General features: G+C 45.3%; 1 protein-coding gene and 2 non-coding genes across 5 annotated transcripts; 1 reads left to right on the top strand and 2 right to left on the bottom strand.

The window, feature by feature from the left end:
• Positions 1–13,383: 13,383 nt before the first annotated feature.
• LOC136119632 (U5 spliceosomal RNA) lies at positions 13,384–13,499 on the bottom strand. The gene has a single exon (XR_010655605.1). It is a non-coding gene; the product is annotated as a U5 spliceosomal RNA (small nuclear RNA).
• A 6,045-nt stretch (positions 13,500–19,544) lies between these two features.
• On the bottom strand, positions 19,545–19,659 carry LOC136119643 (U5 spliceosomal RNA). The gene has a single exon (XR_010655616.1). It is a non-coding gene; the product is annotated as a U5 spliceosomal RNA (small nuclear RNA).
• A 12,188-nt stretch (positions 19,660–31,847) lies between these two features.
• On the top strand, positions 31,848–54,360 carry PARP16 (poly(ADP-ribose) polymerase family member 16). 3 transcript variants are annotated; one of them, XM_065872127.1, is made up of 6 exons: positions 31,848–32,636; positions 43,828–43,965; positions 46,258–46,464; positions 49,227–49,398; positions 50,814–50,955; positions 52,935–54,360. In XM_065872127.1, exons 1-6 carry the CDS (start codon positions 32,463–32,465, stop codon positions 53,068–53,070), a joined length of 969 nt encoding a protein of 322 aa, XP_065728199.1. In that variant the 5' UTR covers positions 31,848–32,462; the 3' UTR covers positions 53,071–54,360. The 3 variants fall into 3 exon arrangements, with proteins under 3 accessions (XP_065728199.1, XP_065728198.1, XP_065728200.1); XM_065872126.1 differs by having other exon boundaries at positions 32,463–32,636; positions 52,932–53,070; XM_065872128.1 differs by lacking the exons at positions 43,828–43,965; positions 46,258–46,464 and having other exon boundaries at positions 32,463–32,636; positions 52,935–53,070.
• Positions 54,361–71,331: the final 16,971 nt, after the last annotated feature.

The following is a 71,331-nucleotide window of genomic DNA, read 5'->3' as shown; positions in this document are numbered from 1 at the left end:
CTGGACATCCCCTGCTCGATCAGTCCCTGCCTCACCTACACCCAACTCACCTGACTGACCTTCCCTCTTAATCGTAGAGCCTAATCAGTTAAATGCCTACATACTTGCCCCCGGCCTCAGCTGGTGATTGTTCTAATCTTTAGAACAAGATAGCTTATGAAAGACGCTGTGAGGGGCATGTGCCTCTGCTGGTTTCCCTGGCAACCAATGAGCCAACCTGATGTCAATTCCCTCTGTAACTAACCTCCCTCTTTACCCAGGAGTAAAGACTGCTGGTGAGGTGTCCCTCCAGGATCTTACTTCAGCCAGGTAAGCTCCCCCATCCATTAAACCACTGATGTCTCTGTCGCTGACTCCGGACTCTTGGTTCAGTCTTGAGGCTGGGCAAGTACAGGGCTTGCAGGCCTGTGGGATGAGCCCACCGCTGTCCTTAGCGTCCATGAGGTGCTGTTTGCACGGTGATGTGGTGTGGCTAGAGCAGTTCTGGCTGCAGGGACTGGCTGGACAGTGGGGCTTCGGTGTGGAAGGCACCAAAGGCTCTCAAGCCTCCAGAGTTTGGAGCAAATGGTGTGTGTGTATGTGTGTGTGTGTGTGTGTCCGACTGGTTTTATTTGCCTCTTTCTGGATCAGGTAGGTCATGCCTGTTACTGAACACATCGGGAGGGGATCCGCAGGAAGCCTCTGAGTTACTGCCTAGTTTTGGAAGATGAGAGCAATGTTTTATTTTGCATATCACTTTTAAGCATCTCTCTTTTGTATCCATCTTCTCATTTGCTTCTCACCACACCCTGTGAGGCAGGCAGGGAGGTACTTACCTCCGTTTTCTCACAGAGAGGACTGCCTCCTGTGGAGATCATTTAATGAGAGACTGTCTTTCTCCTGCTGCTTCCTTTTACATTTCCTGGGACCTACTGTTTCCATGGTCCCGACCAGGGACTACAGGAAGGATGAGAGTGAGGCTGTTGGGTGAAGCTTCTAGGCTGGGAGGAAAGCCAAGCCACAGGGTGACATCCAGCAGAACGCCTGAAACCAGGTGTGGTGACTTATAATATCACTGCGATAAGGATTCAGAAAGGGAGTGTCTAGGTCTTTTCCTTTTCCGAGAGTATTAAAATCAGTTTGTTGAGTGCCGTGAACATTCCTCTTGAAGCAATAGAAGAATATCAGAGAAAGTAAACAGAAAAGTATACTGAAAATATAAACAGAAATTAGTGAGGAAGAAAAAGATACACTGGAGAGAGATGTCAAACTCCAAATTTAGTTATTTGGAAAAGAAAACTAATAAAATTGACAATTGTTTTTCTAAATTTTTAATTTAATTTAATTTTTGGCTGAGTTGGGTCTTCGTTGCTGCGCACAGGCTTTCTGTATTTGCAGCAAGCAGGGGCTACTCTTCGTTGCAGTGCACGGGCTTCTCATTGTGGTGGCTTCTCTTGTTGCAGAGCATGGGTTCTAGGCGTGCAGGCTCAGTAGTTGTGGCGCACTGGCTTAGTTGCTCCGCGGCATGTGGGATCTTCCCAGACCAGGGCTTGAACCCGTGTCCCTTGCATTGGCAGGCGGATTCTTAACCACTGTGCCACCAGGGAAGCCCCAAAATTGACAACTTCTGACAAGATTTATCAGATCAAGAAAAAGAGAAGGCATAAATAAATAAATAATATGGGAATGAGAAAAAGGGACATAACTGAAGAGACGGCAGAAATCTAAATAATAGATTATGAACAACTGTGTGCCAATAAATCTTAAAACTGCAGAAAAGGTATTATCTATGTATCTCTCTTAGAAAAACTGACTCAAGAAGATATAGAAAAGTTAAATATCTATAACTAATAAAGACAGGAATCACTAGCAAAGTGTCAGGTCTAGAATGACATTTTACCATTTGCAACAACATGGATGGACCTGGAGGGTATTATGCTAAGTGAAATGAGTCAGTCAGACAGAGAGAGACAAATACTGTATGCTATCACTTATATGTGGAATCTAAAAAATAAACAAATGAACATAACAAAACAGACCCACAGACATAGAGAACAAACTAGTGGTAACCAGTAGGGAGAAGGAAGGGGTGGGGCAAGATAGGGGTAGGGGATTAAGAGGTACAAACTACTATGTATAAAATAAATAAGCAACAAGGATGTATTGTACAGCATAGGGAATATAGCCAATATTTTATAATAACTTTAAATAGAGTATAATCTATAAAAATGTTAATAGCTATGTATACCTGAAACTAATATAATATTGTAAATCAACTATATCTTAATTAAAAAAAAAAAGTAATAATATGACCAAGTTGGGCTTTCCAATGGTCTGAATGTTTGTGTCCCCTCTCACAAGATTCATATGTTGAAACCCTAATACCAGTGTGATGATCTAGGAGATGGGGCCTCTGGGAGTAATTAGGCCATGAGGGTGGAGCCCTCATGGATGGAATTAGTGCCCTTATAAGAGGAAGCCACAGTGCTAGCTAGTTCTCTTTTCTGCCCTGTGAGGATACAAGAAGTCAGCTGTCTGCAACCTGGAGGAGGGCCTTTACCAGAACTGGAACCATGCTGGCACCCTGATCTCAGACTTACAGCCTTCAGAACTGTGAGAAATAAATTTCTGTTGTTTGTCACCCACTTTACAGTATTTTGTCATAGTGGCCTGAGCTAAGACAAGTTTATCCTAGAAATGCAAGATTGGCTCAACATTTGGAAATAAATGGCATTCACCACATTAACAATTTAAAAGAGAAAAAGCATATGATCATCCTAATAGATACAGCAAAAACTTTAAACAGAGAGTATAAGAAAACATCTGATACAACGTGTCTAATACAAGAAACAACCTACTCAATGGAACAGCATTTCTTTTAAAATCAGGCATAAGATAAAGAGGATCTCTACGATTTCCACTTCACATTATACAAGATCAACATCGTATATGCTAACTGCTCAATAATATTAAAAAATATCAGAAAAGAAGTTTTAAAAAAAATGTGTAGGGGCAGAGTCAAGATGGCTTATTAGGAGGACACAGAATTCATGTCTCCTTACAACTAGGGCACCTCCAGGCACCAGTGGGAGACCACGGATACCTAAGGGGATGGGAGGAACCCCCAGTGACTGGATAGGATGTGGGGCATGGTGGGGGAGTGAAGAGGGAGAAGTGGAGGTGGGACGGGACTGGCACCTCTGAGGGGTGGCTGGGGGAGGGGAAGGGATTGAGAGGGCAGAGAATCAAAAGGGAGTGTGGCCATGTTTCCCCTGTCCACTTGGGCCCCCAGGAGCCTGCTGATATCCAGGGCCTGATCCTCTGCCCACCGAGGCCTGTCCAGCCGCGCGGGTCCTGAGGGATTAGGAGGGAGGGAAGGGGGAACAAAAGTAAAGGCCGGACCTTCGGGACCGGCACCCCTGAGGGCAGCTGGGGGAGGGAAGGAATTCCTACGCCCAGCGGGACCCACCTACGGTTAGGGGTCCAGCGGCGAAGGTGGAGACCCTGGGGGAGACGATGGGAGAGGGGTGCAAAGGACCAGAAGGGAATGCGGCCAGGGCTTTCCCTGTCCACTTAGGCACCACGCGCTCCCGGGCCTAATCCTCTGCCCTAGGAGCCTCCCTCCTCCTGCACAGAGCCCAAGCCCCGCCCCTACACCCCCTCCCAGGGCCCCACCTCTACACTTGGAGACCTCCTCCCTCCAACTGCGCTGGGCCTGAACCCCACCCACACACCCTCACTCAGGGCCCTACCACCAAACTCCGGAACCCCATACTCCAGAGGCCCTCCTTTCCACGTGCTGCCTCTCCCCTTCTGCACAGGTCCTAAGCAAAGGCCCTGCCCCACATTCAAACGTCACCCCGCCACCTGCCTAGGTCCCGCCACACCCTAAACCCCGCCCCTGCCTAAGTTCCACCTCCGCTCCTGTAGCCACGGCATTTTTTTTTTTTTTCTTTTTTCCTCTTTTAGATTGGGGTTCTGTTTTACCTTGTTGATTCACTGTTGTTGATTCTTTTATATTTCCTAATAAATGTTTTATTTTTCTAATTTTATTTTATTCTTTATACTTTGTGAGTGATCTCTCCTTTTGGCTTGTTGCCCCTGCCCTGCACCCCCCACCCCTTTTTTCTTCTTTCTGCTGTGGTTTTATTTTACCTTGTTGCAGTTGTTTCAATTATAGTTTTATTTTTCCTAATATATTTTTTATCGTCGAATTTTATTTTGTTTTTTATTCTTTGATATTGTACTGCTCCTTTTTTTGTTTCTTCCTTTTTTTTTTTTTTTTTTAACCACACCACGAAGCTTGTGGGATCTTGGTTCCCAGGCTGGAGGTCAGGCCCGAGCTCCTGTGGTGGGAGCTCTGAGTCCAAACCGCTGGACTAACAGAGAACCTCAGACCCCAGGGAATATCAGTTGGAGTGAGGCCTCCCAGAGGTACTCATCTCAGCACCAAGACCCGGCTCTATCTAACTGCCTGCAAACTCCAGTGCTGGACGTCTCAGGGCAAACAACCAGTAAGACAGGCATACGGCACCACCCATCAAAAAAAAAAAAAAACGAAACGACAAAATAATATGTTGCAGACGAAGGAGCAAGGTAAAAACCTACAAGACCAAATAAATGAAGATGAAATAGGCAAGCTACCTGAAAAAGAATTTAGAGTAATGATAGTAAAGATGATCCAAAATCTCGGAAACAGAATGGAGACATACAAGAAACATTTAACAAGGATCTAGAAGAACTAAAGAGCAAACAAACAATGATGAACAACACAATAACTGAAGTTAAAAATACACTAGAAGGAATCAATAGCAGAATAACTGAGGCAGAAGAATGGATAAGTGAGCTGGAAGATAGAATGGTGGAAATAACTGCCGGGGAGCAGAATAAAGAAAAAAGAATGAGAAGAACTGAGGACAGTCTCAGAGACCTGGGACAACATTAAACGCACCAACATTCAAATTATAGGGGTCCCAGAATAAGAAGAGAAAAAGAAAGGGTCTGAGAAAACATTTGAAGAGATTATAGTCGAAAACTTCCCTAACATGGGAAAGGAAATAGTCGATCAAGTCCAGGAAGCACAGAGAATCCCATACAGGATAAACTCAAGGAGAAACACACTGAGATACATATTAATCAAACTATCAAAAATTAAATACAAAGAAGAAATATTAAAAGCAGTAAGGGAAAAGCAACACATAACCTACAAGGGAATCCCCATAAGGTTAACAGCTGATCTTTCAGCAGAAACTCTGCAAGCCAGAAGGGAGTGGCAGGACATATTTAAAGTGATGAAAGGGAAAAACCTACAACCAAGATTACTCTACCCGGCAAGGATCTCGTTCAGATTTGATGGAGAAATTAAAATCTTTTTTTTTTTTTTGCTGTACGCGGGCCTCTCACTGTTGTGGCCTCTCCCGTTGCGGAGCACAGGCTCCAGACGCGCAGGCTCAGCGGCCATGGCTCACAGGCCTAGCCACTCCGCGGCATGTGGGATCTTCCCGGACTGGGGCACGAACCCGTGTCCCCTGCATCGGCAGGTGGACTCTCAACCACTGCGCCACCAGGGAAGACCCTAAAACCTTTACAGACAAGCAAAAGTTAAGAGAATTCAGCACCACCAAGCCAGCTTTACAACAAATGCTAAAGGAACTTCTCTAGTCAGGAAACCCAAGAGAAGGAAAAGACCTACAAAAACAAACCCAAAACAATTAATAAAATGGTAATAGGAACATACATATCGATAATTACCTTAAATGAAAATGCATTAAATGCTCCAACCAAAAGAGACAGACTGGCTGAATGGATACAAAAACAAGACCCATATATATGCTGTCTACAAGAGACCCACTTCAGACCTAGGGACACACACAGACTGAAAGTGAGGGGATGGAAAAAGATATTCCATGCAAATGGAAATCAAAAGAAAGCTGGAGTAGCAATTCTCATATCAGACAAAATAGACTTTAAAATAAAGACTATTACAAGAGACAGAAAAGGACATTACATAATGACCAAGGGATTAATCAAAGAAGATGATATAACAATTGTAAATATTTATGCACTCAACATAGGAGCACCTCAATACGTAAGGCAAATGCTAACAGCCATAAAAGAGAAAATCGACAGTAACACAATCATAGTAGGGGATTTTAACACCCCACTTTCACCAATGGACAGATCATCCAAAATGAAAATAAATAAGGAAACACAAGCTTTAACTGACACATTAAACAAGATGGACTTAATTGATATTTATAGGACATTCCATCCAAAAACAACAGAACACACTTTCTTCTCAAGTGCTCATAGAATATTCTCCAGGATAGACCATACCTTGGCTCACAAATCAAGCCTTGGTAAATTTAAGAAAATTGAAATCATATCAAGTATCTTTGCTGACCACAGTGCTATGAGACTAGATATCAGTTACAGGAAAAAAAACTGTAAAAAATACAAACACATGGAGGCTAAACAATATGCTACTAAATAACCAAAAGATCACTGAAGAAATCAAAGAGGAAATAAAAAAAATACCTAGAAACAAATGACAATGAAAACACGGCAACCCAAAACCTATGGGATGCAGCAAAAGCAGTTCTAAGGGGGAAGTTTATAGCAACACAATCCTACCTCAAGAAACAAGAAACATCTCAAATAAACAACCTAACCTTACACCTAAAGCAATTATAGAAAGAAGAACAAAAAACCCCCAGAGTTAGCAGAAGGAAAGAAATCACAAAGATCAGATCAGAAATAAAGGAAAAAGAAATGAAGGAAACAATAGCAAAGATGAATAAAACTAAAAGCTGGTTCTTTGAGAAGATAAACAAAATAGATAAACCACTAGCCAGACTCATCAAGAAAAAAAGGGAGAAGACTCAGATCAACAGAATTAGAAATGAAAAAGTAACAACTGACACTGCAGAAATACAAAAGATCATGAGAGATTACTACAAGCAACTCTGCCAATAAAATGGACAACCTGGAAGAAATGGACAAATTACCAGAAAAGCACAACCTTCCAAGACTGAATCAGGAAGAAATAGAAAATATAAACAGACAAATTACAAACACTGAAGTTGAAACTGTGATAAAAATCTTCCAACAAAGAAAAGCCCAGGAACAGACAGCTTCACAGGCAAATTCTATCAAACATTTAGAGAAGAGCTAACACTTATCCTTCTCAAACTCTTCCAAAATATAGCAGAGGGAAGAACACTCCCAAACTCATTCTACGAGTCCACCATCACCCTGATACCAAAACCGGACAAAGATGTCACAAAGAAAGAAAACTACAGGCCAATATCACTGATGAACATAGATGCAAAAACCCTCAAGAAAATAGTAGCAAACAGAATCCAACAGCACAATAAAGGATCATACACCATGATCAAGTGGGATTTATCCCAGGAATGCAAGGATTCTTCAATATACACAAGTCAATCAATGTGATACACCATATTAACAAATTGAAGGAGAAAAACCATATGATCATCTCAATAGGTGCAGAAAAAGCTTTCAACAAAATTCAACACCCATTTATGATAAAAACTCTCCAGAAAGTAGGCATAGAGAGAACCTACCTAAACATATGAAAGGCCATATATGACAAACCCACAGCAAACATCATTCTTAATGGTGAAAAACTGAAAGCATTTCCTCTAAGATCAGGAACAAGACAAGGATGTCCACTCTCACCACTGTTATTCAACATAGTTTTGGAAGTTTTAACCACAACAATTAGAGAAGAAAAAGAAATAAAAGGAATCCAAATTGGAAAAGAAGAAGTAAAACTGTCACTTTTTGCAGATGACATGATACTATACATAGAGAATCCTAAGATGCTACCAGAAAACTACGAGATCTAATCAATGAATTTGGTAGAGTAGCAGGTTACAAAATTAATGCACAGAAATCTCTTGCATTCCTATATACTAATGATGAAAAAATCTGAAAGAGAAATTAAGGAAACACTCCCATTTACCATTGCAACAAAAAGAATGAAATACCTAGGAATAAACCTACCTAAGGAGACAAAAGACCTGTATGAAGAAAATTATAAGACACTGATGAAAGAAATTAAAGATGATACAAACAGATGGAGAGATATACTATGTTCTTGGATTGGAAGAATCAACATTGTGAAAATGACTATACTACCCAAAGCACTCTACAGATTCAGTGCAATCCCTATCAAACTACCAATGGCATTTTTCACAGAACTAGAACAAAAAATTGCACAATTTTTATGGAAACACAAAAGACCCCAAATAGCCAAAACAATCTTGAGAAAGAAAAATGGACCTGGAGGAATCTGGCTCCCGGACTTCAGACTATACTAAAACTACAGTAATCAAGACAGTATGGTAGTAGCACAAAAACAGAAATATAGATCAATGGAACAGTATAGAAAGTCCAGAGATAAACCCATGCACATATGGTCACCTTATCTTTGATAAAGGAGGCAAGAGTATACAGTGAAGAAAAGACAGCCTCTTCAATAAGTGGTGCTGGGAAAACTGGACAGCTACATGTAAAAGAATGAAATTAGAACACTTCTGGGAATTCCCTGGTGGCACAGTGGTTAGGAATCCTCCTGCCAATGCAGGGGACACAGGTTTGAGCCCTGGTCAGGAAGATCCCACATGCCGCGGAGCAACTAAGCCCGTGCACTACAACTACTGAACCTGTGCTCTAGAGCTCGTGAGCCACAAGTACTGAACCTGCGTGCTGCAACTATTGAAGTCCATGCACCTACAGCCCATGCTCCACAACAAGAGAAGCCACTGCAATGAGTAGCCCGCGCACTGCAACGAAGAGTAGCCCCCGTTCTCCGCAACTAGAGAAAGCCTGCGCACAGAAACGAAGACCTAATGCACCCCAAAATAAATAAATAAGATTTAATAAATAAATAAATCCTGTTTTAAAAAAACAAAAACGAACACTTCCTAACACCATACACAAAAATAAACTCAAAATGGATTAAAGACCTAAATGTAAGGCCAGACCCTATAAAACTCTTAGAGGAAAACATAGGCAGAACACTCTATGACATAAATCACAGCAAGATCCTTTTTGACCCACCTCCTAGAGACATGGAAATAAAAACAAAAATAAACAAATGGGACCTAATGAAACTTTCCTTTGCACAGCAAAGGAAACTTTCCTTTGCACAGCAAAGGAAACCATAAACAAGATGAAAAGACAACCCTCAGAATGAGAGAACATATTTGCAAACGAAGCAACTGACAAAGGATTAATCTCCAAAATATACAAGCAGCTTATGCAGCTTAATATCAAAAAAACAAACAACCCAATCCAAAAATGGGCAGAAGACCTAAATAGACATTTCTCCAAAGAATATATACGGATTGCCAACAAACACATGAAAAGATGTTCAACATAACTAATTAGAGAAATGCAAATCAAAACTACAATGAGGTATCACCTCACACCGGTCAGAATGGCCATCATCAAAAAATCTACAAACAATAAATGCTGAAGAGGGTGTGGAGAAAAGGGAACCCTCTCATACTGTTGGTGGGAATGTAAATTGATACAGCCACTATGGAGAACAGTATGGAAGTTCCTTAAGAAACTGAAAATAGAACTACCATATGACCCAGCAATCCCACTACTGGGCATATACCCTGAGAAAACCATAATTCAAAAAGAGTCATGTACCACAATGTTCATTGCAGCACTATTTACAATAGCCAGGACATGGAAGCAATCTAAATGTCCATCAACAGACGAATGGTTAAAGAAGATGTGGCACATGTATACAATGGAATGTTACTCAGCCATAAAAGGAAATGAAATTGAGTTATTTGTAGTGAGGTGGATGGACCTAGAGTCTGTCATACAGAGTGAAGTAAGTCAGAAAGAGAAGAACAAATACCGTATGCTAACACATATATATGGAATCTAAAAAAAAAAAAAAGGTTCTTATGAACCTAGGGGCAGGACATGAATAAAGACACAGACGTAGAGAATGGACTTGAGGACAAGGGGAGGGAAAGGGTAAGCTGGGACGAAGTGAGAGAGTAGCATTGACATATATACACTACCAAATGTAAAATAGATAGCTAGTGGGCAGCAGCTGCATGGCACAGAGAGATCAGCTAGGTGTTTTGCGACCACCTAGTGGGGTGGGATAAGGAGGGTGGGAAGGAGATGCAAGAGCGAGGGTATATGGGGATAGACGTATGCATATAGGTGATTCACTTTGTTATACAGCAGAAACACAACACTGTAAAGCAGTTATACTCCAATAAAGATGTTAAAAAAAATGTGTAGAGGGAATTCCCTGACAATCCAGTGAATTCCAGTGAATCAGGACTCTGAGCTCTCACTGCTAAGGGCCTGGGTTCGATCCCTGGTAGGGGAACTAAGATTTTGCATGCTGCATGGTATGGCCAAAAAAAAAATTGTGTAGGTAGAAAATTCAAAATAATCTACACACAATTATTAGAGTTAATGAGAGAGTCAAGTGAGGTTGCCAGATATAAGATCCTATAGAAGAGTCAGTTGCATTTGTATAAAACGTGAATGCACAATTAGGACATGCAATTTTAAAAATTAACAAAAGATACATCTTTAATAGAAAAATGTAACACTTAATTGAAAAATAATAAAGAAGACCTAAACATAGACAAATCATGTCCATGAGTAAGATGAAACTTCAATTCTCCCTCAATAATTTATGTATTAAATTCAGATCCAATAGGGATTTTCATGAAAATCAACAAGGCAATTCTAAACATTTTTGGAAGGACAAAGGATAGCCAAGTTAGTTCTGGAAAGAAAACCAAAGAGGGGGATTATGCCTACCAGTTTCAAGTATTGTTATAAACCCACAGGAATTAGGATATGTGATGTTAGCTCAGGGATAGATAAATTAGACCCATGGAATAGAATAGAGAGCCCAGAATGTTTATGGCATTGATTGTGGTAACATTTTCATGGGTCTGTACTTAACTCCAAACTCAAGTTGCACACATTAAACATATGCAGCTCTTTGTATGTCAATCAGACCTCAATAGAGTGATGTGGAAAAAAAAATAGTGTAGAAACATTCCCATGCATGTAAGGAAAGCTGATGTATGTCAGAGCTGTCACTGCAGATCAGTGGGGAAAAAGACATCAATCAATAAAATAGTGCTGGTGGATGGTACTAGTGATTCATTCAATAAACATTCAGTGACAACACCAAAAAGAAAAAAAAAAAAGTGGTGCTGGTGCCGTGGGACAACTAAGCCCAGGCGCAACTACTCAGCCCATGTGCTCTGGAGCTCGTGCGCCACAACTAGAGAGCACGCACAACTAGAGAGCTCGCGTGCTGCAACTAAGACTTAAAGCAGCCAAATAAATAAATAAATATTTAAAAAAAATAAAAACCATTACTCTGATATGAAAATAACCTTAAAAAAAACAAATCAATAGTGCCGGGCAATTGCTATCATTTTGGGGGGGAGATAAAAATGATCCACACTTCACATTCTATACAAAAATTCAGTTCCTGGTGAATCAAGGACTTAAATATGAAAGACATAACTTTAAGAGATATAGAATTGCTTTAATAATTTGAGATAATTATTTATTAAATAAAACACACTGAAAAAGCACAAATCACAATAAAAATTTTTTAAAGAGATCAATCTGACATTAAAATTTAGACCAGCTCACCAGGAGACACTATAAGAAAAATGGACAGGAGGCTTCCTTGGTGGCATAGTGGTTAAGAATCCTCTTGCTACTGTAGGGGGCATGGGTTCCAGCCCTGGTCCGGGAAGATCCTACCTGCCAGGGAGCAATTAGACCCGTGCGCCACAACTACTGAGCCTGTGGTCTAGAGCCCGCAAGCTACAACTACTGAGCCCACGTGGCACAAACTACTAAAGCTCGCGCACCTGGAGCCCGTGGTCCGCCACAAGAGAAGCCACCGCAAGGACAAGGAAGCACACCGCAACGAAGAGTAGCCCTCACTCGCTGCAACTAGAGAAAGCCCGCGCGCAGCAACGCAGACCCAACGCAGCCAAAAATATATAAATTAATAAAAAAAAGAAGAACACTACTGTAAAACAATTTCATGATTACCAGATGAACAAAACTTAAAGTCTGAGCATACCAACGGCCAGTACGGCCGAGAGGCAATGAGAATATGCATAGACCATTGGAGGAAGTATAAACACTATGGGGAAAAATTATTACACCTGCCTGCCCTGAGAACGTGCAACTCCTTTCCACAGTCTAGGAACGCACCAGGAGTAACATTATTATTATTTTTAAAGCAGTCTTTATTCTTCTAAACATTCCCTTTTTAAAACTTCTTTTGACTGCGTCCGTGGAGTCTCCGTCGTGACAAGCAGAATCTTCGTTTAAGAGTGCGGGATCTTTCGTTGTTGCAGACGGCATATAGGATCTTACTTCCGTCTCCACCGATCAAACCTGTTTCCGTTGCATTGCAAGGCAGATTTCACTGGACCACCAGTTTAAGTCCCAGAGATAACATTCTTCTAATAACCAAAACTTGGAAGAAGTAAAACAAACTAAGCAATTCTAAATCCATGAAGGAAAAACAAGATCTACGGACTGTGTCTTGTAAATACACTATAATTCCACAGAGCTGAGCTGTCCCGTACTACCACCAGCCACAAATAACTCTTGCGCTCTTAAGAAGGTGACTAGTCGTAATTTAAGTGTACTGAGCATAACACACGCAACGCATTCCAGAGTCCTCGTAAAACAACCAAGAAACTGCTTCCCGGCAGATCAGCTCTGTGCTTTGTGACCGCCTGGAGGAGTGGGATAGGGAGAGTGAGAGGGAGGGAGACGCAAGAGAGGAGATATGGGGACATATGTATACGTATAACTGATCCACTTTGTTATAAAGCAGAAACTAGCACACCAATTATACGCCAATTAAAAAAAAAAACAGCTTCCCATTTTTTCTCGTTGATTATGTATGTCAACGGTAAATAGATTTATTGGATTAAACAAAACATGCTTTTCTCTCTTAAATCCACCTCTAAAGAAATGGAAAGTGTGTCTACGAACACCTGACACCACTTAACAACATCAACAGAAAGAAACCAGTAGGTGCCTCAGTGCTATAACCGCTTTCAACCCGTAAATATAAAAACCCGGAACTTCCGCATTTAAGTTCAAATTTTTTTCGGAACGACAGTTTCAGAAAACGTAAAACGCAGAAAAAAAGCATTCTAAATCTACAATGATCAGACTGCAATCGAAACTACACTGATCGTTTGATAACAATCTCTTATACGAAACATTACTGTCAGTGAAAACCTCTCACACAAAATAAGAAAACAAAAGACGGAAATACGGGTTAGTAGAGGTTCCACTTCCAGTGAGTCTATTTTTGTAACAGCTTAGAGTAGCCTTGCCGAAGCAAGGCCTCAAAAAATTAGTTTAAAACTCAGAGTTGTTCCTCTCCACGGAAATCTTTAGTAAAAGGCGAAAGATTTATACGATCTGAAGAGAAACCAGAGTATGACAAACGTTTTTGTTACTCACACCTGGGGTAAGAGAAACTCCTAGAACACTGATAGTGGCTAGTTAACACCAAGATCCAGTGCCTGAACAAAAATTTCTAGACTAGTCTGTAAATAAAGGGTCTAATTTTAGAAAATATAAGTAGACGATAATTTAAAATTTTGCTATTTTAAACTTGTACTACGTGCAGTGCACTGTGGGTATGCAAATAAGGCAAGCCTGCGTCCTTTCCGTTCGGGAAAGATATTAGTATTCACATAGTGCCCCTGCGTCACCACTAGGCGGCGAAGCGGAGGATTGGCAGGCTGGCATCCACACGCCGGACTGATCAGAGACCCAGGTTTTATGTTTTGTACATTTGTACGTCTGAGTTTGATTTCTGTTAAAGACTTTGCAGTTAAATTGGAAAAGAAAAAAATTGCAAGTAAGTAATCGGCACAAAATTCAGGACCGTGGTTTTCTCCCTTTGGTGGAGTGAGGGCGTTCGGGAGTTTTAAAATTTGACAATTTCCTTTTTCTTAAAGTGAGTGGTGGGCGCACAGGTGTTTTGTCTGTTTTGCACCGTGCACGTCTGGGATGTACACTCTAGAATATTATGCCGTTTGTGAAAAATTCGTAGCGGTGTCCTCTTTAAAATTGCAGCTTGCGGAATTCCCTGGCGGTCCAGTGGTTAGGACTCGGAGCTTTCACTTCCTGGGCGGGGTTCCATCCCTGGTGGGGGAGATAAGATCCCTTAAGCTAATGGGCAAAAAAAAAAAAAAAAATGGAGATTGCGCCCTCCGCTCGGTTTCAGGTTTCCTGCCTCCTCATCTGATGCTACTTATGGCGATGAAATCTTGTATTTCAGTTTCAGACCTCGAGTCTCACCCTGTGTTTTTAAAATGAGCTGTACTCTCCTCAGCGGTGCTCAGCTGCTCGGTCGCCCGGCCTACACAGACTCCTTCTTAACTATTGTAGTAACTGAACCATCTTGGGAAAGGAAACTGAAGCTCCTTTTGTTTTTTTCTGGCATCTTGTGTCAGTGTTCCACTTCCCAACTTTGACACCTTCTCTGAGCTGTCATGTTTGTTTGCATTTCTTTTTGATGGTTCTTTTGCTAACAAGTCGATCACATTTGACATATATTTGATTTAAATTTGTCTAATACATTTTAAAAACAGCTTTTGGGGGGGATATAATCCACTTACCATAAAGTTCACCAATTTAATGTGTACAATTCAATGGTTTTTAGCATATTCACAGAATTGTGTGATCATCACAGTCTAGTGGGGTTTTTATAGTTTTTTTTTTAGGTTTTTTTGGCCTTCCCCGCGGGGCATGTGGGATCTTAGTTTCCCCAACAGGGATGGAACCTGCCCCTCCTGCAGTGGAAGCTCAGAGTCTTAACCACTGGACCACCAGGGAAGTCCCCACAGTGTAGTTTTAGAACATCTTCATCAACCCAAAAAGAAACTGTACCCATTAGCAGTTATTCCCCATCTTCCCCATCCCCCAGCCTCTACCAAACACTAACCTACTTTCTGTCTGCACCTACTCTGGACATTTCATATAAATGGAAGCATAAAACCTGTGGCTTTTTGTGACTGGCTTCTTTCACTTAGCATAATGTTTGTGAGATTCATTCACGCCTACATGTGTTTTGATACTCTTTTGCATTCTTGCTGTATTTCACAGAGTAATGGGGAGTTAAAGACCCATGGAGATGCAGAGGTCCAGCACTACAATGATAGCTATTTACCTCACAGGGCTTGGCCTGGGGCTACGGCACTGAGGGGACAGGAAAGGAGCAACTCTCTGAAGAGTGTTTCCCTGCTCCTAGATTGTAGGGGACCTTTGGTCTCCTCCATTCTAGAAGGTCCTGGGCAGCTTTCACTGGTTAGAGGACCACAAGGAAGGTTAACTTTTTTCCTTTTTTAAGTAAAGGAAAGAGCTACTTTTCACAGTGGATATTCAATTAATAAGACTCCTTACTTTTATTTATTTATTAATTAAATTTTTATTTATTTTTGGCTGCGTTGGGTCTTTATTGCTGCACCCTGGCTTTCTCTAGTTGCGACGAGTTGGGGCTACTCTCTTGTGGTGCATGGGCTTCTCATTGCGGTGGCTTCTCTTGTTGCAGAGCACGGGCTCTAGGCACACGCGCTTCAGTAGTCGTGGCACGCGGGCACAGTAGTTGTGGCTTGCAGGCTCTAGAGAACAGGCTCAGCACTTGTGGTGCACGGGCTTAGTTGCTCTGCGGCATGTGGGATCTTCGCGGACCAGGGCTCAAACCTGTGTCCCCTGCATTGGCAGGCAGATTCTTAACCACTGTGCCGCCAGGGAAGTCCCTAGCCTTGCCTGTTCTTGTGGATTGTTCTCTGGTTCCTATTTGTTGTGGCTCGATTCCAGAGGCCACAGCTACAAGTGGCAGGTCTGAGAGTTGGAACGACACCTAACCCTTTCAGATTCTGCAGTGGAGAAGCACGCTTCTGTGGAAGGTGAACTGAGCCTCTAGGTCTCAGCTCTTGTCCCTTGCTCATTTCTGCTGCAACGTCTATTTGCCACAAGGAGGTGCTGCTTCCCTTTTAGTGTTCAATTCCTGCCACAAGGCCCACCTCTTAAGGAAAGGGATTCCAACGTTTTCTCTCAGGCCTCACTGAAAGAATTTTGAAACTATGTTTCTCTTGTACATTTTAAAGATCATATGTACAGTTTTCATAAGATAACTTACAACATGATATGTTTAAATAGATGCAAAAGATGAATATTGTACATTGTAAATATTGATACTCTAAATTGTTACATCACTTAATTTTTTTTTTACATCATTATTGGAACATAATTGCTTTACAATGTTGTATTAGTTTCTGCTGTATAACAAAGTGAATCAGCTATACATATACATATATCCCCATATCTCCTCCCTCTTGCGTCTCCCTCCCACCCACCCTATCCCACGCCTCTAGGTGGACACAGAGCACCGAGCTGATCTCCCTGTGCTATGCGGCTGCTTCCCACTAGCTATCTGTTTTACTTTTGGTAATGTATATATGTCAATGCTACTCTCTCACTTCGTCCCACCTTAACCTTCTCCCTCCCTGTGTCCTCAAGTCCATTCTCTACATCTGTGTCTTTATTCCTATTCTGCCCCTGTTACATCACTTTAAATTGTAACCAGTGGAAGATAAATACCCAAGAAATTTGATACCTACCGTTTGTAATTATTTTTTAATAAATAAATTAATTAATTTATTGGCTGCGTTGGGTCTTCGTTGCTGCACACGGGCTTTCTCTAGTTACAGTGAGCGGGGGCTACTCTTCGTTGTGGTGCGCGGGCTTCTCATTGCGGTGGCTTCTCTTGTTTCGGAGCACAGGTGCTAAGCACTCGGGCTTCAGTAATTGTGGCTCGTGGGCTCTAGAGCGCAAGCTCAGTAGTTGTGGCACACGGGCTTAGTTGCTCCGCCGCATGTGAGATCTTCCCAGACCAGGGCTTGAACCTATGTCCCCTGCATTGGCAGGCGGATTCTTAACCACTGCACCACCAGTGAAGTCCCTGTAATTTTTTTTTTTATTTAAGTTTTTGCATAATTCCTTTTGATTCTTGAACTTCTTTTTCCGGTTCCATTTCCCCAAGAATTTAATACAATTACATTTTTATACCTGAAAGTATTTTATTGATCACCCAATCATATTCTTCTATGACAAAATAAGTACATTAATTGAATTTTAAAACTTTTTTCACATCCTTTCAAATCCTTAAAAAATTTTAAAAATATTTATTATTTAGGCTGCTCTGGGTCTTAGTTGCAGCACGTGGGATCTTTGTTGTGGCATGTTTAGTTGCGGCATGTGGACTCTTAGTTGTGGCATGCAGACTCTTAATTGTGGCATGCATGCAGGATCCAGTTCCCCACCCAGTGATTGAACCCGGGCCCCCTGCTTCGGGAGTGTGGATTCTTACCCACTGTACCATCAGGGAAGTCCCTGAACTTAAAATTTTATGCACTAATGTTTTTCTTCTGGATTGACTTATTACAGTTATTAGTACATGCTTGATCAATACAACATAAATATATTACAACCTTTGATAATTATTAAACATAAAAGTGTCGGGACTTCCCTGGTGGTCCAGTGGGTAAGACTCTGCACTCCCAATGCAGGGGGCCCAGGTTCAATCCCTTGTCAGAGAACTAGATCCCGCATGTGTGCCACAACTAAAGATCCCGCACACTGCAACGAAGTTCCCACATGCTGCAACTAACACCCAGAGCAGCCAAAATGAATAAATATTTAAATAAATAAATAAAGTTTCCGAGAGATACTTTCCACCTCTTACATTGGCAGAGAACAAAAACAAAAAATTAAAAAAAAAAGTCATTGTGTTGGAACAGCATTTCTTAATTAGATGGATGCGTAGTCTTGGGTTGGTAAAAGAGTTAGTTCGGGGTTTTAACATCTTACGGAAAAAGCCGAATGAACTTTTTGGCCAACCCAATACTTATTGCTAGAGAAGACAGAGTTCAGTTTCAATGCTTCTTCCCCCCACCCCCGTTTTTATAGCTGTAACCTGAGAAAGCTTTTCTCCATGAATCAGTAGATGGAAGGGGTTTCAACAGTGTCACTCACTACTGTGACCAAATAGAACTTGGGTCTGCTCGCCCACGCCCCCAGTAATTCCCCTGACACTCGGTTCTGGTGAAGGAAAGTGCAGCATTCATTGCAGGGCGCCAAGCAAGGAATCCAGGTAGTTAAGGCCTGATGGTTTTCAGGAAAATGTTTCTAAAGACAGGGTGCAGGAGAGGGTTGTGATGTGAGTAATCAGCTGTGGACATTCTTCTGATTGGTTGGTGGTGAATTAATAGGGAATCAACATCATCAATCTTCAGGCAGTTCCAACACAGCTGGGGTCTATGTACTTGTGGTCAGCATACAGTTAACTTCTTTTTTCTGATGGGGATTTCAGCCTCTGCAAAACAGCTCAAAGAATATAGCTCAGAATATTATCTGTAGACCTTGACGGGGAACTAAAAGTCCTTGACTTTGTTTAATAGCTGAACATTTTGTTTTGCTTGACTGTTTTCCCTTGTTTCTGCATTTTCTCACTTCTCTGCTTAAGTTTATTATTTGGAACTTCCGGAAGGCCTAGGAGGCTAAAGTTTTTTTTACAAACAGGAAGCAGGCAGAGGACACTGTGTGTGTGTGTGGGGGGGTTCTGACTTGGGAAGACCCCATAGTGTCCTGCTTGGTTATACTACCATATAATGAATTTTCACGGGACAACTGAAGTAAGTCTTCCCTACACTCTGTTGAAGGAAAAGATTTGGAATTCTTTTATTTTTGTTTTATTTGTTTATTTTGGTTGCATGGGGTCGAAGTGGCAGCCTGCAGGCTCCTACACTGGAAAATGGATTTTTTACCACTAGACCACCAGAGAAGTCCCACTCAATGATTACTTATATTATCCAGACACAGAACATACAACGTTTTAGAAAAACCTATTTGATTAAGTAAACTGTGTTATTAATATCAATTTCACCTGTTTCTCTTTTATCAAGCTTCTTTTTTTAAAAATGATAATTTTCCCTTTTACTTTAGTATTTATTTAGGCTGTATTGGGTTTTAGTTGCAGAATGTGGGCTTTTTAGGGAATCTTAATTGTGGCATGTATGCATACAGGATCCAGTTGGATTGAAACTCGGTATTTTGTACGGGGACCAGGAAGTCTTACCACTGGAACACCAGGAAAGCCCCAATCTAGCTTTTATTTGCATATTCACCGGCAAAATACGTAACTCTGTAACCACCCCCCAACCCCCAGAAATTAAAAAACAGAAAAAAACTAGTAACTCTGTAACCACCCCCCCACCCCCCAAAATTAAAGAACAGAAAAAAACTACAAACACCTAAAATCTACAAACACCTAAAACTACACTTCGTGGAACACAAGTACCTAGAAAATTAATTTCATTTTAACACACCCACACATATAGCCACACAAAAACTTGCAAATAACTTTGCTTTTAAAAGCAAAAAAGTATTAATTTTTCTGTTTTTACCAGTTAGGCAGCCTTACCAAAGCAAGGCCTCAAAAAATTATTGTTAAGACTCAGTTGTTTCTCTCCACGGAAATCTTTAGTAAAAGGCGAAAGATTTATTCGATATGAAGAAAAACCAGAGTATACCAAACAGCTTCTGTAACTCATTTTTCTAGTAACTACAACTCCTAGTTCACTGATGGTGGCTATTTATCCCCAGAGTTACTGCCGGAATAAATTTATTCAAGGAATTCTGAAAATATTTTCATACTTAGAAAAGTTGAGTAAGAAAGAAATTTTTATTAACTTGAAAACAATTAAACTATTTGCAGTGTATTATGGGTATGCAAATGAACCTGAATAATCTCCCTTTACACTCCGGAAATATCTTAGTACTGTATTCAACCATTGCTCTGGGGCCACCTTTAAGGGGCAAAGCGGTGGCTTGGCTGCCTGGGATCTTAACTCCATCCTTGCCTACTAAAGACGTTATGATTTTATCTATTTGTACACTGGGACTATGATATCTTTTTTTTTTTTTTTTTTTTTTTTTGCGGTACGCGGGCCTCTCACTGCCGTGGCCTCCCGTTGCGGAGCACAGGCTCCGGACGCGCAGACCCAGCGGCCATGGCTCACGGGCCCAGCCGCTCCGCGGCATGTGGGATCTTCCCGGACCGGGGCACGAACCCGCGTCCCCTGCATCGGCAGGCGGACTCTCAACCACTGCGCCACCAGGGAAGCCCTATGATATCTTTTAAATAAAATAATTTTCTGATAGTTGGGGCGGGGGTGGGCCATGAGAATAGCAAAGTAATGGTTAATATGAAATCCAGGATACTGGTTACCTGCAGTGTGGAGTGAGGGGTAAGATTGTGGAAAGGACCACAGAGGTTTCAAAGGTATTGGCAATATCTTTTTTTGTAAACTGGGAGGGAGGCATCAAGTATTCATTTTATTACTTTAAAAATGTTATTTATGTATCATATAACATTGTATATCATATTCATGAACATTATGAATCTTTCCCATCATTGAGGTCTACTTTTATGTCATTTCATACAGTTTTATAATTTTACCATAAAGATTATTTTGGTTAGATTTACTTCACTTTATTTTCTTTTAAATTTTTTAACATCTTTATTGGAGTATAGTTGCTTTACAATGGTGTGTTAGTTTCTGCTTTATAACAAAGTGAATCAGCTGTACATATACATATATCCCTCTTGCATCTCCCTCCCACCCTCCCTATCCCACCCTTCTAGGTGGTCACAAAACACGGAGCTGATCTCACTGTGCTATGTGGCTGCTTCCCACTAGCTATCTATTTTACATTTGGTAGTATATATAATTCCATGACACTCTCTCACTTCGTCCCAGCTTACCCTTCCCTCCCTGTGTCCTCAAGTCCATTCTCTATGTCTGTGTCTTTATTCCTGTCCTGCCCCTAGGTTCTTCAGAACCTTTTTTTTTTTTTTTAGATTCCATATATATGTGACAATACGGTATTTGTTTTTTTCTTTCTGACTTACTTCAATCTGTATGAGACTCTAGGTCCATCCACCTCACTACAAATAACTCCATTTCTTTTTATGGCTGAGTAATATTCCATTGTATATATGTGCCACATCTTCTTTATCCATTCATCTGTCGATGGACACTTAGGTTGCTTCTATGTCCTGGTGATTGTAAATAGTGCTGCAATGAACATTGTGGTACATGACTCTTTTTGAATTATGGTTTTCTCAGGGTTTATGCCCAGTAGTGGGATTGCTGGGTTGTATGGTAGTTCTTTTTTTCCCCTAACTTTTTTTTTTCTTTTTTTTTTTTGGTACGCAGGCCTCTCACTGCTGTGGCCTCTCCCGTTGCAGAGCACAGGCTCAGTGGCCATGGCTCACGGGCCTAGCCGCTCCACGGCACGCGGGATCTTCCCAGACTGGGGCACGAAACTGCATCCCCTGCATCGGCAGGCGGACTCTCAACCACTGCACCACCAGGAAAGCCCTTCCCTAACTTTTTATTTATAATTTATTTTCATTAATTAATTAATTAATTAATCAATTTTTGGGGTGAAGGATGACTTTTTTTATGAATTTTATTTTATTTTTTTATACAGCAGGTTCTTATTAGTCATCCATTTTATACACATCAGTGCATACATGTCAATCCCAGTCTCCCAATTCATCACACCACCGCCACCACCCCCCCCGCCACTTTCCCCCTTTGGTGTCCATACGTTTGTCCTCTACAACTGTGTCTCAATTTCTGCCCTGCAAAGCAGTTCATCTGTACTATTTTTCTAGGTTCCACATATATGTGTTGATATTCGATATTTGTTTTTCTCTTTCTGACTTACTTCACTCTGTATGACAGTCTCTAGATCCATCCACGTCTCTACAAATGACCCAGTTTCATTCCTTTTTATGGCTGAGTAATATTCCACTGTGTATATGTACCACATCTTCTTTACCCAGTTGTCTGTTGATGGGCATTTAGATTGCTTCCATGACCTGGCTATTGTAAATAGTGCTGCAATGAACATTGGGGTGCATATGTCTTTTTGAATTATGGTTTTCTCTGGGAATATAACTAGTAGTGGGATTGCTGGGTTGTATGGTAGTTCTACTTTTAGTTTTTTAAGGAACCTCCATACTGTTCTCCATAGTGTCTGTATCAATTTACATTCCCACCAACAGTGCAAGAGGGTTCCCTTTTCTCCACACCCTCTCCAGCATTTGTTCTTTGTAGATTTTCTGATGATACCCATTCTAACTGGTGAGAGGTGATACCTCATTGTAGTTTTGATTTGCATTTCTCTAATAATTTGTGATGTTGAGCAGCTTTTCATGTGTTTCTTGGCCATCTGTATGTCTTCTTTGGAGAAACGTCTATTTAGGTCTTCTATCCATTATTGGATTGAATTGTTTGTTTTTTTAATATTGAGCTGCATGAGCTGTTTATATATTTTGGAGATCAATCCTTTGTCTGTTGATTCATTTGCAAATATTTTCTCCCATTCTGAGAGTTGTCTTTTCGTTTTCTTTATGGTTTCTTTTGCTGTGCAAAAGCTTTTAAGTTTCATTAAGTCCCATTTGTTTATTTTTGTTTTTATTTCCATTACTCTAGGAGGTGGATCAAAAAAGATCTTGCAGTGACTTATGTCAAAGAGTGTTCTTCCTGTGTTTTCCTCTAAGGGTTTTATAGTGTCTGATCTTACGTTTAGGTTTCTAATCCATTTTGAGTTTATTTTTGTGTATGGTGTTAGGGAGTGTTCTAATTTCATTCTTTTACATGTAGCTGTCCAGTTTTCCCAGCACCACTTATTGAGGAGATTGTCTTTCTCCATTGTATATCCTTGCCTCCTTTGTCATAGACTAGTTGACCATAGGTGCGTGGGTTATCCCTGGGTTTTCTATCTTGTTCCATTGATCAATATTTCTGTTTTTGTGCCAGTGCCATATTGTCTTGATGACTGTAGCTTTGTAGTATAGTCTGAAGTCAGGGAGTCTGATTCCTCCAGCTCCGTTTTTTTCCCTCAGACTACTTTTTTATTTGGGGTCTTTTGTGTCTCCATACAAATATTAAGATTTTTTGTTCTAGTTCTGTAAAAAATGCCCATGGTAATTTGATAGGGATTGCATTGAATCTGTAGATTGCTTTGAGTAGTATAGTCATTTTCACAATATTGATTCTTCCAATCCAAGAACATGGTATATCTCTCCATCTGTTTGTATCATCTTTAATTTCTTTCATCAGTGTCTTATAGTTTTCGGCATACAGGTCTTTTGTCTCCTTAGGTAGGTTTATTCCTAGGTATTTTATTCTTTTTGTTGCAATGGTAAATGGGAGTGTTTCCTTAATTTCTCTTTCAGATTTTTCATCATTAGTATATAGGAATGCAAGAGATTTCTGTGCATTAATTTTGTATCCTGCAACTTTACCAAATTCATTGATTAGCTCTAGTAGTTTTCTGGTGGCATCTTTAGGATTCTCTAAGTATAGTATCATGTCATCTGCAAAAAGTGAGTTTTACTTCTTCTTTTCCGATTTGGATTCCTTTTATTTCTTTTTCTTCTCTGATTGCCGTGGCTAAGACTTCCAATACTATGTTGAATAATAGTGGTGAGAGTGGACATCCTTGTCTTGTTCCTGATCTTAGAGGAAATGCTTTCAGTTTTTCACCATTGAGAATGATGTTTGCTGTGGGTTTGTCATATATGGCCTTTATTATGTTGAGGTAGGTTCCCTCTATGCCCGCTTTCTGGAGAGTTTTTATCATAAATCGGTGTTCAATTTTGTCAAGAGCTTTTTCTGCATCTACTGAGATGATCATATGGTTTTTATTCTTCAATTTGTTAGTATGGTGTATCACATTGATTGATTTCCGTATACTGAAGAATCCTTGCATCCCTGGGATAAATCCCACTTGATCATGGTGTATGATCCTTTTAATATGTTGTGGGATTCTGTTTGCTAGTATTTTCTTGAGGATTTTTGCATCTATATTCATCAATGATATAGGTCTGTAATTTTCTTTTTTTGTAGTATCTTTGTCTGGTTTTGGTATCAGGGTGATGGTGGCCTCATAGAATGAGTTTGGGACTGTTCCTTCCTCTGCAGTTTTTTGGAAGAGTTTGAGAAGGATGGTGTTAGCTCTTCTCTAAATGTTTGATAGAATTCACCTGTGAAGCCATCTGGTCCTGGACTTTTGTTTGTTGGAAGATTTTTAATCACAGTTTCAATTTCATTACTTGTGATTGGTCTGTTCATATTTTCTCTTTCTTCCTGGTTCAGTCTTGGAAAGTTATACCTTTCTAAGAATTTGACCATTTCTTCCAGGTAGTCCATTTTATTGGCGTAGATTTGCCTGTAGTAGTCTCTTAGGATGCTTTGTATTTTTGTGGTGTCTGTGGTAACTTCTCCTTTTTCATTTCTAATTTTATTGATTTGAGTCCTTTCCCTCTTTTTCCTGATGAGTCTGGCTAATGGCTTATCAACTTTGTTTATCTTCTCAGAGAACCAGCTTTTAGTTTTATTGATCTTTGCTATTGTTTTCTTTGTTTCTATTTCATGTATTTCTGCTTTGGTCTTTATGATTTCTTTCCTTCTGCTAACTCTGGGTTTTGTTTGTTCTTCTTTTTCTAGTTCCTTTAGGTGTAAGGTTAGATTGTTTATTTGAGATTTTTCTTATTTCTTGAGGTAGGCTTGTACTGCTATAAACTTCCCTCCTAGAACTGCTTTTGCTGCATCCCATAGGTTTTGGATCATCATGTTTTCATTGTAATTTGTTTCTAGGTATTTTTTTGATTTCCTCTTTGATTTCTTCAGTGATCTTTTGGTTATTTAGTAGCGTATTGTTTAGCCTCCATGTGTTTGTGTTTTTTACGTTTTTTCCCTGTAATTGATTTCCAATATCATAGTGTTGTGGTCAGAAAAGATGCTTGATATGATTTCAGTTTTCTTAAATTTACTGAGGCTTGATTTGTGACCCATGATGTGATCTATCCTGGAGAACGTTCCGTGTGCACTTGAGATGAAAGTGTAATCTGCTGTGTTTGGAGGGAATGTCCTATAAATATCAATTAGGTCTATCTGATCTATTGTGTCATTTAAAGCTTGTGTTTCCTTGTTAATTTTCTGTTTGGATGATCTGTCCATTGGTGTAAGTGAAGTGTTAAAGTCCCCCACTATTATTGTGTTACTGTCGATTTCCTCTTTTATAGCTGTTAGCAGTTGCCTTATGTATTGAGGTGCTCCTATGTTGGGTGCATATATATTTATAATTGTTATATCATCTTCTTGGGTTGAACACTTGATCATTATGTAATGTCCTTCTTTGTCTCTTGTAATAGTCTTTATTTTAAAATCTATTTTGTCTGATATGAGAATTGCTACTCCAGCTTTCTTTTGATTTGCATGGAATATCTTTTTCCATCCCCTCACTTTCAGTCTGTATGTGTCCTTAGGTCTGAAGTGGGTCTCTTGTAGACAGCATATATACGGGTCTTATTTTTGTATCCATTCAGCAAGCCTGTGTCTTTTGGTTGGAGCATTTAATCCATTCACGTTTAAGGTGATTATTGATGTGTATGTTCCTATTACCATTTTCTTAATTGCTACGGGTTTGTTTTTGTAGGTCCTTTTCTTCTCTTGTGTTTCCCACTTAGAGAAGTTCCTTTAGCATTTGTTGTAGAGCTGGTTTGCTGGTGCTGAATTCTCTTAGCTTTTGCTTGTCTGTAAAGTTTTTGATTTCTCTGTTGAATCTGAATGAGATCCTTGCCAGGTAGAGTAATCTTGGTTGTAGGTTCTTCCCTTTCATCACTTTAACTATATCATGCCACTCCCTTCTGGCTTGTAGTTTCTGCTGAGAAATCACCTGTTAACCTTATGGGAGTTCCCTTGTATGTTATTTGTTGTTTTTCCCTTGTTGCTTTCAATAATTTTTCTGTCTTTAATTTTTGTTAATTTGATTACTATGTGTCTTGGCGTGTTTCTCCTTGGGTTTATCCTGCCTGGGACTCTCTGTGCTTCCTGGACTTGGGTGACTATTTCCTTTCCCATATTATGGAAGTTTTTGACTATAATGTCTTCAAATATTTTCTCGGATCCTTTCTCTCTCTCTTCTCCTTCTGGGACCACTATAATGTGAATGTTGTTGCGTTTAATGTTGCCCCATAGGTGTCTTAGGCTGTCTTCATTTCTTTTCATTCTTTTTTCTTTATTCTGTTTCATGGCAGTGAATTCCACCATACTGTCTTCCAGGTCACTTATCCGTTCTTCTGCCTCAGTTATTCTGCTATTGATTCCTTCTAGTGTATTTTTCATTTCAGTTATTGTATTGTTCATCTCTGTTTGTTTGTTCTTTAATTCTTCTATGTGTTTGTTCTTTAATTATTCTAGGTCTTTGTTAAACATTTCTTGCATCTTCTCGATCTTTACCTCCATTTTTTTTCCGAGGTCCTGGATCATCTTCACTATTATTATTCTGAATTCTTTTTCTGGAAGGTTGCCTATCTCTACTTCATTTAGTTGTTTTTCTGGGGTTTTATGTTGTTCCTTCATCTGGTACAAAGTCCTCTGCCTTTTCATTTTGTCTATCTTTCTGTGGATGTGGTTTTCCTTCCACAGGCTGCAAAATTGTAGTTCTTCTTGCTTCTGCTGTCTGCCCTCTCCCTTCATGAAATTCTTAATAATTTTTGAGCAAAGGTCCTGCATCTTCATTTTGTACTGGGCCTCAAAATGTATTTGGTAAAAATTGTTTTGATTAAACTAATAGCATTCTGTCCCTAGTATATTGCATTTTTTTTTCTTCTTGCAGTGTAGGTGGCTATTGAGATAATCATAAGTTTTCCCTTTTAATATATGAATGTGGGAAATTACATTAATAGATTTTCCATCATAAATTATCTCTGCATTTATATCCTAAACTCAACTTAACAATAATGGATTTTTAAGTAGACTTAATTTTTTTTTTTTTTTTTTTTTGCGGTACGCGGGCCTCTCACTGTTGTGGCCCCTCCCGTCGCGGAGCACAGGCTCCTGACGCGCAGGCTCAGCGGCCACGGCTCACGGGCCCAGCTGCTCCGTGGCATGTGGGATCCTCCTGGACTGGGGCACGAACCCATGTCCCCTGCATCAGCAGGTGGACTGTCAACCACTGCGCCACCAAGAAAGCCCAGTAAACTTAATTTTTTAAGAAACGTTTCGAACTTATTTTAAAAATTTAAAGAAAAATTATGAAGATAATGTGGAGTTTCTGTATACCCCACACCCAGTTACCCCAGTCATTAACATGTTATTGTTAATATGGTACATTTGTTATAATTAATGAATCAATAGTCTGTAGTTTATTCAGATTTCCTTGGTTTTTATCTAATGTCTTTTTTCTGTTGAAGGATCCTACCCAGGATACTACACTGTATTTCGTTGTCTCCTTAGGTTCCTCTGGGCTGTGAGTTTCTTAGACTTTCCTTGTTTTTTTTTTTTTTTTTTTTTTTTTTTGTGGTACGCGGGCCTCTCACTGCTGTGGCCTCTCCCATCGCGGAGCACAGGCTCCGGACGCGCAGGCCCAGCGGCCATGGCCCACGGGCCCAGCCACTCCGCGGCATGTGGGATCCTCCCGGACCGGGGCACGAACCCGCATCCCCTGCATCGGCAGGCGGACCCGCAACCACTGCACCACCAGGGAAGCCCGACTTTCCTTGTTTTGATGACTTTGACAGTTTTGATATTTTACAGAATCCTCCTCTGTTAGAATTTGTCCGATGTTTTTCTCATGATTAGACTGGGGTAATGTGTTTTTGAGAGGAAGACCACATAGGTGTATTGTCATTTTCATCATCTCATTTCAAAGGTACATACATCAACATGACTTATCACTATTGATATGATGACATTAATCACCTCCAGAGAGGGGAGAGCGGATGGAGGTTGAATAAGTCACCAGTGGCCAATGATTTAATCAACCATGCCTAAGTAATAAGGCCTCCATAAAAATCCAAAAAGGGTGGGGTTGAGAGAGCTTTGGGGTTGGGGAATATGTGGTGATGCAGGGAGAATGGTGTGCCCAGAAAGAGCATCGGAGTTCTGTGCCCCTTCCCCCATACTTGCCCTGTCATCTCTTTCATCTGGCTCTTCCTGCGTTCTATCCTTTTAGACAGTAAGTTAACTTTTTTTCTGAATTCCGTGAGCCACTGAAGAAAATTAATCAAATCCAAGGAGGGGGACAGGGGAACCTCTTATTTATAGCCAGTTGGTCAGAAGCACAGGTGACAACCTGGACTTGAGACTGCAGCAAAAAATTGTGAGACATGCAAAGATAGAGGAAAGTGTGACCCATACACTGGTAAAAAAAAAAAAGTCAACAAAAACTGCCTGTGAAAGCAACCAGATGTTGGTTTAACAGACAAAGCTTCAAAGTAGCCATTATAAATATGTTCAAGAAATGAAAGGAAGTGATTAAAGAAGTAAAGGAAGGAATCAGGACAATGTTATATCAAGTAGAGAATATCTTATTGATAGAAATAAGATACAAATTATTTAAAAAGAAACAAATGGAAATGCTGGAGTTGAAAAGTACAATAATTGAAATGAAAAATTCACTAGAGGGGACTTCCCTGGTGGTGCAGTGGTTAAGAATCTGCCTGCCAATGCAGGGGACATGGGTTTGAGCCCTGGTCCGGGAAGATCCCACATGCCATGGAGCAACTAAGCCCGTGTGCCACGACTACTGAGCCCCGTGTGCCACGACTACTGAGCCTGTGCTCTAGAGCCTACGAGCCACAACTACTGAGCCTGTACACCACAATTACTGAGCCCACGTGCCACAACTACTGAGCCTGTGTACTGCAACTATTGAAGCCCGTGTGCCAGGGGCCCATGCTCTGCAACAAGAGAAGCCACCATAGTGAGAAGCCCGTGGACCGCAATGGAGAGTAGCCCCTGCTCACCATAGCCAGAGAAAGCCCACACACAGCAATAAAGACCTAACACAGCCAAAAATAATAAATAAATTCACTAGAGGGGTCAGCAGTAGTTGTAAATTGACAGAAGAAAGAACCAGCGAATTTTTTTAAAAAATAAATTTATTTATTTTATTTGTTTATGTTTGGCTGTGTTGGGTCTTCGTTGCTGCATGCGGGCTTTCTCTAGTTGTGGCGAACGGGGGCTACTCTTCATTGCGGTTGTGCAGGCTTCTCATTGCGGTGGCTTCTCTTGTTGAGGAGCACGGGCTCTAGGTGCGCGGGCTTCAGTAGGGAAAAGTTAATGATTAAGGATGGTATGCTGCCCACAAGCATGCAGACCCCAGACCAGTTGGACCTGAGGGTTGATGATGCTGACTTCTGAGGCAGGAGATGGATGGGCTCCAGGCTAGGCATTTATAACTGGCCTCCTATGCACACCTCCTGCATGAGAAGATGAGCTGCAGGCCGGACATTCATTACCAGCCCATTTACATTTCCTGAAGCAAGAGACAAACAGGCTCCATGAGTACATATTTATGACTGGACTCCCATCTATATTTTGAGATCTGCACCTCAATATAAAAACCAGCAACAGGAATAGGGTAAATAACCAGACATTGGACACTTTTATGGCAGGGACAGCGAGGGGCTAAACCCTGTTAAAAGATCAAGAGGTCATACATTTCCCATCCTTGGGGAAGGGAGACATTGCACATGCGCAGAAAGGCTCCTTGGGGTCAAAAAGGAGGGGGGCACCACCCCATAACATGTGATATTAAGGCCATCCTGTAGGCCTCTGGGCTGTAATCCATACTGGAAAAACGTTGCGCACGCATGTTGGGGAGGGTCCTAGGGCAGGTCAGGTGTGGAAACAGAAACCAGATAGTTGGCCAAAGGTAATCAAAGACCTGGAAGAACTGCCCTATATAAATGACTTAACCTCCTCTTTACTGCACTCCTCCTCATTAGGGAGGATGCCCACACCCTTGCTCTCTGGGTGTGCATCTCTGCCTTGCTTCTTTTTTTTTTTTTTAATTTTATTTATTTTTATACAGCAGGTTCTTATTAGTTATCTATTTTATACATATTAGTGTATACATGTCAGTCCCAATCTCCCAATTCATCCCACCACCACCCCACCACCCCACCACCCCACCACCCCTGCCACTTTCCCCTCTTCTGCCTTGCTTCTATCTTAACTAAACAAACTGTTTCTCTGTGTGCTCTCCCACTTGTTGTTGTGCTATGTCTCTAATAATAAACATTGTACCTGTTTTTACAGTTTTTGCCTCCATGAGAAATGCATTTTTCACTGGGGGCAAAAGCCAGGGGGTGTGGTAGCTAGGATTCCTGGTTTTTATCCAGGCTACCCAGGTTCAATTCCTGGGCAGGGAATTAATATCTTGCTTCACGCCACCACTCAGTGCTGCCTCTCCGAGATCACTCCTACTTACCTCACCACCAACCCATCAGAAGAATGTCCACAAGCTGATCACACCCTCTTTGAACAATTACTATAAAACTTCTCACTATCTTCTCCAAGTGGGGGGATGCACGGTTTTGAAGGCATTAGCCCGTTGTGGCCCTCTTTGTCTGGGAAACCAATAAAGCTATTCTTTTCCACTTCACCCAAAACTCCGTCTCCGAGATTCAATTCAGCCCTGGTGTACAGAGAAGCTGAGCTTTTGGCATCAGCCTTGCCTAAGGGCCCACAGTGAATAAGAGGAGGAAGGAGGGATGGTTCCCAGGTCACCTGCCCTCCTGCTGCAGGCTCTGCCTTTCTGGGCCTGAGCTTCAGCAGCCGTGTTAGAACTCCTGGGTCCCACGAGGCTCCCAGGACTTTGGGGGCACTAAGGGCCTTTTCTGAGGCCATAAGGCTCTCAGAACTTTTTGGTGCTTCTGGAGCAGTACAGGCCTCACAGCAACCAGAGGTTTGATGCAGACTCCTGGAAGCAGCCAGCACTCATTCCCCGGCCTGGGAAGCCCTGTGGTGGCTGGGGTCTGGTCTCGCTCTTGCTCCCAAAGTCATACATACAATCCAACAGCAAGGACCTGTGCTCTGAGCTCAGGGTCCTGCTCAGCCTGGATGCAGAAGGTGGAGAAGTTCCTCCCTCAGAGGATGCTGGAGTGTGGAGGTGTGGGTAGGGTGCTGAGGGGCTTCTTGGTGTAGGAATTAGTGATGACCTGTGCTTAGATTTACATGTGACCATGAGGCCAAAATGTGGGGTTTTCTCTAATGGGCAGAGGGCATGGGAGTCTTGTCCCTTCCCTCCTGCAGAGTTGGGTCAATCTCCCCTCTGCCCTCCCCCATTACTTGTCTCCTCAGGCTCCCTTTCATGCAGGGTCCCAAAGGAGGATCTTGGCATGTCTTGTGAGAGGCCAGAGACTTTAGCAATGCAGAGAATTCTGGAGGCTGAAAGGCAGAAGAAAGGTCTTTTAGTTTTCAGAATCCCAGATTTACCCCGTCGGGCTGTGCAACCTTGGGCAATCATGCCAGCAGTCTGAGACTCAGTTGCCCTGCGTGTTAAATGGCTCCTTCTGCACGGCCCATCTTGGGGGGAAATGATTCAAGAGGGAGGCAGTAGGTAGTAGCAATTCCCCAGGAGAGATGAGCAGGCTGAGCCCGCGGAGCTGGGACAAAGGCAAGTCCAAGGGTGGGTCAAAAGGGGGCCTGGGTCATTTTCTACTCGGGGCTTCAGTGAGGATGGCCCGCAGCAGCGTGGGCGACTCAGCCGGGTCCGCACACCTGGCAACTGGGGGACACTCACTCGGTCGGGCGGACACACCCTCCACCGGGGAGCGGGTGGAGGCGGGAGCGGAAAGGGGCGGGCCCTCGCTGGGCTGGGCGGAGCGGCAACCGCGGTCGGGAGGTCAGGTAGGCCTGGGCGCGCGATGGGGCGCGGGAGTCCATCCGGCGGGCGGCGCGCGGTGCGCGGCGCGCGGCGAGTGGACGTGCACGGCTGGCGGAACGCAGGCAGCGCCGAGGGCAGCCAGGCGAACGCTGGGGCTTCGGCGGCGCCAGTCGGAGGCGGGGCAGGAAGGCCCGTGCAGCGCCTTAGCCTCGCCGGGCGTGGGGAGAGGGCTCGGCCCGCGGCCCCCGCTGGGGGTGCCCCCCCCCACCCCAGGCCTCTTCAGAGGACACGAGTCAGTACTTTGTCGTCTCACCCCATGTCATAGCCCCTCCCCCAGGCCTGGGATCCCCCGTCCGTCAGGCTCCGTTATCCCTAGGCCCAACCCCCCGCTGACCCGCGCGCGGTCCCGGCCGGATCCCTCTCCTCCCTGGCCCGTCTCCCTGGGCGGCGAGCGGCCCGGCCCCCGCAGAAGACACTCGTCAGCACGTTCTCACCCCTGTCATCTCATCCCTCTGCGTAACTCACCCCAGGCCTAGGGACTCCGGCCCATTGTCCCCGGACCCAGCCCCTCGCTGAACGCAAGCTCGGCCCTAGCCCTCGCCCGGCGCGTCTCCGGCAACACGCCGCGACCTGGGATGCAGCCCACAAGCTGGGCGACCGTCAGGGAGGCGGCGGGCCGTGACGTGCTGGCTGCCGACCTCCGCTGCAGCTTCTTCGCCTCGGCCCTGCAGAGCTACAAGCGCGACTCTGTACTGCGGCCCTTCCCCGCATCCTATGCCCGCCACGACTGCAAGGACTTTGAGGCCCTGGTGAGTGTACTTTTCCCCTGTGCTGTCCACTGCGTCGCAGGGCACGTTGTCTGTGGAACTCCTGTTAGTGATGGTGCCAGCCCCCGGACTTAACATTCCTAGCCTGGCCGTGGGGAAGGTTTGTTTCCAGGAGCTAAGAACACTCCCGACAACCTTCACACTCCCAAGTGACTCCCAGGGGTGAACTGAGGAATTCAACAGTTGCATAGGCCTCCACAACATTTCCTAGTGTGGCTTAGGGTGTTGATCTGAATCGGCTTGTTCTGCTAAATAGGAAGTTATCTATCCCTTTGCAAATAATGAGACACCATAAGTCACCAAGGCCACCCGGACCTCATCTTCAGATGAGGTAATATATGGCCAGTACTTTTATAAATTATAACATATGTACAGTACACATGTGAGCTGTTATTTCTCTGATGATTCAGGAGGCACTTAATTTCTTGCAGAGTTCACCTCAGGGTCAGCGTTCCAGATATTAGTTATCTTTGTAATCCAAATGTTTGAAATTACCTAGAAAAATATAACTTGCCAAAATTGATTCTGTAAGAAATACAAAGTCAAAAGCCTATAATCGGGGCTTCCCTGGTGGCGCAGTGGTTGAGAGTCCGCCTGCCGATGCAGGGGACACGGGTTCGTGCCCCGGTCTGGGAAGATCCCACATGCCGTGGAGCGGCTGGGCCCGTGAGCCATGGCCGCTGAGCCTGCGCGTCCGGAGCCTGCCCTCCGCAACGGGAGAAGCCACAACAGTGAGAGGCCCGCGTAACGCATTAAAAAAAAAAAAAAAAAAAAAAAAAAAAGCCTATAATCATTAAAGACATTGATTTAGTAGTCAAAGATTTTCCCTCAGAGAAAATTCCAGTCCTACCCAGTTTCATTGGTGAGTTCTACCAATCACTGAGGGAATAAGTAATTCTAGTTTTACACAATTCTTCCAGCATATTGAAAAATAGGGTAGTGTAATCTTGATACTAAATCTAATAAGAATGATACAAGAAAAGAAAATTATAGGCCAATGTCACTCAAGAGTATAAATATGGAAATCCTCTATAAAAGGATCCTGAAACTAGCAATATATAAGAAGAATAATTCCTTATTAATAGGTTGGGTTTATCCCAGGAATACGAAATTAGTTCAACATTAGAAAATCTCTTAATGTTATGAACCACATTAACAGAATGTTTATCATGTTTAGAATCAACAGATGTTTAAAATTATCTCCGATGAGGTGGTCAGTATTGGGTGACCCTCTTTGCTGTTGCTCCCAGGTGGTCAAGGGACAAAGGCCTAGCCTCCTGTCCCCTACCCGGTCCATTGCAGCTTAGGCTGGGGATGTGTTGAGGGCACCTCAGGTCTTGACCACAGTGCACAGGGGTTTCGGGTACAGGGAGTGGGAGGTTGGAGAAAGAGGCAAGCAGATTGACTTCCCCCATGGTTTGTTCTGCAAATTCAGGTATTTAATTTTGTGAGTTTGTGATATCAGAGTGTTGGGGATAAAACTTTCTTCAGTTTTGTCAGTGGATATTTATGGAGCTCCTGTTGTGGGCCAGGTGCTGAGAATACAGAATTAAAGACTCAAGGAGAGGTTAACAGCCTGCTCAGCTATACTATGGGGTAAGCCCTATATATACAACATGGAAGCCCAGAGCAGGACTCCAGGCCTTGGCAGTAGGCTGGAATCAGGGAGCACTAACCAGGGGCGGTTATGATGCCCTGCTGAGTCCCCAGGGACATGGAGGATTTCGAGGAGCAGAGAGGAGGAAAGGGGTATTCCAGGAGGAGTAGCAGGATGGGCAGAAAGCCAGGACCTCACCAGGAAGGATAAGTCTGTACTTTAGTGTGGCTTTCATGGGGAAAAGAAAGAGATGAGGCCAACCAGAGCAAACAGGACTGGGCATGTCCTGCCCAGATGTGTAGACTTTATCCTTGGGCTGGGAGGTCATTGGCGACATCCAGGATGCATTTCTGAAAGACCCTTGTGGTGGCAGGGTGACAGAGAGATCTGTTCAGGAGGAGTAGAGGGAGGAGGAGAGATTGGGGGTCAGAGGGACCAAACTCACCAGAGATGATGCCTCACAATGCGCTTTATTAATTTTTTGCCAAGAAACATCCAAATGGATTAGAATGCTCAGTGTGTTCTCTTTCTGCTGGAACAGAATCGGGTTACTTGGATGAATATGGGATAAATACAAAGGGATCTTTGGAATTGCTTTGATTTATTCATGCCTTTTAAAAATTTCGTTTTAATTACACAGGTAATGTTTGATTATATTCGTGTTTGAAAAAAAGTGATAAAGTATAAGCTCCCCTGATAGAGCTCACCCTGTCCCATATCCCTCCCCTCGGTTTGAGGCATACCCTTCCTCCCATACCTGTAATTCCTTAGGAGAGCATTGGCAATATGGGTAGCCCCAAATAGCCTCCTCCTCAGTAGAGACAGACTGTCCTGCACGTGGGTCTCCCTTTGGGGACAGTTTTAGACAATGCACTCTTTCTCTTGGGGGCCACTGGAGAAACACAGACAGATTCTTACCATCCCACGCTGTTGCTGTATTCCTTATTGGGCACTGGTGTTAGGGAAATTAGCCCAGGCCATGCAGATTCTTGGCTTTCTGTTAGGCATGGCTTTCAGGAGCTCTTTCTGAGGCGAGGCCCCCCCCCCCCCCCCCCCGACCACGCAGGACCCGGAGTGACCTCTGGGGGCATGCACATTCTTAGATAAACACACTTTAGGTTTCGTTTTGTCACATGTTACATGAGTTAAAGAAAAGCTGCCCAGAACTTAGCATCTAACCTGTGTCTCTCTGACTCAAAGGTTAACTTTTTTAAAAAATAAATTTATTATTTATTTATTTATTTATGGCTGCGTTGGGTCTTCATTGCTGCGCGCGGGCTTTATTTTTAGTTGCGGCGAGCGGTGGCTACTCTTCGTTGCGGCGTGCGGGCTTTGCATTGCGGTGGCTTCTCGTTGCAGAGCACGGGCTCTAGGTGTGCAGGTTTCAGTAGTTGTGGCACATGGGCTTAATAGTTGTGGCTCGCGGGCTCTAGAGCGCAGGCTCAGTAGTTGTGGCACGCGGGCTTAGTTGCTCCGCGGCATGTGGGATCTTCCCGGACCAGGGCTGGAACTCGTGTCCCCTGCATTGGCAGTATTCTTAACCACTGTGCCACCAGGGAAGTCCCTCTCAGATTACCTTTTTATTTCTGTTCTCAGGAAAACTATGTGTAACTTGTTTAACCTTCCTAACAACTCAGCGATGTAGGTTCTATTATCATCTCTGTCACCATCAGCTAATCAGTATATGTGCTGGTGGCAGACCTCCTCCAGCTCCAGGTGATGCCGGTGTGTAGTCAGGGTAGAGAACTACCCCTTTAAAGGGTTCCCCTGATGACTCTTTTTATTTTTTTAAAGAAGATGTTGGGGGTAGGAATTTAGTAATTTATTTATGTATTTTTGCCATGTTAGGACTTCGTTTCTGTGCGAGGGCTTTCTCTAGTTGTGGCAAGCGGGGGCCACTCTTCATCGTGGTGCGCGGGCCTCTGACTATCACGGCCTCTCTTGTTGCGGAGCACAGGCTCCAGACGCGCAGGCTCAGTAGTTGTGGTGCACGGGCCTAGTTGCTCCATGGCATGTGGGATCCTCCCAGACCAGGGCTCGAACCTGTGTCCCCTGCATTAGCAGGCAGATTCTCAACCACTGCGCCACCAGGGAAGCCCCCTGATGACTCTTTTTATGAAGCGGACTCTTGTAGACTTTTACCCCCAATCTGTTTTAGTAAATCTGGATTTTCATACCTTAGGTTTATGCAAAGCAAGGTGTACCTGTATGTAACTGTGCAGTCCATCTTTCCCACCTTCATCTCAGTGGCCCACCACCTCCACCCATCCTGCCCACCCCACTTCCAGGTGTCGCTCTGTTTGTCAGGTCCCCGAGGCTGGTGACCTTGGCTATACCTTTGGTTCATTTCCTTCCAGCACCTCCACCCACAACTAGTAACTATGGCCTTTGGCATCTTCCTAGACAAGGATTTTTTTCAGATGTTCTTTCCTGCTGCCAGCCGTTCTAGGACAACATTGCTTAACACTTAAACCTGCGTATCCCCACCTTTTCCTGGTAGTAATAATCACTTGTGGCAGCTTCTGTAGACACAGATTCTTGGGCTGCCTCCCCAGGAGATTGTGATCTGCATGGTTGCAAAGTGTCCACTGGGCTGTCCTGCCGCCTCCTGACTCAAAGCAAAGAGATTGAATTGTCTCCTTCTAAGGTCACTGGTCCTCTCTCTCCTCTGCTTACCCCCTGCTGGTTCCCTGTCCTTGGCTTCTCAGTCACCCAGACCACCTCTTTCCTGAGACTTCCTTTCTCAAACCCCTGTGACTGCCCAGCACTGCCCAACATTCAGGACTGGCCCAGGCTCCCTCAGCCACTTCTCCAACTGAATCCTTCCTTATTCCTCAGAGCAGAGGCTGCGAAAATGTGGCCTGTGGGATGACAGATTTTGTTTGTCCTCTGGTCTTTTAGAAATTCGGAAATTAAAAAAAAAGTGTGTGTGGGGGAATTCCCTGGTGTCCAGTGGTTAGGACTGCACCCTTCCTCTGCAGGGGGCATGGGTTCCATCCCTGGTCCATCAGGGAACTAAGATCCTGCAAACTTTCAGGTGTGGCCAAAAAAAAAAAAAAAAAGCAGCTTACTGATTTCTTTTAAAAAGAAAAAAAATCTGAGGCTCCATAGCCTGGGTAGAGGTCACCCTTGGGCAGAAAACAGCTGGAGCTGGGGGGGGGTGGTGGCTGGTCCCTTTGCTAGGCCAGGGGTCTCCAGTTCAACACAGTCCTTACTATTCTTTCCTGGATAACCCCTTACTCATTTTCATCACCTCTCTGGCCCTAGGGACATGTGAGCCCTGACCACCTTTTGGGACAGGCACTGTTTCCTTCTCTGCCTCCTCACCATGTTCTTTCCCACTGGGAATGCTCTCTCTCAGATTCCTTCCCCTCACTCCAGGCCCCACTCCCATCCTACTTGCTTTGAAAACCTTTCCCTTTGCCTGCCCCCCAGCCCCCAGAAATGCCTGCTTTCCTCCTGCACACTTTCTCCTCAAGCCAGTTGTTGATAAATGCCTTCCACTGTCACCAACTGTGGTTCATAACTCTTGTCTAGATGGAGGGTTTTCTGTCTTCTGCCCCTGCCCCATACTACACGTGACATACATCTTTCTCTCTACTTTTGACAGGGCTTAAGCATACCCAGTAGCAGTCTTGGTTGTGTTATTCAGGTAACATACCTAAAGCTTCCCAAGTAGCCTCTTAAAGTCCTACTTGGATTGACTCTTTTGGGCTAAAATATTCAGTCTATTACTAAATTTCTCCATTGATTTGGTCGGAGAGCATCACAGAGAATGGACTCTGGAGTCAGGCCACCTGGCTTCATGTCTCTTCCTTGCCAATGAATAGCTGTGTGACCCTAGGCAAGGTACTTAACCTTTCTAAGCCTCAGTTTCCTCACTTGTATGTATGTATTTATGTTTTAAAATTAAAAAAAATTCTTTTATTGAGGTTTAGTTGATTTACAGTATTATATAGGTTTCAGGTGTATAACAGTGATTCACAGTTTTTAAAGGTTATACTCCATTTATAATTATTATAAAATATCGGCTATATTCCCTGCACTGTACAACATATCCTTGTAGCTTGTCTAGTTTGTACATAGTAGTTTGTACCTCCTAATCCCGTACCTCTCTCCTGCCCCTCCCCGCTTCCTTCTTCCCACTGATAACCACTAGTTCTTTATATCTGTGAGTCTGTTGCTGTTTTGTTATATTCACTAGTTTTATTTTTTAGATTCCACATATAAGTGATATCATTTGTCTTTCTCTGTTGGACTTACTGCACTTAGCATAATACCCTCCAAGTCCATCCATGTTGTTGCAAATGGCAAATTTTCATTCTTTCTTATGGCTGAGTAGTATTCCATAGTGTGCGTGTGTGCGTGTGTGTGTGTGTGTGTGTACACACACACAAACACCTATCTTATTTATCCATTCATCTGCTGATGGACCCTTAGGTTGCTTCCATATCTTGGCTATTGTAAATAGAGCTGCTATGAATGTTGGGGCGCATGTGTCTTCTCAAATTAGTGTTTTCTTTTTCTTCAGATATATACCGAGGAGTGGTAGGTGGGTAGGTAGGTAGATGGCCATTCTGACACGTGTGAGGTGATACCTCATTGTGGTTTTGATTTGCATGTCTCTGACGATCATCTTTAAGCTGGGCTGTTGTGAGGATAAAATGAGACGAGACATGCACAGCATTTAGCCCAGTGCCTGGCACGTGATAAGGCCTCAACAAATCGTAGCTATTACTGTCTCATTCTGAACTTCATGTCAGGTTGCAGGCTGGCCTCTGAGACTCCAGGATACGTAAGATGTGGTTGGCCCTCAGGAAGCATTTGTCTTAGGCGGATTTGAGATGGTCCCAGAGAGTCAAGGACCAACCTGGGATTCTGCACTGAGCACAAGGGGAGCACAGAGGTCATGGGGGGTCAGGGACAGGGCAGGTGACTCTAGGCTGGCTTTGAAGACTGAATGTCATGCTGGGCAGCTGCAGAAGCACAGGGGAGGAGAGACATAGGGCAGCTGAGGAACAACAAGGGAGGAGCAGGTGGGAAGTCTGTGGCAGAAGGTTCTCTTAGGCAGAGGCCAGCCCAGATTCTGAAGGGCCTTGTTAAGGGGAGGGTTGCTGGTTTTAGCAGATTAAAAAATATAGACCGAAATACAAATTTGAACTTCAGAGAAGCAACAAATTATTTTTTTAGCACAGGTATGCCCCAAATATTGCATGGGTTATATTATATTAAAAAAATATTGTTGTTTATCTGAAATTCAAATTTAACTGAGCAGATTGTATGTTATCTGGCTGCCTGGGAGGAGAGCTCGTACAGTTAACCTCCCTCGTTGCCATCCACGTCCCTGACTACACGCTGGCTGCCAGATAAAATAGTCTCTACCTGGTCCTCAGAAAGCCCTGCTCAAATACAGACAGGTTTGGTCACAAGAGGAAGAATCCTGTTAACTTTTTGTAGCAGATTGATTTTTCAGAGTAGCTTGAAAAGTGAAACAGGACATTAGGGAGGTCAGCTGAGGGGTTAAGAGTGGGGACAACGAGGGCAGCCCTGCAGGACACACAGGCAGCAGTGGGCAGGCAGCAGTGTGTCTGAGGGCCTTGAGCCCTGGAAGAGGCCTGGGCCCAGCTCAGAGTTGGGAGAGTTCTCTCCCACTTCCACAGACTGAACCCCTGAAAGGGGCCTGGGTTAACTGACAGTCCTTTTGTGAGGCCCCCTGTGCCTTGGTCTGGACTGTTGGCAAAGGCTGCGGCTCACAGGTGGGATTGGAGAGCAGTGATGGCAATGGTAATCCCAATGGGACAGAAGACTGCTCTGGCTCTGGCGTAACAGATGTGGACCAGGAGTAGAGAAGAGGGACAGGGAAGGCCGAGGTGTCCCTGAGGGTATGTCATTCGGAACGCATCTTCAGGTACCCTCAGTGGCTCCATGTTGCCTACAGAACAAAGGCCAGAGTCCCCAAGGGGGATACAAGGCCCTTCACTGGCTGATCTCAAGTCACCTCACTCCTGTTCCTCCTGGCGACTCCTCCCCCATACTCTAGGCTGCAGGCATACTGAACTATTTGCAGTTAATGATAACAATCATGGCAGTCCCACTAACTTAATACCTTCCTGTTGCTCTAAGTGCTGCACTCGTTTAACTTGGTTAACCTTCACTGGCATCCTGTGAAGTGGATCACATTGTCCCAATTATGTGTTTGAGGAAACTGAGACACAGGTTAACTCACCCAGGTCACACAGCTAGTAAGGGGTGTAAGAGCCCAGGTTTGGACCTGGGCCGCCCAGGAGGAGAGCTCGTACAGTTAACCTCCCTCGTTGCCATCCACATCCCTGACTACATGCTGCACTTCCGTGCTTCTGTGCCTTTGCCTTTGCCTGTCCAACCCGATCACACAGCACCTCCCCTTTGAAGACTTGCCTGACCACTCCCTTTTCTCAAAGCGCCTACCCAACAGGAGTCCCGCCTGGCCCCTTTTGTAGTTTGTATCCGTCTTTGTTATGACAGTCAGTGAATAGTTTTTAAGTCATAATTATTTACCTTTCTGCCTCCCTGCTGTGTAGGATCAACACACATCCTACACAGATGTGTAGATGCTTGTGGAGCATCTACACATCCATGTTTTTATTTATTTATTTATTTATAACATCTTTATTGGAGTATAATTGCTTTACAGTAGTGTGTTAGTTTCTGCTTTATAACAAAGTGAATCAGGTATATATATGCATATATCCCCATATCTCCTCCCTCTTGCATCTCCCTCCCACCCTCCCTATCCCACCCCTCTAGGTGGTCACAAAGCACCGAGCTGATCTCCCTGTGCCATGCAGCTGCTGCCCACTAGATAGCTATTTTACATTTGCTAGTGTATATATGTCCATGCCAGTCTCTCACTTCGTCCCAGCTTACCCTTCCTCCTTCCCTTATCCTCAAGTCCATTCTCTACGTCCGCATCTTTATTCTTGTCCTGCCCCTAGGTTCTTCAGAACCATTTTTTTTTTTAGATTCCATATATATGTGTTATCATACGGTATTTGTTCTTCTCTTTCTGACTTACTTCACTCTGTATGACAGACTCTAGGTCCATCCACCTCACTACAAATAACTCAATTTCATTTCTTTTTATGGCTGAGTAATATTCCATTGTATATATGTGCCACATCTTCTTTATCCATTCATCTGTCGCTGGACACTTAGGTTGCTTCCATGTCCTGGCTATTGTAAATAGAGCTGCAATGAACATTGTGGCACATGACTCTTTTTGAATTATGGTTTTCTCAGGGTATATGCCCAGTAGTGAGATTGCTGGGTCATATGGTAGTTCTATTTTTAGTTTTTTAAGGAACCTCCATACTGTTCTCCATAGTGGCTGTATCAATTTATATTCCTACCAACAGTGCAGGAGTGTTCCCTTTTCTCCACACCCTTTCCAGCATTTATTGTTTGTAGATTTTTTGATGATGGCCATTCTGACTGGTGTGAGGTGATACCTCATTGTAGTTTTGATTTGCATTTCTCTAATGATTAGTGATGTTGAGCATTCTTTCATGTGTTTGTTGGCTGTCTGTATATCTTCTTTGGAGAAATGTCTATTTCGTTCTTCTGCCCATTTTTCACATCCGTGTCTTTGTTTTTTTTTTTTTTTGTTGTTGTTGTTGTTTTCCGGTACGTGGGCATCTCACTGTTGTGGCCTCTCCCGTTGCGGAGCACCGACTCCGGACGCGTAGGCTCAGCGGCCGTGGCTCACGGGCCCAGCCGCTCTGCGGCGTGTGGGATCTTCCCTGACCGGGGCGTGAACCCGTATCTCTTGCATCGGCAGGCGGACTCTCAACCACTGCGCCACCAGGGAAGCCCCATGTCTTTAAATTGGATCCTCACGGATGGCCTGCAAGGCATGTAGAGATAGTTTTTTCAGAAGCCTGAGGCTATTGATTGAATCTTTAGAAATAGAGACAGGAATAAAGCAGCCCTGAAAGGTTTCTGATTTTCAACTACAGGGTTAAGAAATAAACCCCCCCAAGGTTGGCAACAGTGAACTATCTAGAAACGGGGGAAAAAGCTACTGGTATTCATGAAGTACCAACTACATCCCTAGGAAAGGTATGTGTTGTCTGGGGAGAAATACAAAGAAGAACAGAAATGGACATACACTGTATAGACCAGACCCTGAGATTGTGTTACCTTCTTTAATCTTCCTGACAATCCACATGGCGATAGTGGGGTTCCCATGTTAGAGAGACTGAGGCCCAGCCAGGTCTAGCGCTTTGCCTAAGGAGCAGGGATTCAATCTGAGATATGTCTGCTCTTTTCTCTACATCCAGGAAACAGGAGAACTAGGAAAACACAAGACAGTCCTTGGTCTCCGCGAGTCCTGGCCATTCTGGGGAGAGAGTATTGGGGCTGAGTGCTTTAGGGTTTTGGAGGAGAGGGGATACCTGGGTTAGTAGAGGTGGGGAAGGGGCGCTCCAGGGGACTGAGTGAGCAAAGCTTGGAGGAGGTATGTTCACAGATGGCACCAGTCTGCAGTGGTGTTTTAAATGCCATGCTGGAGAGATCTGGCTTCTAGTCAGTTTTAATTTCTGAGCAAAAGCTACAGATACCTTGTAGCTCTCTGCTAGTCCAGGTCCACAGTCCCTTATCAGAAATCCTGGCACCAGATCTGTTTCAGAATTGATTCTGCGTGATTTTACAAAGGCAGTATTGTCCACCTCAAGACAACTGTCACAGGCCACACCGGGTACCAGCCTAAATCAGAAGGCTCTGGGATGGATCACAGCTCACAGGAGGGCATTCCATTTCTGCAGAAGTCCTTGCTATAGTCCCCGTAGAGGTCCAGGAGCTAGTCTTGCCCCCGAGAGGGACAGTTCGGGTGTAAGGAGATGAGATTCATGTTGGGTGGCTGCAGGAACTGCACTGGTCTAATGAAGCCCTATGTTCCATGGAGGCTGGTCCCTCTAGTAAGAACAGCATAGACATAGCTGCCAGTGTCCTCACAAAAAGTCACCACACTCAGGGAAACCCAAAACCATGGATTCCCCACTCAGTTTCCTCCAGTCCAGATGCAGTTACTGTTCTGAGTCATCTTTACCAAAAGCAGCGTTGCCTGGTTCTGTATGTAGTTGCTATATTACCTTTGTCTGGTCTCCAGGGGAACAGGTTAACAGGAAATTAACTCATGCTGAAGGGAGAAGGCTTTGTAACCCTTTACCCACATGTGTATATACCATGTATTTGGTAACACCTCCAGCGGGGTGCATCCCATAATCAGGTATTAATAGTCCTGCAGCAAAATGCATCTCATCAGTAGTAACACAAAGTGGGATAATAAAGATTAAACGAACCTCACATCAGCTCAGGTTAGGTTTTGTACCAGTTGAGTTACAGATAACCTTCCAGTGTTCAGAACATTTGGAGTTGGGCAGTATTTGGAAAGGGATTGTAGACCTGTTGCATTTCCCTCTGAAGAAATTCCTTGGAACCTGAAAGAAGTGCAGGTCGCCTGCCTTACCACTAGAGGGCACCTGGGGTTACTATCATTTTGTCCAGGATCCTTGCTAACGGAGGTTTTCCTCACTTCAGCTTGCAGATGCCACTAAGTTACCCAACCTGAAAGAACTTCTCCAGTCCTCAGGAGACAAAGACACATGGGCCTGGGACCTGGTGAGCTGGATTTTATCCTCAAAGGTCCTGACAATCCACAGTGCAGGAAAGTCAGAGGTGAGACTTTGGTCTATAGGATCACAGATTCCTGGGCCTGGAGGGCTCTGGGACCTCTTTGTGCACCACCATGACCTGGGAAGCTTATTGAAAATGCAGATTCCTGGACCTTGTGTTCCCAGAAATTCTGATTCTGTGTCTAGAGTGGGGCCCAGGAACTTGTACACTGGCAGTACGAAGCTGTGTTCTCCCTCTTACCAGCGGGACCTTGAGCAGGTTACTGGGTGTATTTCAATACCTCAGTTTCCTCATCTGTAAAATGGGGATAATAATAGTATACTTCCATCAGGGAACTGGCTGTGAGAATTAAATGAATTTTCTCACTTAGAACAATGCCTAAGGGCACATGCTAGGGGCTCAGTAAAAGTTGGGTATCACAAGCACCCCAGGTATTTCTGACAAGGGTGGACCAAACATTCCAGCTGTCAGGAAGCAAAGAGGCAGAACCCGAAGTGGTAGAAATCCTCAGGCTCTGGGTTCAAATCCCACTCCCATCTATTATTGAGTCTTCTTTTCCCCATTTGTAAATTGAGAATATTAATAGTTACCACAGAAGGGAGCTTTAATAGAATGTGTCTCACCCGCAGTACAGTCTCTGGCACAGGCCAGATATTCCATAATTTGGCTTCCCTTGCTTGGCTGTGATCTCGCGGGGACGGGCTGGGATGACAAGGATCAGGGTGTAGGGCAGGCACATCCCTGATCAGGTGTTCTTTCCTGTAAGCGGCAGCAGGAGTTTGTACTATTCCTCACTTAATCAGTTTTAATTTAAGAGCATTCAGTTTTATAAGTTCCTGCTAAAGACAGAAATCCTCCTTAAGTGGCATAGAATTTGACATCTCGTTTCTGGTGTCTAGGGACATCCTCCATCCATGTTGGATGGTAAGATAACATAAACAGCCCTGGAGTGGGAGTCAGGAGACCTGTATTCAGGTCGGGCTGGGCTGCTAACTCCTAGATGATCTCTGGGTTTCACTTTTGTCATCTGTTAAATTTAGATTTATTCATTCATTTACTCATTCCTCATAAGGGCATCAAGCGCCTACTGGAGTTGGGAGCTATTTGTAAAGTAGATAAGGCAGCTGCTCCTTGATTTTTGATTATAGTAGTGGAAATCCTCAGGCTCTGGGTTCAAATCCCATCCCATCTGCTAAGTTCCATTAAAATATGGAGTGTTGGGACCCAGGATTATCAACTTTTTATTGTGCCCAAGTAAGGATATTGTCTACCATGTATCATTTTATAAAAGGATATTTTAATACAAAAAAAATGATGGCCCTGACTTCAGAATAAAGGACAGTTCTTCCAAAGAAGGGATCATGGCAACCTTACATCAATGGAAATATATCTGTTAAATTGCCCTTATTTTTGTCATGTAATCACAACCCAGAGAAAACTTTAACACAGACTGGCTTTGGTCTGTGACGTACTGTTTGGAAATCTTGGAAATGGTGTGGTCTCTGCCCTGAAGAGGATTATTACCCTTTAGGAAGGAGCTTACCCTTCTGTATCAGTTAACTTTCATTGCATAACAAACCATCCCCCAAATCTACTGGCTTAAAACAACACTGATTGCTTCTCGTGATTCTGTGGGTTGGCTGGGTGGTTCTTATTAATGGGGCCGGCTCGCCTGGGGCTGATCCAGGGTAGCCTCACTTGTGTGTGGGGGGCTTCAGCGGGGATGGCTGCTGTGGTTGGGGCCTTCCTCTACGAGGCTGTCATCCTACAGAAGGTCAGCAGGGCTTGTGAAGGGTTCCCAGCAGCAGACAAGGAAGGGCAAGCTCTTTTCAAGTCTCTGTTTGCCATATGTTTACCAAGGGAAGTGACATGGCCAAGCCCAGATTTAAGGGGTGGAGAAGTAGATTCCATCTCCTGATGAAATCTTGGTGGAATTCCACCTGCAAAGTCGCATTGCAGAGGGGTGAGTGGACAGGGATGGGAGGAAAAAATTTTGTGGCCATTTCTGTAATTCACCATCACATCTTTCCACCTCCTAAGATTATTGTCAAGATGGAATGCAGGAAATAGATGTGAAAGTGTAATGAAAATTTGAAGTGATCTTTAGTTAGAAGGAGCAATTCATGCTTCTCAGGGAAAAATATTGTTAGAGGAAAGCAGCCTTGAGCTGTAAGCTCTGAGCTTGTTTATAAACTGATGTTTTTATTCCTGTGAAGCCAGTTCTTCTCATGAGCAGAGCCCACAGGTGTTAAGCCCAAGGCTTTAGGAGCCCATTCTGGCAGCACATTTAACCAACTTCCCAAATAAAACTTCAACCTCTTGCATGTTTTCAAGTTTGAAAAGATCCAAAAGCTGACTGGTGCCCCTCACACGCCTGTCCCCGTGCCGGACTTCCTGTTTGAAATTGAGTACTCCGACCCAGCCAACGCCAAATTTTATGAGACCAAAGGAGAACGAGACCTAATCTACGCCTTCCATGGGAGCCGCCTAGAAAACTTCCATTCCATCATCCACAATGGCCTGCACTGCCACCTGAACAAGGTGGGGCCCCAAGGCTGCTGACATGGGGGGAGCTGTGTGTCAGGGCTGGTAGGGGTGAGGGTGGGTAGGCTCACTAAGGCCTTGCCACTCAAAGTGTGGTCTGCAGACCAGCAACAGCAGCATTGCTTGGGAGCCTGTGAAAAGGCAGAATCCTGGGCCCACCTGACCTTCTGAGTCAGAGCCTGCCTTTTAACAGGATTTCCAGGTGACTCCTATACTGATTAATGTTTGAGAAGCATCGGTGTAAAGATGGTTCCCAGCCTTGTCTGCACACTTAGAATCACTTGGGGAGCTATTAAAAATCCCAATGCCTGGCCGCATCCCCGACCAATGTGGGGCCCGGGCACCAGTGTGCTTTCAGAGCTCACCAGGCGATCCCAGTGGGTGGCCAGCCCTCACTCCTCAGCGTGATCCCTGGACCAGTGGCATCCACATCACCTGGGAGCTTGTTGAACAGGTGGAATCTCGGGCCCACCCCAGACTACCTGATCAGAAATCACAATTTAACAAACTCCCAGGTGATTCATATGCATGTTGAAGTTTGAGAAGCACCTGCCTAGGGGACCTGCCAACAGAGTCAGCCCTTGGGGAAACAGGAGAGGAGCTCCCTCCTTGAGCACCTTTCCTTCCTTTGTTAGGAGTGTCAACCACCCCTTCTTTGCCAGCACTTATTTTGTCCCTCAGTGAGGCGAAGGAGGAAGAATACAGACAGGAGCCAGAAAGACCACCTTTGCAGCTCTGCAATCCTGGGGAAGTTTACTTAACCTCTCGGAGCCCCGGTGTCCTCATCTGTAGAATAGGATTCCATTACCCACGTGCTGGTGCCCCGATAGGATTGAAACAGTTCATGTATGCAAAGGGCTCTTCCTGTACTTAGGTACCGAGGAAGCAGTGGCTGCTTTTACAGGCTGAGGGAGAGCGACTCTGGGGTGTCTGGAGGGCTGCAGCCTTTCCGCAGTTGTCCCAGCATCTGCCTTGTCTGGGGGACTGGCTCCGCGAGCTGTGGGCTCAGTCGTGGCTGATGCAGCCCCGAGGCTGGAGAGACTTTTCCAGCACTGCTACCGCTGATTAGCACAGTTGGGTTTTGCGAGGATGTTGGGCTTGTTTACAGCTGGCTCTCAGCTTATTATTATGGCCAGGCTACTGGAATCCAGGGGGCCTCTGCTTCACACCAGAGCCCACCTGGAGAAGTTGCCTGCAGATTCCAGTCTTGTAACCAAACCTTCACTTCAGTGCCTGAGGGAGTTTGCTACTTAGAAGCATCTCATCATAGTCCTTTGGTGAAGTGGATGCTCTTCTGGCTCCTCTGTCTGGGTTTTCAGTGAGGGGCTTGCTTGAGGGAGCCTACCTGCCAGTTGAAGCTCTGAGATTGTTTTTCTCGTAGGGATACCCCAAGTTTCCTGCTGTTGTGCTCTCCTGCTCATGGTTCTTGAGTCTAGGGAATGGTGTATACATGGCAGGCATAAGCAGAAATGGATGTGGGGTCAGATCAGAGGACATCTGTGTCCTTGGAGAAGGTCTGTGTTAACTTTTGAGACATGGGGACACTGTAACAAGGCCAAGGAAAGGCTTGTTTCATTTCCCCTACGCTTCCCTTAATCGGCTTAGAGTTGTGGAAGCCTGGTGCCACTGACTAGGATGTTTCTCAGTTAGCAAGTAGAGGACGTTCAGTGAGCTGTTTGAGGCCATTCATCATCTTAAGGTACTGACACTGTGGCCCAAGAATAGCATCTGGATTACAGCTCATGTCAAATTCCATCCACTGGTAGCAGTTACCTAGAATGTTGTGCTGAGAAGGATTCTGAGTCAGTATGAATGAGTGCCACGATTGATATTTTTATGTCGGCGTCACGGTTGATTATTGATGTCTACCATGGGCAAAGGGTGTGTTTGCTATGCCTGCTGTAGCCTCAGCTTGTAGGTGTTTCACCTGAGATCCTTCTCTTTCACCTGGCATGCTTCCTCGTGGAGGACACCCAATTAGCCTCACCACCAGGGACCTGCCTCCTAGAATTTTGGACATTTTCTTGGTCGACACCAACACAAAGAGCAAAACTTACCCTGCCCCTCATATAGGCCTGCCTCATTTGGTTACAGTTTCTGGTCTGAGAGATGCGTTTCTATTCCAAGTAATGACTCCGATTACTTCTCTTAGTCACTCAGGTGTTACCCCCTCCCTGTACATAAGGGCATGACTTTGCTTCTGCAAGCCTGTCAGTATAGCCAGGCTTAACACATTCATGTAGCAGGAATGACCGATACCCTACGACATCGGAACCTGTGACGGCATACCCACCCCTGTCTCGTGCCAGGTGTCCTGTGCAGTGCTCTATGTGCATCATCTCATTGACTCCTTGAGGAGACAGTGTTATCACCGCTTTGCAGATGTAGAAACTGAGACCCAGAGAGTTTATATAACTTGCTAGCTTGTTAGAGGGATAGGCAGGATTCAAACTTGGGTCCGTTTGACTCTTATCCCTGTGGTTTTCTTACTCAGCCTTAAGCACTGGAACTACTAGTTTGCCAGGTTAATTAGCCACACCCACAATCAGTTAAACTGTCGTCAGATAGGAACGTGTTTCGTAATAACCCTGTGACTGATGTCATAGGATTATTTGATCTTATGCCTTTTGCTGGGGGAAAAAAAGAGGCTTGAAGATTTGTGTTAACAACTCTGTTGAAGAAAGACCTGTGTCATCTTGCTGTGCCAACTCTGCATTCACCCAGCCCTGTTTCTTTTCTGTTGATCTCTGCCATTTCAGACATCCTTGTTCGGGGAAGGGACCTACCTCACCAGTGACTTGAGCCTGGCTCTCATTTACAGCCCCCATGGCCATGGGTGGCAGCGCAGCCTCCTGGGCCCCATCCTTAGCTGTGTGGCCGTGTGCGAGGTCATCGACCATCCAGACGTCAAGTGCCAAACGAAGAAGAAGGGTGAGTGAGCACTTGGCCCAGACCTGTGCTGCAGGCCTCTGGGTGTCAGGCTTTTGCCTTTGGCCCAGCTGCTGGGTGGAGCACCCATTGCATGCCAAGGGATGGGCTGGGTTAACAGTGTAGGACAGGGCCTGCCTTCAGGTAGTGAGCAGTCTCCTTACGGACTGAACGCACAGTGGAAAAGGTATCACTGACTACAAGGCAGTGGGTAGGGAGTGCCAGCTGAGGGTGCTGATGAGGCCCACAGTGGCAGCTCAGAGGAAGGGGCAATCATGGTGGGTCCAAGTGCTCAAGGAAAGCTTTGGGGTGGAGAAGATGAAAATGAGTGTGTGAGGCCAGAGCACAGTCTCACTGAAGGTAGAGACTGGATCTGATTCACTCTTGGGCACCTGGGGTCAGCAGGGAGTCTGGTACATACTTGACATTCAATAAACATTTGCTAAACTGAAGCTAAAGACTTGCGTCCACACGCTATTCCTCCAGGCTGCTCTGCTGTGTGCTGGAGCCCCCAGAGGATGTGAGGGGCACCTGAGGCCATGGGGGTGAATCCTGGGCTCTCTAGGGAGTGGATGAATACTGGGCCACCTCAGTCTGCTCTCCTGATATGTGCCTTAGATCTTTGCCCCGTGCCCCCTGCTGTTTTGCCCTCAAAGGCAGAAGTCATAGAACTGTCATTCTAGTCTCCAGAGCTGGCCTGTTGGTTCCACTGAGAAAAGGAGAATTGAGAAAACGTCTGTTCCTGGCCTCTAATGTAAAACAATTGGAATCCTGAGGAATGGGCCCAGGTCTGACGCCACTCTCCCAAACCAGACAGCACGAATATTCGCTTTTGTAATTCTTAGGAAGTCTGCAAACTGTGACATTAAACATTAGGACAAAACCTTGCAATGTCTGCTGTCACGAAGCTTTGACCTTTTGTGGGTTTTTTTGTTTTGGTTCTTTCTGGTAAAGCTTTTTCATGTTACTAAAAGGAAAGGTTTTGTTTTGTTTTTTTGAAACAAGTCTTGGTACAAAAGGTGGAAGATAAGTGTTCTAAGAAACTCGAATCCAGAACCATTAATTTAAAATGCTGTTAAAAAGTTTGTTTCAGATCAAGTCTTATTTCTAGTCCCATATTATTTTTTTGTTACGGCCATCAATCTGCTTCTTCCCTCTGCTTTCCCAACTCAGTTTTTTTTTTTTTCCCCCTCTTGTATCCCTTTTAGTTTCCTATTCCTTTTCCTCCTTCCGGTTGTCTGCTTGTCGGACTCTCCTATTTTTAAGTCCTGCTTCACGTACACACACAGCCCATTCCTCTGCCTCTCGGGGCTTCTCCACCCTCAGGACCAGGGTGCTTGACCCATTTCTTTTCATAGTTTGCTTCTGTTATTATTGTATCTTCCCCCTGTAAAGTTGTGCTTTATCTCCTTATTTAGATTCCAGGGAGATAGATCGCAGGAGAGCGAGGATCAAGCACAGTGAAGGGGGAGACATCCCTCCAAAGTACTTTGTGGTCACCAATAACCAGCTCCTGCGAGTGAAGTACCTGCTGGTGTACTCACAGAAGCAGCCCAAGAGGTGAGAAGGATGGTCCCTGCGTGAGGTCCAGGAGAACAACTAAAGGCTGCATTCATAGTATTGGGTTCTTAGTTATCCGCAGCTCCTCTCCCCCAGCCTTACACCTCAGCTATCTCTGCTTTATGTAAGGGGTAAGAAGTGAGGAATACAGGTCGAATAGAATCTGGTCCTGGCCCTAAGGGACTGTATATTCTAGTGAAGAAGAGCTTTGTTAACATAAATAACTTGAGGGACTGAAGCCAAACTGTGAAGCCCCTTTGCCACTTGGGCTCCTGATCACAGTCTGAAACCCACTCACTGGCTTGCGATGAGAGGCAGGGTGGTGCCAGGATCTGGCTGGGATTATGTGCTGTCCCGCTTGGTCACTTCCCAAGGTGGCTGTCGAACCACTACCTGCTCCTCTCTGGACCTGAGATGCTTCATCTTTATCTCTAAAATGAGCGTGTTGAATCCAACAGCAGATGAGGCCTTCCAGCTCCTAAGAACCTGAGAGTGGTGGATTCCTCATGCCGTCTCAGCATTGTGTTTTCGAGGGTATGGCAGGGCTCTCCAGGGTTGCGGGTCACTTTGAGATTTTGTCACATTGTTGGGGGTCCGTGGTAGAGTTTCTCATGGGGATGAGCAGCAGGTGAACAGGCAGGACAGGGAAAGGGTTATTGTTAATACTCTTGACTCCTACTTGTACACACCAGTGGATTCTATGCTTCAGAATGCAGTATCTAGTAAAATCCTCCCTCCTTAAAGCTGGGAAATACGTACCGGGTTCCTAAGTTTGGGGGACATTATCCTTTGGTTTAAAATCATCCGGCTTTTTCAAGTTGAAAATTCCATTCCTTTCCCACTTCTTCCTGGAGTGTCTCTCTAGTGCATACTTGGATGGTTTAGATCATCTCCCACCAGGCAAAAGAGGATTTCCCCTGCTCAGAATAATACTTGTGCATGTCTGAAAGTGAAAAGACTTTTGCTGAATACCCTGCCACCTGCTGTCATCTGGTCAGACACCCTTAGTGAGGTCATCCTTCTAGATACCAAAGTCTTGCTTAGGAAAAGACAGGTTATAAAAGGTATAAGAGGAGCTATAAAAGAAAAGATCAGGATGAGCTCATTGCATAGCTGTCTTTGTACATCTAGAAAAGATCTTCGTGGTGTTGGTCAGCGACAGACGTGTTAACAGTAATTTGTCCACGTGCCCCAGTGAGGCCCACCAACCACCTTTATACTCTTCTACTTGGTTCCCATGGTGACTCAAGTTCCCTCTTCATTTAATAGAATTCTACTTTTCATCTAAATCTGCCCGTATCTCTGTTCTTTCTGGTTTCTTTAGCCCAGCTGTGAGCATGATTTAGTTTTTAGCTGCTTAATTTTACTCATTCTATTATTCCTACCAATGAAGGGAAAGAACTTTTGGAATAGGTAACCAGGTTGAGAAATTCTGGGGAAAGGCGTGTCAGCGCCAGGGCAAATAGCCCCAGATTTTTTTTTTTTTAATTAATTAATTATTAATTTATTTTTGGCTGCATCGGGTCTTTGTTGCTGTGCGCGGCTTTCTCTAGTTGCGGCGAGCAGGGGCTACTCTTCACTGTGGTGCGCGGGCTTCTCATTGTGGTGGCTTCTCTTGTTGCAGAGCTCGGGCTCTAGGCACGCGGGCTTCAGTAGTTGTGGCTCACGGGTTCCAGAGCGCAGGCTCAGTAGTTGTGGCCCACAGGCTTAGTTGCTCCGCGGCATGTGGGATCTTCCCGGACTAGGGCTTGAACCCGTGTCCCCTGCATTGGCAGGTGGATTCTTAACCACTGCGCCACCAGGGAAGCCCAGCCCCAGATTCTTTGAGCAAAGGAGTATGCACAAAGCTTCTTTTCATGGCTCATTCAGAGGATGAAATCGATCATTTCATCTTCTTTGAGCCAGAAGTTGTTGCATACACTTTTAAAAAATGTTTTTCTCTTTGTTCCAACATCAACTCTTTTTTCCCCCTGAAGCAGGGCTTCAAGCCAGCTCTCCTGGGTTTCCAGCCATTGGTTCACGGTCATGATATCCCTGTATCTGCTGCTGCTGCTCATAGTGAGTGTCATCAACTCCTCAGCTTTCCAACACTTTTGGAATCGCGTGAAGAGATGATCTTTCTGGGCCTGGTGTGGGGACCACCGCAACCACGTGCCTTATGATAACTTGTTCTGTCCCTCCTGGGCCTCACATCCAGCTAGGTCAAGCCTGGGGGCCAGTTGGGGACCACAGGACAATTTTTATATGCCATAAATGTATCAATTGCCTTTGATGATGCTCTCAGCCACACTCTAGTCAATGGAGGCTACTGGCCCCTCACTCTTAGGTTTTGGGGGAGATTTCCTGTCTGCGCCTTCCTAAATAGTCTTAGGGAGTTGTCTTTTTTGCCAGGGCCAAAGGAGAAAGTCCTGCTGCATTTAAAAACAAAGTGTCCAGGCTGTCAGTGGGGTGTTTACAATTGCTTCTGGCGGACGTTGGCCCTTCTCTAACGCCTTCTGGAAGGCGGAAATGTGTAGTGGGGACTATAAATCACTAGGCGGTTGCCTTGTTTTGACTTGAGATACCCGAGAGGAACAGTCATGTTTCCCATAAAAATCGGTGGGATTGTTTTGAATTCCATCAGCCTTTGTATGTGAGTGCAAAACACTTTCACAGTTTTCTCACATTAACAGACAGCCTTCTGCTACAGCTGTAACCCCTCTGCCCCAACCATGGATGAGAAAGGAAGGAGTCAGAGAACCGATAGAAAACAAAGAGGAAATCAAGTCATCTTTTTCTAAAAATTACCAACTGCTGATTACAGCTGAAATGGAACCAAATGTTTGTTTTCTGATTTTTTTTTTTTAAAGTAGCTGTTTGACAAATTAGTCTTTGTGAGCTGAGTAAAAGGGGAAATTTCTAAACCTAGAGCACCATTTGGCCAGTGTCCACAGCCTCTTTCCTGGCTGTGTTTTAGAGAGAAGGATTTGAGCTGCAGGCCTGCCTCCTGCTCTCCTTCTCACAAACCTGCCTTGATTGTGGTCTGTTAGCCACAGGTGCCACACTGCAGGCCTTCTGTGGGCAGCTGGCCTCTGAGATGGAGGCCTGCCTCGGTGCGCCACAGATGTGTGTGGGCTGAGCCTCCCTCACAGGGCCCGCAAGTCTCTGGGACTCAGCCTGGGCTTTAAATGTTCAGGAAAAGCCTCAGGCTGCTCAGAGAGCCCTGGTTCTACCTGCTGTATTCTCTGCCCCTCCTTCCTGCCCCGTGTCAGCTGTCACGGAGCCCTATCTGATTTAGGGGGGAGATTTCTGTAAAGAATGTGGAAATTCACTTTTCTATAATTTGTGAGGTTGTGAAAAAGCCACTATCGTGGTTTTAACATTGAATATTGGAGCATTTCAGAGATAATAAAGGTATTTTCCTAATTTCCAAGTTGCCTTTGTGACTGCTTTCAGCCTCAGCACGAGGCTGCTGTGTGTTCATTGTTGGGAAAAATTTTATCCGTCCTTGTTCGAGGTGGCCGTTTGCTGGAGAGTATATATCTCCAGGATATCTGTAGGCATTGGATTTATAGTTATTGATTTAGCAAATATGAGATCCTACTGTGTGCCAGGGACTAGAAGTAGGAGCAGAATCAGGTCAGACTGCCCCTGCCCTCACAGAGCTGACAGTCTAGCAAGGTAGGCAGATGGACAAACATTCTCAGGAGTGAAGTTGGCATTATACGGTATCATAAAGGAGTTCTGGAAGCTACTTGGCAAGGAATCTTAACATGGTCTGGGGTCAGGAAATATGGAGGTGACACCCTGGAACCTACAAGGCACCTTACGTGTACTGATTTCTTGAATCCTCACAACAGATAAGAAAGTGAAGGCCCAGAGAGTTGAATAGGTTGCCCAAGGTTACACGGCTGGGAAGTGGCAGAGCTGGGGGTTGAACCCGGCTCAGTGTCAGTCTCGTAAGCATCACGCTCTTCAGCCCCACTGGGCTCCCAGGAAAGGTGACGTTCAACTGAAACCTGAAAGAGACGTTGGTGTCAGGCTAAGAGGTGGAGGAAAAGCGTTTCAGGCAGTGCGAACAGCGCAAAGACCTAGAGTTCTTTCTGGAGAAGGTGAAAGCAGGAGGGTCCTGCGGGAAGAGGCTGTGGTGAGAAATGAGGCTGGAAAGGTGGGCAGGGAACAGATCATGAAAGACCTTAAAAGCGGCGGGCTGGGGAGAGCCATTAGATTTTAACCAAGGAAGTGATATCAGATTTGGTTTGCAGAAAAATCGCTCTGGCTGGTGGTTGGAGAATGGATTTAGGATTATTTTGGGGATTAAAAGAACTGACGGTTACAGTAGCTCAGCACAGAGCAAGTAGCTGATTTGTTTAAGCTGCTATTATTATTATCGTTATTATTTGTTTTTAACGGCTCAGCAGAGGAGATAAGCATGCAAAGGAGACAAAGCAGTAATGCCCAGGGACCCTGGAACGGTGAAGTGTCACAGAAGCAAAACACGAAGGCTTGGTGAGCACTGTCAAATGCTGCCAAGCAATCGAGCTTATACCTGAGAAGTTCTATTGGATTTACTGAGTTGGAGATCATGGGTGAACTTGGCCGGAGCAGTTTCCATAGAGTTCAGCATAGGGGATGTGAACAAAGTCCGACTGCACAGATGTGAAATGTGCACAGTTTCCAGGTGTTCTCAGGCAATATTTATTTAAAACCTAATCCCCTTTTTCTGAGTTTTCTGTCCCCTCCCACGCCCAACCCCCCCCTCAAAAAAGAGGTTGTATAATACCTGATATGACTGTGAGGCAGGCACTGGGCTTACGATGGGGACATGAGGATGGATGAAGAACGGTCCTGTCCTCCAGGAACTTCCAAGCCAGTGGGCTCCATGGGACAGGTACATTTTGATATGAGGGAAGGAAATTCCTGGAGCCTAGAGGGTTGGAATGGACAGGAGGGAAGACTAGGACAGGGCCACATTATGACTTTCATGAGTCCTGGGCACTTTTGCCTTCATGGGCCCCTTCCTCTAAAAAAAAAAAAAAATCTAAAATTATACTGTAGGGGGCTTCCCTGGTGGCACAGTGGTTAAGAATCCGCCGGCCAATGCAGGGGACATGGGTTCGAGCCCCGGTTCGGGAAGATCCCACGTGCCGCAGAGCAACTAAACCCGTGCGCCACAACCACTGAAGCCCGTGTGCCTAGAGCCTGTGCTCTGCAACAAGAGAAGCCACCGCAATGAGAATCCCGTGCACCGCAACAAAGAGTAGCCCCCGCTTGCCGCAACTAGAGAAAGCCTGCGCGCAGCAACGAAGACCCAAAAATAAGTAAATAAAATACATAAATTAAAATAAATAAAATTATACCGTAGGACTGGGTTGGTATAAAGATGAATGTATTACTCTTATGTACTAAAATGTTTTCTACCACTTAAAAGCTCATTTTCCCCTTCTAATTTTATTTTATTTTTTAAAATTTTATTTATTTTTGGCTGCGTTGGGCCTTTGTTGTGTGTGTGGTCTTTCTCTAGTTGTGGCAAGGGGGGCTACTCTTCGTTGCTGTGTGTGGGCTTCTCATTGCAGTGGCTTCTCTAGGCACGGGCTGTAGGCACACGGGCTTCAGTAGTTGTGGCTTGCGGGCTCTAGAGCGCAGGCTCAGTAGTTGTGGTGCGTTGGGCTTAGTTGTTCTGCAGCATGTGGGATCTTCCCTGACCAGGGATTGAACCCGTGTCCCCTGCATTGGCGGGTGGATTTTTAACCACTGCGCTACCAGGAAGGTCCCCCGCTTCTAATTTTAAAGGGAATTAAATCCTTTCCGTAACGGGGACTCTAGGCCCTGTGCCTACCATGAGTAGTGGACTAGGGTCATGGGGGTTAGTGTGAGATCCTTGGGTACCTGGGAATGGAGAGGCAGGAAGGAGACAAACCCTGAAGACTCAGTGCTGTTTAGCACCGACCTCACATCTAAGGCAGACCCCCTAGGCCAACCAGCTCAGGAAAGGGCAAAACTGGGTTCTGCGGGTTGAGAGCTCTGGGGGCTCATGCTGCAAACACTTTCAGGGAGGAGGAAGCACCAGTCTCCTTGCTGACAAACCCGCTATGGGCCAAGAGCTTCCCCAGGTGGCTGATGGCAGACGAGGCCAGATGGTGGTTCAGCTGGAGCCACCTCACATCAGAACCCCAGCTGCCTTGGTCTTGTCAAAGCAACCTCATCAGCCTTCTGTCACTGATGCCACTGTCAGGGGGAACAGTTTTGGGAGGTGGCAAATGGACCTCTCATAGGCTAGGTCCCTGCTTCTGAGAAGAGCTAAGAATCTCCAGTGAGCTGTCAGTTTCCACCACAAAAGGAAGGATTTTACTCTGTAGGCTTTGGATTAGTGTATATGTGTATGTGAGAGAGATGTGGAGTAGGGATGTGGTTCACTATTGTTTCTTTTCATTTTGTTAAACACTGATTGTCTGCAGAACCAGTAGTGGGGGGGGGTTGTGATTTTAAAAGCCCAATTCAGATATTTTTCTTTAGAACATGGCCCCATGCATCTGAGCCCATTCCTGCTGCTAAGCCCAGGAGGTTTGTACTGGCTTGGAATCAGCCATACTCACCCTCCCCGTTGCCATGGTGATTCTTAGTAGGGAGTGGGGCAGGAGCTGGATTCAGCTCCCCAGAAAAAAACCAGGACCACACCCCTCCCTAAGCCCCTTCCATAGCCCTCCACTCTCCTCCTCTCCACCCTGCCCCACCTCGTGAGTTTTCCATCTCTTGGCCTTTGTTTGTTTTGGCTTTTGTCAGTCTCTTTCCTCTGGACGAGTTACTGTTTGTTTCCAAACTGTCTGGGGCTGTGCACCGTGCAGACAGTGTCCTGGGCCGCCTCTAGCCCTGATCTGGTTAGAATAAGACCCTCTCCTTTGTGTGAATCTCCAGCCTGACATTTGGAGCATCCAAAATAAATCATGACATTCTGAAGCGAGATGGAAACCACCATTTCCACCCACTCCTGCTGGCACTCTTACCACCTGGATAGAGTTTTTAGAAAATTTCCAGTATTCACTGTAGTGCCCACATAGTGTAGCCCTGAGAAGGAGAAGCAGCATTTACTGAATACCTACTCTATACCAGCCACTGGGCTAGACTTTGCTTGTGTTAAAAATCTGGTGGTGAAGGTGATGTTTCCTGCACTAAAATTTAACTGCAAGCTGCTTGAGGTCAGGGTCTAGGTCATCTTTGTAAACCCAAGTATCTAAGACATGGTGGAAGTTCAAGAAGAGTTTGTTGACTGAATAAATGGAGGAAAGGATACAAGAAACTTCTTTGCCATAGTAGAGGGTAATGTCAGCAAAGGTGACTGAAGACAGACGAGAAAAAATTCACTGGCAAGCCAATGCGGATGGGTGAGGGTTTCAGAGAATTTTGTGGACATTTATTGCTTGATTTCAGGGAGTCCCATTTGCTCTCTGTCACCAAAAGTACCTTTTGGGAGTAGAGTGGGGTGGGCAGAACAGAGTCTTTTAAAAGTTTCATTTGAAAGGCTCAGACTTAAAATGCAAATCGTCCTGAGAGATTAAACTGTTGATTTGATGCTTATTCATACACACGTGTAAAGGACTGATGAGGAAGCCTTTCTTTTTTATAAATTTATTTATTTATTTAGGCTGTGTTGGGTCTTCATTTCTGTGTGAGGGCTTTCTCTAGTTGCGGCGAGTGGGGGCCACTCTTCATCGCGGTGCGTGGGCCTCTCATTGTCGTGGCCTCTCGTGTTGCAGAACACAAGCTCCAGACGCGCAGGCTCAGTAGCTGTGGCTCACGGGTCCAGTTGCTCCGCGGCATGTGGGATCCTCCCAGACCAGGGCTTGAACCCATGTCCCCTACATTGGTAGGCAGATTCTCAACCACTGCGCCACCAGGGAAGCCCAGGAATCCTTTCTTAAGAACAGGTTTTAGTAAGACTTGTGGAGCTGGGGGTGGTGGAGGGGGTGGGGGAGAGGTGAGAGAGGAAGAAATCACCGGATATTCAAGGGTGAGAGGAGCTTTGACCATGTGAGGAGGTAGGCAGAGAGGGCTGGGGCCACTGGAGTCAGAGTTTGCTTGATACCCGATACCCCTTTGGCTCAGTGAAATAAGCTTGTGGTGCTGACAGGCCCTTCCAGCCCTGGCAACACTGGTCACTTCAGTCAAACTGCCTGCTAGTGGGACAAGAAGGAGACAAGGCCAGTCTGAATTCCTGGGAAGTATGGATTGCAGACCAGTTGAAAGGTGTAGTTTTTTTTTTTTTTTTACTGTTCTTAAGCAAGTCCAGGCTATCCCAAATGGGTCCATAACACATTGTCTATCAGAGGTGTCTAGGGATTTAAAACTAGCACATCAATAATATTTTTAGAGGGCTTGAAGGTGCTTGAAAAGCATTTGTCATCTTAGTTTTTGACCCACTGATTTCCGTTGTTTGACATCTGTTGTTCTTGTCCCCTGTGGTCCGTATCACTCTCCTGGTACCTACCGCAGCTTCTCTGTGGGGAACCAACCTCTTTTCACTCTCACTGGATCTTGGTAAAGCTGACTGCCCCTCTCACCCACACACTCTAGGGGTGGACCAGTGGCTGAGGCCCTAGCCAGTCAGCAAGTTGCACCCCCCTACTTCTGCCTCAGTGATTGGTTCAGACATGGGCATGTGACTCAGTCAGAGTCCACAGGAGGTTTGTTTTCGGGGGATGCTGGGAAAGAGACTTGCCTTCCTCCTGATGCCGTCTTGCTGCCTTGTGAAGCTTCAGACTGACGCCAACACCGTGGAAAGTAGAGCCAAGAGAGGAAGAGGAAAAGAGTCATGATGATGATGTTTGAGTACTGAATGCAGTCATGCCTAAAGCTAGGCCTTTCACTTAAGTGACCAATGAATTCTGCTTTTTAACAGAATTTAAATTGGATCTTGGGAATAAAAGGAGGGGGGAGTCCATAACTTATACCCATTATCATCCCCAGTGCTCCATTGTTTTTGGTGTAAACCTTTTATTGAATATAGAAAGATGTGGTTTTCAGATGTGTGAGTCAGGATTGATGAATTTTTTTTTTTTTTTTTTTTTTTTTTGCTGTACGCGGGCCTCTCACTGTTGTGGCCTCTCCCGTTGCGGAGCACAGGCTCCGGACGCGCAGGCTCAGTGGCCATGGCTCATGGGCCCAGCCGCTCCGCGGCACATGGGATCTTCCCGGACTGGGGCACGAACCCGTGTCCCTTGCATTGGCAGGCGGACTCTCAACCACTGCGCCACCAGAGAAGCCCAGGATTGATGAATTTTGACTGTCCTCACCCCTGGACTCTACCCACAAGGCATTCAAACCTGTGCAAAATGAGAATTGGGCAAATCACACAAAAAAACACCATGTTCTGGGTTATTCTGCAACCTGAGCATCAAGGTGCTTCCTTGGGTCACTTGGACTCCTCCAGAAAGTCTTCTGGCCTAGGGAACCCCAGAGCACTCTGAGGTCTGTGAGCAGCAGTAGGTAGATGTGACCAGGGTCCGGGGTTATAAACTATACTGGAGGGTCCTGGCCCACAGGAAAACCAGAGCTTGGGTCTGTAGCAATAGAATGAATGAGGGAGAAAGGCACTACCATTTATTAAGTGCCTCCTGCATGATGAGCGTATTGAAAGAATTATTTAATCCTCACAATATCCTTTCAAGGCAGATACTATTACCTTTGTTTTATAGGAGAAGAAAGAGGCTTGGAGAGGTGACTACCCAAGGTGAGAAAGCCCGAAAGAGGCAGAGCCAAAGCTGACTAGCTGCAAGGCCGCAGCTAGAGGGGCTGCCTGAGCAAAAGGGATCTGGGCTGGTGGTGTAGGGAGGCTGGAGTGGGCAGTGCCAGCTCAAGGCATGCCAAATGAGCTCCCTCCCCAGGTGAAGACTGTTAGGTCTGCCGTGTCTCATAAGCAAGGGGCACCTGGATGCTGGAGGTGGGACCTTGGGAAGTCTCCATCCCCGCCTCTACCCCCACCTCAACGGCCACAGTATTAATGAGAGCTTCAGGCTCAGCTCCATTCACCCTTCCAGCTCTGTTACTGCAGACCCAGGAGGTGAGCTCTGAGGTGCACATGGCACTGAATGTGGGGCAGGGAGGGGTGGCCTCTTCCTTCCACCCCCACTGCCTGCTCAGAGCTTGGGCCATCAGCCTTCTCTGATTAAGTTGACTTCTTCTAAACCTTGCATCCTGTGGCTGCCAGCAGCCAAATCCCCCTGATTGAGATGTTCCCGACATCAGAGAATAAACAGCCTCCCCTGTCCAAACAGCTGTGCTGAGCAGCATTCCTGTCTCTCAGCCTGCTCGGCTGGGTGGGGCTGCAGCCCTGCGTCTACCTCCAGCAGAGGCCTGGGGGACCTGGTGAGTGGCTGGAAGGGAGAGGGGAGGCGGCCATCTGTCTTCAGACTGCACAGGACATTCCTGTGCCTGAGTCCCCATTTCGCCCCGCTGCCAAGCATCTCAGCCTCAGCCCCTCCTGGCACAAGCTCTGTGTTTGTAACAATGACCTCAGAAGAGGTCAACACCAGGCCACTGTCCCTGGGTTTGGAGCCTCTTCACCCTTGTGCAGAGGCTACCTGGTGAATTTGAAACTCATACATCGTTCTAGCTAGATCTGAAGGCGTCACAGCCACATGGCTTGTTTTACAGAGATGGACATAGCGCGTCAGTGCAGAAGCAGGATGAGACCGCAGGCCTTTCTTGCTATCTACTACCTTGGGATGTTGTGGCTAGAATGACGTGAGGGGCTCTGAGTGAGAGGCACGGCCCATGTTATTGGAGAGGAGCAGAGGTGTTTTCACCCTATGCCTGTTTTGGAGATCAGGCTTGCGGCCGAGCCATTTCCTGAGAAAGCAAGGCCTCTGGAAAAGCACTGTTCACCAGCCCCTCCTAAATCATCCTGCTGGGAGTGGAGCTGGGACAGCAGGACCTGAGTGGGGCTCTGCCACTGTCCACAGTCCAGCGTCCAGTGGAGGCTTGGCCAGGGTGTGGGAGGCAGCCAGGGCCAGAGGGCAGATTACTTGGGAAGGGGGAGCCCCCCAGCACACAGCATCTGCTTCTCTGCCCTAGGGCTCTGGCCTGGACTGTTGGGGAGGAGAGAGAACAGCCTTCCTGTCTGCAGAAGGAATTCCTCTAGGATCCCCCTCTGGCCTCAGACAGGAGGAGGAGGGAGGCAGACAGGAGGAGGAGGGAGGCAGACAGTGTGGGAGCCCAGGGCAGCCTGAGGGTCTCTGTGGATAGGTGTCTTACTCAGTCTTCCTTGGGCCTATGGCTTTGTCTTCATCTAGCTGTGTGTATCAGTGTGGATTCATGTGACTGTTCCATGTTTGTATGTGTAGGTGGCTACATTTCTGGTTGGAGTTAGATTCCTCAGTGGGAAAGTGTATACTTATATGTTTGTCTGCATGTGTATATATCCACCTCTCTGTGTAAGCTTGTGTGTGTGGGTATCATCACGGGAAAGTGTGGGCCTCTGTGTCTTTGCATAGATGAGTAGGTTTACGCCTACCTACAGGTGGAAGTGCACATGTGAGCATTTAGGTTATTTTGGTACAAACATGGACTTGTCTTTGTAGATGTAAGTTTAGGCATATGTGTCTTTGAGAGCGTGGGCATGTATTTGTCACTAATATGTTGGTGAGTCTCTGAAAGCATGTATGCCTGTCTATTTATATTTGTGCAGAAGCATTCATTCACTCAATCTTCAATTCATTCATAAAGTGATTTGCTCATTTACTAACAGACATCCTTAAAGTGCTTGTGCTGTGACTGGGCCCACACTGGCACAGGGAAGTTAGAGAGGTGTCTAGGGTGGCTCCTAACATTTGAAAGACCCAGAGCAAGAGCACAAATGAAGGCTTATGTTCATGTCTAAATATTTAAATAAGTCAAAACAACAAATGGCTAAATGAAAGACTCAGTCCTAATAACTGGAGAGCTGGGTTTGATTTTGAATTCCTAGCTCCTCTGAGTTTTGTGCTGGAGCACAGCAACACAGAGCAAGTGGCCCCAGCCTCTCCTTCCGCATCCCAGCTCCATCCTGTACCTCGAGGGGCCTCGCATGCATGCGTGACTCCTCACACGTTCCAAACTCCATGCATACACCCCACCCCTTGGCCACCCTTTGGGCCTAGGGGTGCCCACACCATTGTCAAAGTCTGCCCATACGGCTCTGAGCAGGAGATAATAGGGTCCCATGTACCTGATTTGTAGTCTAGGAGTGGGGCATGGGCTCCCGGTTGGCCCATCCTCTTGACCCCATGGACTTCTCACTGTGTAGGATGGAAAGGGCCAGAATAGAGCCAGAGTGTGGCCATCTAAAGGGTAGACCTGGGGACTTCCCTGGCGATCCAGTGGTTAAGACTCCACACTCCCAATGCAAGGGGCACAGGTTCCATCCCTGGTCAGGGAACTACAATCCTGCATGCCACGTGGTGTGGCCTAAAAATAAAATAAATAAAATAAAATAAGATTAAAATAAAATAAAATAAAAAAGGGTAGACCTGGAGTAAGGACCCTTCTTGCCTGTTTCCTCATGGAGCTGTGTCTCTGCATGTCTGCCTGGGTGGTTGTCTGTGTGTGGCTATATATGCGTTTCTCTTTGTCTTGTCTTCTAGAGGGCAGAGCCCACAGCTTTTCTCCCACCGTTCCCTCACCTGACTTAGTGAAGACTTAGGGCTGTGAGACAGGCTGGGGTGGTGGGAGGAACACTGACCTAAGTCTGAGCCACTGTCCTGTGCCCAGCTCAGACTCTGTGATCTGGCCTCAGTTTCCCGATCTGTTAGAATGGAGAGGTTGGATGACCATGTCTTTAATTTACAGGCTTGCTTGCTTTACGGAAGGAGTAGGATTGATTTCCTGAGTTAATTACTTTCTAGAAGTTCAAATTGGGAATGCCTAATTGTAGATGGTCTATGTTCAGACAGAACCAGGTTTGAATACCAGCTTTGCCATATGAGTGGTGCCTCCTTTAGAGTTACTTGATCTCCCTCAGGGTTGTTGTGAGGATTGAATAAGATAAATGTGTATAAAGCGTTGAGCACCATGCCAGGCTCACGGTAGATGTTCAAAAACCGTTAGCTTCTGTCCTGATATAGGGTCTTTCCAGCTTTCTTACCTTACAAATTCTGCGTTAGTAGACATGTTGACTAACTGAGATAATTGGAACCACATGTTTAGGGATTTCTGGTGCTATGTTGGTTGGGGTGAGGGGAAGACAGTTGGGTGAGAAAGCCTGGCCCTTTCTTAAGTGCCTTCTAAGAAGCCGCTAACTCAGATCTGTGTGTGAGACGCTCCCTCCACCCCATTCTCTGATGTGGACCCTTGACATTTTCTTAGTCTTACAAAAAGCACTATGAAACACAGATTCAGTGCCCTCTTCTGACCTGATTCTTCCCTGAGCCCATCCCTGGTGTCACAAGACGCTGAGCTAAGTAGGATCAGGACACAGGGAAGAGCTGGGTCAGGTAAGGCCTCAGGCTGCCTGACATGTCTGGGCCTGTCTGACCAGCCCCAGTAGTGGGCAGACCCCTCTAGGCGGAGGGCACCTGTCTTCCATGATTGATACTCCTGGGAGGGTATCATTGTGCTCCTGGCGCAAGTGGCCTTAGGATCCTGGAGCACTGGGGAGACCTCCAAAACCCCTGTCCCCTCAAGTCTTCTAGAATGGTGAGTTCCAGCAGGAATAACACGGAGAGGGTGGGGGGAGGGCAGGTGACAGCATCTGTCAGCCAGGGCAGGTGGGGGTGACCATCTTGGGAATCCCCTGCAGCCTGTGAAAACTGGCAGCTCTTGGGCTCTCCTGAAATATCCCTGACCTGGAGGGAATGAGGGAGGGGTTTAGGGCCTAGCCAGGGTTGCTGAGTTGAGAAATGCTCTGAGTATGAGCTCAGGTGGCTAAGGCCCTGAGGGAGGCCTTCACAGAGAGGGTCTGCCCTAGAGGTCATGCTGGCCATCCCTCTGACTCCCCACACAATGGGTGCTGGAGAATTGGTTTGATGATCTCCCAGCTCCAGGGATGACTGGGAGGTGGGAGCAACTTAACCTGCAAAAGTCCTTATGGGGGTTATTTTGATATCCCCCTATCATCACTGGGCTGCTCTATTTGGGGCCAGAATTGGGAATTTTCCTCTTTAAGAAAAAATTGAAAACAAGGGCGCAAGTGGATTGAGTCCAAAGTAATGTGTTTAAGGAAATTTCTGCTTCATGCTGGCTAGGACAGGGAATGTCTGGTCAAAGAGCTGCTGACAGCCAGGGTCTCTGTAAGTAAACAGACCGCCTCCGATGGCCTCCCTGAGCTCATTTCCCTCAGCAGTGTGTGAGGAGGCTGATGTCACTGGAGCAGGGCCTCCTGGTCATGGAGTTTGTTGGTGAGCAGGATGGAGGCCCAGTTATTGCCGGCGATCTAGCTGCTGCTTCCCAATTACTGCAAACAGCTGCTTCCCATACAAGCCGTTCTGACACCCTCCTACACATACTCATCTGTGACAGAACTCCAGCCATAACTATGACCCCACAGCTGGGGGTGTTCCTGGGGAAACTCGGGATTAACTGTGAAGTCCCCAGCTTCCATGCAAGGCCTCTTCTTCAACCGGAGCTGGGCCTCCTCTGGTCTATGGAGAGGAGTACCTAGGTTGGGTTCAGTTGCAAGGAGTGGCTTCTGGAATTACAGGCCCATGTCCTTCCCCCGTGGTGAGCTGGCAGTGGCAACATGCACCACCACCTGTCTCCTGGGGCCAGACAGCCAGGTCCATTGGGGGAGTTTCCATGAGCGAGGGCCCAGGTCAGGGGAGGCTGGGAAGTGGGGTGGGGAAGAAGCCACAAAGCTCTCTCTGTGTTTCCTGCACAGGCTCTTCCTAAGCACAGCAGTTGCCAGGTAAGGCTTTTATGGGGTTTGGAAGCCCTGCAGCAGAGTTGCTGAGGACTAGCTGCCAGAGGTTGGGTCATGCTCTGTAGCTTTCCCCCTATTCACCCTGTACCACCCTCACTTTACCTCCTGGCTGAGCAGTGGGGAGCAGTGAGCCTCCAAGTAGACAGGTGGCCAGAAGCTTCTTGGGGGTGGGCCGCGGCTTTTCATTTCTTTGTGTACCCCAGAATCCTGACTTTACAGGGGACTTATCAGTCACACAGACCCACCCCACAGAGCAACCAGTCCACTCAAAGCCTACCTGACCTACCTCAGGCTGACTGAAAACCTCAGACTGGGACTTCCCTGGTGGTCAAGTGGTTAAGAATCTGCCTTCCAATGCAGGGGACGCAGGTTTGATCCCTGGTTGGAGAACTAAGATCCCACATACAGTGGGGCAACTAAGCCCATGTGCCGCAACTACTGAGCCTGTGCACTCTGGAGCCCGTGCACCACAACTGGAGAGAAGCCTGTGCACTGCAACTAAAACCTGACACAGCCAAAAATAAATAAATAAACAAGAAACCCCAAAACAAGCAATAAAACCCTCAGATTGACCAGCAAGCTCACAGAAGACTCACTGCCTGCCTGATGTGCAGCTTGACTGACAAATAAGTCTACTTGTTCAACAAATAATAATTGAACACCTTGCTTGTGCCCAGTTGTGCTGGGTGCAGGGGATATAGTGAGCAAGACAGAAAAGGTTCCTGCTCTTAGGGAGCTGACAGTAAGTAAACAAAACAATGACAGAGTGTGGTATATATATTATGAAGGAAGTAAACAGGATTCTGTGGGAGAGAGTATCCATCAGGCCCTACCCTGCATATAATGGTCAGGGAAGACCTCCCTGACACATAATCTGAGAACTGGGGGATGAGAATGAGAAAAAAACACAAAAAGAGCCTGTGGAAGAGCTTTCCAGATAGAATGAAAAGCAGTGCCGAGGCCTTGAGATGAGGAAGAGCTTGGTGTTATCTTGGAATAGCCAGAAGACCAATTTGACTGGAACATGGTGAGCAAACAGAGGGCGACGTGTAGATGAGGTTGAAGAGGAGGCCAGAGCAGACCAGACAGGGCCTTGTAAGCCTCCGTAAGGATTTAGGTAGGTGTGAGGGGAAGGCCCTGAGGACTTTAAGCAAAAGCATGACACATACTCAAGAAGAAATAGATAACCTGGATAACACTGTTATCTACTATAGAGATTGAATTTATAGTTTCAAATCTTCCCACAAAGAAAACTTCAGACCCAGATGCCTTTATGGGTGAATTCTCCCAAACATTAAAGGCAGAAAAATTACCAATTTTATATAAAATCCTCCAGGAAATTGAAAAGGAAGGAATACTTCCCAACTCATTCTGTGAGACTAGCATTACTCTGATACCAAAACGAGACAAAGACATGCCAAGAAAGCAAACTACAGACCAATATGTGTCATAAGCATAAATGCAAAAATTTAATCAAAACTCTAGCAAAGTAAACACAACAATACATAAAAGGATAATTCATCATGACCAACTGGGGTTTACTCAGAAATGCCAGCTTGGAGAAATGTTTGAAAATCAATTAATGTAATTCACAATATTAACAAACTGAAAAAGAAAAAATAATCACCTCAGTAGATGCAGGAAAATGATTTAACAAAATCCAACATTCATTTTTGGTAAAAACCCTCAGCAAAGTAGGAGAAGAAGGGAAGTCCCCCAATCTGGCATCTATGAAAAACTGAAGGCTAACACATAATAGTTAATGGTTAAAGACTGAATACTTTGCCTCTACAATTAGTAATGAGGCAAGAATGTCTGTTCTTACTACTTCTGTTCAACATTGTACCAGAGGTCCTAGCCAGTGCAATATAGCAAGAAAAATTAATAAAAGGAGAAGAGGGACTTCCCTGGTGGTGCAGTGGTTAGGAATCCGCCTGCCAGTGCAGGGGACACATGTTCAATCCCTGGTGTGGGAAGATCCCACTTGCCACAGAGCAACTAAGCCCATGCGCCACAACTACTGAGCCTGCTCTCTGGAGCCCGCGAGCCACAACTACTGAGCCTGTTCTCTAGAGCCCACAGGCCACAACTACTGAGCCTGCATGCCACAGCTACTGAAGCCCATGTGCCTAGAGCCTGTGCTCCTCAACAAGAGAAGCCACCGCAATGAGAAGCCCACGCACCACAACGAAGAGTAGCCCCCACTCGCCGCAACTAGAGAAAGCCCACGCGCAGCAACAACGACCCAATGCAGCCAAAAATAAATAAATATTTTTAAAAAAGGCGAAGAATAACTGGGTCATATAGGAGGTATATGTTTAACTTTTTGAGAAGTTGCCAAAATGTTTTCCGAAGTGTTTACACTATTTTACATTCCCACCAGCAGTGTAGGAGAATTATAGTGTTATAGCATGTGCCACGTGCTTTCTAACACTTGGTAAGGTCAGTCTTTTAATTTTAGCTTTCCTAAAAGTGGATGTGTAGTGGTGTCTCATTGAATTTTAATTTACATTTCTCTGATAGCCAAGGAGCATCTTTTCATGTTCTTATTTGCTATTTGTATATCTTCTTTGGAGAAGTGTCTGTTTAAAGTTTTTTGCTCATTAAAAAAATTTTTTTCTTTCTGTCTTCCTATTGAGCTGCATATATTTTAAAATATATTCTAAATACAAATTCTTTCTTCATGTATTCTAGGCCTATTCTTTCTCCATGTGTTCTAGGTCTGTAAAGAGGTTTTTAAAAAATATGTTCTAGATACAAGCCCTCTGTTGGATATGTTTTACAAATATTTTCTCCAAATGGTGGCCATCTTTTTATTTTCCTAGTGGTTTCTTTTAGAGAGCAAAAGTTTTAAATTTTAATGAAGTCTAGTTTATTGCCTTTTTCTTTTATTGTTAGCACTTTTTGTGTCATATCTGAGAACTCTGCCCAACTCAAGGTTATAAAGATTACTGATGATTTCACAGGTGTATACATATGTCAAAACTTATCCAATTGTCTACTTTAAGTGTACGGTTAATTGTATGTCAACTATACTGCAATAAAGTTCAAAAAACTGCAACCTGATCTAATTTTTTAAACTCATTCTGGCTACCGTGAGGAGAAGGGACTTGGGCGAGGGTGGGTAAGAGTAGAAACTGGCGGTGGTTAGGAGGCTGTTACAGTCATCCTGGTAAGAGATGCTGGTGACCGTGGAAATGAAGAGGAGTAGACATATTTGAGAAACATTTTGAGACCTAAATAACAAGACTTACTAACTAAGATATGAGAGAAGGGGAGAAATCTAGGATGGCTACCACATATCCAGCCTAAGTGTTGAGTGGCTGGAGATGCCTGTCCAGGGAGATTTGGGGGTGGAGATGGGAGTGGAACCAAAGTCCTCTTTTCGTCTACCTGTGAAGATGGCTAGGCTTCATGAAAAGGGTCTGGGTGGAGATAAAATTTGGAGGGTATTAGCAAATAAATAGTTTTTGTTTTTTTTGTTTTTTTTTTTGCGGTACGTGGCCTCTCACTGTTGTGGCCTCTTCCATTGTGGAGCACAGGTTCCAGACGCGCAGGCTCAGCGGCCATGGCTCACGGGCCCAGCCGCTCTGCGGCACGTGGGATCTTCCTGGACCGGGGCACGAACCCGTGTCCCCTGCATTGGCAGGCGGACTCTCAACCACTGCGCCACCAGGGAAGCCCTATGTTTTGGTTTTTTGGCCATGAGGCATGTGGGATCTTAGCTCCCCGACCAGGGATCGAACCCACACCCCCTGCATTGGAAGTCTTACCCGCTGGACCGCCAGGCAAGTCCAATAAATGGTCTTTTAAAGCCACGTGAATGGATGAGATCACATAGGAAGAGAGAATAGACAAAGAAGAAGGCTGAAAACTGAGACTTTGGGCGTTCCAACACTTGGAGATTCCCTGAAGGAGCCAGTAAAGCTCATCAGGAAGGAACAACTACAGCAGGATCCAACCATATTAATTTCCTATCGCTGCTGTGACAAATTACCACAAACTGGTGGCTTAAAACAACCAGAAGATTGTTATCTCAGTTCTGGAGGCCAGAAGTTCAAAATCAGATCACTGGGCTGAACTCAAGGCATCGGCAGGGCCGTACTCCTTCTGGAGGCTCCAGGGGACGATGCATTTTGTGACTCTTTCGGCTTCTGGCAGCTGTTGGCATTCCCTGACCTGAGGCCTCAGCACTCCAATCTCTGTCTCTGTGGTCACTTACTTTCTCCTCTCTTGTCCACTTCAGATCTCCCTCTGCCTCACTCTTCTAAGGACGTTTGTCATAGGATTTAGCATCCACCCAGAAAATCAAGGATGATCTCCCCAGGGGACTTCCCTTGTGGCACAGTGGTTAAGACTCCGTGCTCCCATTGCAGGGGACCCGGGTTCGATCCCTGGTCAGGGAACTAGATCCCACATGTATGCCGCAACTAAGGAGCCTGCCTGCCGCAACTAAGACCCAGCACAACCACAAATTGAAAAAACAAGATCTCCTCATCTTGAGATCTTTAACTTAATTTTATTCATAAGGATCTTTTTTTTTCCCCCCAAATAAGTGACATTCTTAGGTTCTGGGGATTAGCAGGTGGACATATCTTTTGGGAGCCATTATTCAACCCACTGTACCAACAGGCTGACAGACTGAAGGAGTGACTAATTGAGTAATGCAAGATGGCAGAACTTCCTGTGCCTGGAAGAGGGACCAAGGAAGTCAAGTATAGGGCGCAGAAGCCTAAGCTAGAGATTTAGGACTGAGGCTGCTGTTAGCTTGATCATGTGTGTGGGAGTGTGTCATGGAGAGGGGAAGTACTGCACACAAGAATTTCCCAACCCGGGCTTCCCTGGTGGCACAGTGGTTAAGAATCCGCCTGCCAATGCAGGGGACATGGGTTTGAGCCCTGGCCCGTAAAGATCCCACATGCTGTGGAGCAACTAAGCCTGTGCACCACAACTACTGAGCCTGTGCTCTAGAGACTGCGAGCCACAACTACTGAGCCTGAGTGCCACAACTACGGAAGCCTGCATGCCTAGAGCCCATGCTCCACAACAAGAGAAGCCACCCAATGAGAAGCCCACGCACTGCAATGAAGAGTAGCCCCTGCTCGCTGCAACTAGAGAAAAGCCCATGCGCAGCAACAAAGACCCAACACAGCCAAAAAAAAAAATTAAAATGAATAAATTAATTAAAAAAAAAAAAAGAATTTCCCAACCCTTCCAGACCTGACTCAGCATCTGGCAGGGGCCATCCACGCGGGAGCCAACGTGACCGTTAGATTACAAATCTGTTCATATCACGCGCCAGTGAGTGACCCTTCAACAGTTTCCTGCAGCTTTAGGCCAAAGACAAATATTCTTACCTGCCTACAAAGTCCAGGGGTCTGGCCCCAGCCCACCTCTGCAGCCTTGTCTCACACCTTCCTCCCCTGCTATCTGCCTCCAGACACGCTGGCTGCCTCTCGGTCACCTTGCCTCCTGTCGTAGGGCCATGGCCTATGGTTTCCTCTGCC

This window comes from Phocoena phocoena, chromosome 2 (genome assembly GCF_963924675.1).
Source record: "Phocoena phocoena chromosome 2, mPhoPho1.1, whole genome shotgun sequence".
Classification (NCBI taxonomy): Eukaryota; Metazoa; Chordata; class Mammalia; order Artiodactyla; family Phocoenidae; genus Phocoena; species Phocoena phocoena.
Note: the sequence above shows the minus strand (reverse complement) of the source record. Positions and strands in the feature narration are given on the sequence as shown.

Coding starts and splice junctions, on each gene's coding strand:
- PARP16 (XM_065872126.1), top strand. CDS start 32,463: ATGCAGCCCACAAGCTGGGCGACCGTCAGGGAGGCGGCGGGCCGTGAC. Junction 49,399..50,813: donor GTGCCAAACGAAGAAGAAGG/GTGAGTGAGCAC, acceptor CTCCTTATTTAG/ATTCCAGGGAGATAGATCGC. Junction 50,956..52,931: donor TCACAGAAGCAGCCCAAGAG/GTGAGAAGGATG, acceptor TTCCCCCTGAAG/CAGGGCTTCAAGCCAGCTCT.